At 40.9% G+C, this 72,089-nt stretch overlaps 1 protein-coding gene across 1 annotated transcript; it reads left to right on the top strand.

Moving 5' to 3' along the window:
• Nucleotides 1-13,435: 13,435 nt before the first annotated feature.
• On the top strand, nucleotides 13,436-35,764 carry LOC124621066 (cold shock domain-containing protein CG9705). The gene is made up of 4 exons (XM_047147114.1): nucleotides 13,436-13,543; nucleotides 14,196-14,334; nucleotides 14,418-14,537; nucleotides 34,998-35,764. The coding sequence occupies exons 2-4, from the start codon at nucleotides 14,201-14,203 to the stop codon at nucleotides 35,170-35,172; spliced, it is 429 nt and encodes a 142-aa protein (XP_047003070.1). The 5' UTR covers nucleotides 13,436-13,543; nucleotides 14,196-14,200; the 3' UTR covers nucleotides 35,173-35,764.
• Nucleotides 35,765-72,089: the final 36,325 nt, after the last annotated feature.

The raw sequence follows: 72,089 nt of genomic DNA, 5'->3' as shown, positions 1-72,089 counted from the left end.
TCAATGGACATATTTAAAGGTGCATGTGCAAAACCCATACCTTTTTACAGTGTTGAAGTTGATGGCTCATTGATATGTGAATGGAATGTTTTATTGCAACCAGGATACCAACTACAATGCCCATTTCGATCACGAATTACTAAGGAGATAGAGGGAGAACATCATCAAACAAGGCTTATCTCACATTGTGAACTTACAATGGACCTTGCACTACATCAGCTTTCACTGCTCCTGCTGGACAAATGGCAGAGGAAGCAGATCTTGCAGATGGAGAGTTTTTGTTCCCATTGTCCTGTTATAAAGTTAATGTATTAAAGAATGTAGTGATGGACAAATTAATTAAACTAGATCATATCACAGTCAGAAATAGCAGTTTCTATTTTATAGCGATAAACCTATTGAGATACTATGCTAACAGGAAATCACATGTTCAATGTTTCAGAATTGCTACCCATTGCTGAAGAAAAGCATCATGAGTTGCAGGAACTGAAGGTGTTCTGTGATACAGCACCCCAAGAGTACTTAACAAAGTCTATTTCTGGAAGTGAACTTATTGTTTTGTCGATCCCATTTTGTATTAAGTGTTTTGTATAAGATTGAAGTAAAATATGTAGAATGTGGTAAATAAAAACTATGATTAAATATACCTTTATTGATGTGTTGGTAACCATGGGGTGAATAATTATTGGAAGTAACATCACAATCTAACATAACAGTCGCGACACATCGCCTCGATTTTGTTGCCTACAGCGCCAGCAACGCCCCAAGCGGCCGGTAGGTTAAACTGTGAGTTCGGCGCGATTGTGAAAGCGAATAGTGATTGTTTATTTTGATTTATACAATGGTTTTTACCATCGGGAGCGTTTGTAGCGCAATAAATTGCAGGAACAACAGGAAGAAGACACCACAGCTGTCTTTTTTGGGTTTCCTAAGGATCCTGAGACGTATATACCATCATGTTACTAAACTGTATTGTCAGGATTCACTTGCAAACTATATGTGTATAAATGATGAATGTTTCGTTTTAGGAGCAGAAAATGGCTAGTTAATAGCAGACGAGAAGACCTTATGAAGAAAGACCCAGTTCATGAACGCAGACAATAACAAACTCGTGTGGAATGCAGTACCCACGCTGTTTGACATTCCAAATAAGCCACCTCAACTGACGATGAAGAGGACACTGCCACAAGGATTCGACAGTTCTTATTGTCATTTCAAAAGTTATGAAGACAAATTTGGAAGCTTGGTTATTTTCAGTGAAAATATTTGTTTATTTTTGAGGGATTGTGAAAATCAGATGTCTTCAGTTTTTGATGAACATTCTCACAAGTAAAACTGTGGTAAATTATATGTGGACTTGTTGATGACTATCCTAAGTGTTCCTCCTGGCTCTCGTGAAGAAACTAAGCTGCTGTTGATCAAGATATTTGTTAAAGTGAGACTCGTTTACCGGCTCAAATATTGGAATCAAGACTTAGTTTCTAACAACAAGAAGGCAAATAAGAAACTGAAGAAGTTGGCTCATTTGGGCTGTTGATTTCTTTGGTATGTATTTCATTCACTTCTGTTGTTAGTCACTTAATTTTCCTTGCTTCTTTCGTGTGATGACATTATTTTGTTAGCACCTTGTTCACTGACAGATTGTTTGAAAACTATTCAAATATTTGCTTTTTCATGAAATGTAATTCAAATAAGCTCATTATAATGTTTTCAGCATATTTCTCCCACTATTTGACAATTGCTTGTCCCACCTAAAATAATATAAAGATGAAGGTCGTACTTGTGGCAATAGGCGACAATTACAAACACAGTAGGCCTACAGAACGATAAACGAGTTGTCGATCGCTTTTGCATGTACAGGTACATGTATCTGCTTCTTACATGTGAATCTGTGTGTTTATATACTTTTGATATCAACGTGGTAAGCTGCAATTCTGTCCAATGTCACAAGTGTTTCTTCACGAATGTGTTGTAGCTTGCCACTCTATTCATGGCTTTTGTCCACAGTTGCGGGTATTTTAGAATTATTTTTAGAAACATACATGCCTTCTGGTACTGCACAAACCCTTGGAGGCAAGAAAATAACTCAGATAATTCGGAAATTACGTAGGAAATGGATGCAAACAAACATTATGCTTACGACGCGTCTGACGTTCACCTTACCTGCTACTTGGAGCGCTAGTGTCGCTACATCTGTCAAACGGCAACAACTTTTACAGCAGTGAGTGTCGCGACTGTTACGTTAGACTGCGGTATCATCATTATGATTTATACAAATTCATTGGAAACAAGAACAGTAAATTGATACACAGTGCTGATCCTAAAATCCAAATGTCATGACTATTACATATGATAGATGACTGGAGACACAGATGAATTGAACTTTGTTGTAGGAGCTGCATGGAGGTTATAAAGTGAAATATGTTCTCAGTATCACATTAGATTCTGAAATTCTTAATCTGATTTCAGAAGTAGACATTCAGACAAAGAGACATAAGAGTGTGGTTTTCAAAAATATTTTTAAAAACGTTTAAGAAATACTAGGGCATGGTCATTTACTGCAGTTTTTAACTTATACTGTAACATTTCAAAAATTAAAATTGCTACCACTAAAAAGTCTACAAAATGGACTTAACCCCTTCTTTTTGTGTAGTCATCATTTGTAGTATTTATGGCAGCATGGTAGCATTCCACCAAACGCTAAATCAAACAAAATTTCTGCAACAATGATATACTAGATCAGTGAATTATTTATTCCAGGAAAGCAAAACCAATAACATATTGATAATATTGAAGCCATTTTCACATCATTAGTTATGCAATTTAAAGGTCAGATCATATTACTTGTTAACAGAGGGTAGCACCATAGTAGAATGACCTCTGTGGTGAATTTCAGACTAGTAACGTGACAACACTTAGTTGCATAAATGGAGTTGAAAGTAAATGGTTTCATATATGACGGCAGACTCAGTGTCAGCACTGTACACTGTTCAGTTTCATCGATTTGTGTGTGTTGCAGTCACGTGGCAGCTGCACAAGTTGTGGTAGAGTTAATGGTTTTTTTGTGTGTAATTTTTGCATAAGAAAAGAAATGTGAAATGTGTTTGGGTACATGAGTGGATAAACAGTTCGGTTGCTCAGTGACTTTGCTGAAAGAAATTGCAGTGGAAGATGCTGTAAGTTATTTTAATCATCTTAGAATACCACCAGTTTCATTTTCTTCTAAACAGAGTCAATGATATAATAAGGAAGAAAGAAGGCATAATGCACAAAGCATTGTCGCCAGAACTGAAATTAGATATCATACTGAATGCAGTAGAGTCCAGAAGCCTCAGTCTGCTAGAAGATTGTGTTTTAGTTGGTGATGACACATTTCTATTAACACAATATTTAACAAAGCCATTGTTATGGCATGATCCACAGAGTTTCAAAGAAGGAATATAGCTCACTGTTTTGTGGAAAATGCATTAGTAGTTCTGGTTTCCGAATTGCACTTCTATGAAAAGCCAATTCCATTATGCACACAAATATGTGACAAAACTGCCAGACCTACTAAGCTATCCCAGTGACATACATAACAACAGTTAATATACATGGAGCATGCCAATAGTGGAGTTTACCAGCCAGGAACATGGAGAAGCATAAATGCTGGGTGGCGGACAGATTCAAGACTGCAGTCCAGAAGTCATAATTATTTTGAGCACACCATATTATGTAGGTAATGGTTTACAAACTACTTTGTTGAAGGGTGATCTGTACAGTTTAAATGTGTGTACTACTGTTTCTGAATGGAAACACTGATGTGACATTCTTAATAAATGAATGTTGAATAAAGACTTCAGCTTTCAAAATTTGTATATATCGTAAAAATTACTCTTATTTTCTGTCTGTCTTGGAATCTGCGACTCAGTGTTGTTACCCAACAGTCGTGGTTTCAGGGTGTTTCTCCATAACAGACAAAGAGTTCTTTAACGGTGAAGATATCACTTCTAGAAAGATATTTAGAAAATATAACGCTAAAACTTGAGTAATTTTCTAGGGATATTTATTATTTAAATTTCGCCTCACATTGGATTTTACTTATGTAGTTTGTGTGTATATGTAAGGTAACTTTGGACCTCCATATCTCAGAAGAGGATGGAAATATGAATAAAATTTTGAAGGTTGTTCGAGAGCTGGATCTTCAAAACATATTCCAAAAATTTCAGGTATCTGCTGTGAAAAACAATCTTGGAACCCTGCAGCTCTATTCTTGTGCAAAAACAAGTAAAACAACCCTTATTTGGTTTTCCAAGGAACCGTCCAGAAACTAATGGTGCCTCCAGAAACTCCTTAAGACACATCGTAGACCACAGCAAATACAAACAGAACAAAACGATGTGCTCCATTTGTCTAAGCAGGAGGATGTATGTAATTTTCAAACTGTGACACTATACTGTAGGATAGTGACAGCAAGACGATCTTTTGTTGGGTATACAAATGGTCTGTAGCCCAAAGCTACCAAAAACACTTGTATATTCGGACATGTCCGAAAGAACAGATACCATCTTAGTATATATATAGTTAAGACTCACCGGCCACTTGACCATCTTCTTCTTCTGTGCGAATGCACAAATAGTGCCCAAACTTTTAGGGGGTCCGGCTACGCGCCGCAAGTAATGAGTATAATGGGCGGGGGCACTAGCAATGTAGTGCGGGACAATACATTGAGGATGTGGGTTTCGCGGGATGCGTGCCAGAGATAAATACCTGCAGTCGCGCTATCCTCTATGTTCTCGGTGGCTCAGATGGATAGAACGTCTGCCAGGCAAGCAGGAGATCCCGGGTTCGAGTCCCAGTCGGGGCACACATTTTTATATGTCCACGTTGACATATGTCAACATCTGTAAGCAGCTAAGGGTATTCATTTCATTGTAAAAACACTAGACTCTACATTTTTATCACCATCAGAACTCGAGATACGAGCCCTATAAAAATATCATTTCTATGTGTAGCATTTTGGAACATATATTAGATAGCACATGGTGTTGCACATTTAGCAACTTCCAAAAATCGAACACTTTTCTCCATTCCCAACACAACATTCCACTTTGTTCATACTTTACCAACACACCTAACCTTAATACTCGCATAACTAGTTATTTCATTTTATTCTGTCTGACAGGTTCGTTAACTGATATTCTGACACTAATCCTGCCTAAAAATTACGCAAACTTGCATATAATAGAAGTCAGACATCTGTATGTATGCCAATGAAATAAGAGGATGTAAAAAGAATAAAATACTGGATTTGATGTTACTGTTTGTTGGTGGTTTCACTTTTATCATACAAGGCTCCCAAACAATTTTTATATTTTAAGATTCTGTCGTTTGTAATCAAGGCCAAAGCTGTATCTAACGTGAATCTAAAATATTGCATATACTGACACTGTAATATAATAAACTCTTTCCTGTGTAACTATGGAAGTGAAACATGGACGATAAATAGTTTACACAAGAAGAGAATAGAAGCTTATGAAATGTGGTGCTACAGAAGAATGCTGAAGATTAGATGGGTGGTCACATAACTAATGATGAGGTATTGAATAGAATTGGGGAGAAGAGGAGTTTGGGGCACAACTTGACTAGAAGAAGGGATCGGTTGGTAGGACGTGTTCTGAGGCATCAAGGGATCACCAATTTAGTACTAGAGGGCAGCGTGGAAGGTAAAAATTGAAAACACTAAGCAGATTCAGAAGGATGTAGGCTGCAGTAGGTACTGGGAGATGAAGAAGCTTGCAAAGGATAGAGTAGCACGGAGAGCTGCATCAAACCAGTCTCAGGACTGAAGACCACAACAACAACAACAACAACAACATGTAACTATTACTAAATGAAACGCTGTAAACCACTTTTTGGTTGCTGCTGTGGAAAAACACTAGAAATATTTTGTATTATTTGAAATTGCTGCATAATGGCGGCTGATTGTCGCACACCAACGATGTCCTGTTTTCTGGGTGTGTGGCAGCTATAAATGGTTAGAAATTATTCAAATGTCCAAAACATTGACACAAGGGATCAGGAGGTTACTTTCAATAATAACATGGCTAACATTTCATACATATGTTAACCATTACATCATACACACTGCCTCAATCTAAATGACTCTGTCTCCAAGAACAGTGAAAACAAAAATAAGACAGACAGAAGATGTAGCAGCTATTACGATCACTTCTTCTATAGAACAAGAAAAATATTATTATCTGTAATTGGAGTTGTCAGGGATGGTAGCTACATTGTTCAGTCTACGTGCCTAATGAGCAATAAGTACTGTACACTTCATTTTAGTAAAAATCATACAGTCTTCAATGTTCTGCTCTGGAGACGTTGCATACTGTCACCAAAAGTGGAACAAGGTGAAACTGTTTAGTTTCACCAACAATTTACACAAATGCACAGTGGCTTGTAGTGCAGTTGCATGTAAGCCAGTGTTGTCATGTAAACTAAGCTGCATGAATATGCTTCCAGAAATCACATAAGATCTGATCAGCATTAAACGGTAATGCCTATATCTATGACGATTTTCATGTGGTAATATATAGTGTTGTATCAACTCATACTTTTATTCATTGCTTTACCTGAAAGAAACTTACAGATTTCACAACTGCAGAGATAAAAACAACTAAAAACCATGTGACAGTCAACAGCTTCTATATGATTGCTAAATTTATGAATTATAAGCATTGCATTAAATGTAGTCAGTTAAAATTTCCAACCTCATAAAATTGCTTCACACATCAGAACATTCAAAATATTTCACTGTACCATTACGAATTCTGTGTCATTAACCAGCCATGGCTGGACAGACAGTGTCAAGGTACAATAAAATTAGAACAATGAACTGAATACAAGGCCATGGTATGGTGTAGCCAGACCACTGAAATAAATGTAAAAGGAAGAAGAACCACATGACACTGACAGATCCGGCATGCAGTGTTCCCTACTCACGGTGTTACAGCTATGTCGCCACACAAACATAGGAGGAAGTGCAGCAATGTATGTCTCTGGCATTCCATATCCAAAAGACCCCTTTCTATAGGATCCATGTTATATGTCTACTGTAAAACTTTGAATGCCTCCTGAAGGTTAGAAAATGTGTTTCCTTTTAGGCTAGTGTCTATTATTATTTTTAGTTTCTTTCTTGTCAATTTTTTTTACAATCTAATGGACTCTGCAAAGAGACGCTGAGCCAGTGTGGGCAAAACTCTTCGTTTTTGATAGTCTTGTGCCTGGAGAGATTGTAGCAGCAAGAAGGACACAGAAAAATTGGATGTTTCGCTAGGAGTTTTGAAGAAAGCCACCAGAATAATATGATGGGTCAGAAGACAGCGGATGAAACAGTAAATGGACGAGTGAGAGAAAAACTTTAGGGAAAACAACAGAACAAATTTTGTCGGGAATTTCAAAGAGTCTGACTGTATATGATGTCAGTGACAAGATAAAGGAACTGGCCATTGGTGAATGGAGAACTATGGGATACTTACATAGTAATTTCAGGACCTGCTGTATTGCAGACCACCTGAAGATGAGCTGGAATTGGGGATAGACACAGAAGAAAGGCGAGTCACACCTTCCAACATGGGATGATATTGCACATGCAATAAAAAAATAAAATGATCATTTGGCATATTTACCAGGAAACCCGATCTGGGGTTGTTCAGCCACTTAATGCAAGTCTTTTTGTTTGATGCTTTTTCGGTAACTTGCCTTCAGTGATGATGAAATGATGATAACACAACACCAAGTGCTCGAGTGTATAAAATCTCTGATGTGGCAGGGAACTGAACCTGCCCCCCCTCCACATGGTAATCAGCCACGTTGACCACTCAGGAATAATGGTGTGCCACACAAGACATAACATATCTAAAGAATAATGAGGCAACTACAGTAAACAGAACAGCAGCCAAGATGATAAAGTGGGGAGGCAACAAGGAGGTAGGCAGTGTGATCAAGGTTATCTGCCAGGTTCAGACTTGAAGTCATTACAAGGATTGAAGAATGTGATCATGGTACAAATACATCAGAATGGGAAAAAGAGGAATGTAAACAACTACAGAGGAAAATACTACTAGAGATCAGCTCTGAGGGCTGTCAAAACCCTTGCTGAAGATATTAGAAGAAGATATTGAAAGTATAATTGGATATTACCAAGCTGAATTTTGGAGGGATAGAGGATCCATTGAACAAATATTTACCTTTAAACAACAGATAGAACACAGAACCTTACAGAACGAAAAGACAATTGAAACCCTCATGGAATTCATGAAAGCATATGACTCCGTAGTCATAGTCAAGCACACTCTTTGAGAGATACACAAGAGCAGAGGACTAGTCAGGGCTACATGAGAAATAATAATGGGAATTTTGACAGATTCAGGCAAGAATGAGATTCAGAAGAGCACTATTGGAAGTGTTTGGGATTAAGACCAGCGTCAAACAGTGATATGGATTGTCACCCTTTCTGTTCAGCATAGTACTCGACAAAGTGATCAGCCAGTGGAGGGCAATAAATGAGAAAATGGGTACCCCAAGGACATACCTGGGGATAAAAGGAAAATAGAGCCATGTGCACTAACTAGCCTTTGCAGAAGTCATACTAAGTGAGAAAGAATAATATGCAAAGGTACTCCACAACCTAAGCAAGCCAGTGAGAAGGGTGGGGCAGAGGATCCCCCACAAAAAGGCAAAGGCATTGAATACCATTGGAGCCTGTAAACACGAGAAGACACCATACAGAAGGTGTACATATTTAAATCTCTGGGGAATCTATAACAGGAAGAAAGAAACCTTTCATTCCTCTTGTGCTTTTGTCCTGCATCTGCCTAGTTTCCGTATGTTTATGAACAGATTTCTCATGGTTCATTTTAGGGGCGGCTATATACCTTTCCTGTCGTCACCTCATTACCCTCTGGGATGGAATGTGTCCCCAAACTGTCTGTGTGGTGTTATTGACGTGGAAGATACAAAAGTTTTCTAAATGTTAGCGTATTATGGAATTGAGGCGGGGCTTTGGCAGAGTATGGGTAGGATAAGGTAGCCAATTTTCGTCCAAAGCGCTGGATGAGCTCATGCATTTATTAGGGAGGCTGACGGTATTTGCCCCTTTTCGCTTGGTGATGACAGAATCGAGAGGCAAGCCTTGCAATCTTTTCCAAATACAAAAACGATTAGGTAAAAAAATTCATTTTTGGGTTACTTGCAGCTTTATATGTCAACTTTATGACGATGTGCCTATCATTTTGTTAATGGTCACAGTTATTGTGATATTTCTATGGAAGTAAGACAGCTGCACAAAATACGAAAATGTTTGCAATGGAAAAGTAGAGGGCGCTATTATTTTGAATTTGGTGCATATTACATTATAAGTTGTTGCATATTAAATTTAGCTGACATATCGAATTTTTCTTTAGATTGGGAGGTGGTCTCTATCTGTCATCGATCTCGAGAAAATTAATATGATGTAGCACACTCATTTGCGATCGCTCATTCCAGTAATAAAGCCAGAGTGAAATAACCACAACATTCCTAATATTTCCTAAACGGTCTGAGACATCGAAACAAGATTTTGTAAAATGATATGCTAAACTACATACGGTTATTATGCAAATCATCACCATCTACAGTGCTATTCCACTAACTACAGACTTTTTCAATGAAAGAATGTAATTTTTAAGTGCCATAAATAGCTGATGGAACAAGAAATGCTGCAGCTTTTCGAACAGCATAAGTGAAGACATTACATGTTCGTTTTTGTATCAAGGATTTGTTTCATAAGCTATTGTCCATACTTCTCCTCAGTTCCTACCTTAATTAACTTAATAAACCACCATTTCAGAAGTCTCAGACAACTGTGTCTGCATATGTTAGTGATTGAAACTGTGTAAACTCCGCTGTAGTTCGGCAAAAGAAACAAATTTTAACAGGGTAAAAAGTTAAATGTGTAGTTTTACTCAAAGTCTCTGAAAGTTGCAAATGGTTAATAAGCTAGGCGAAAACAAATTCAGGATAATTATTTTTTAGATACTAAGGAAAAGTAACAGATCTTTCTGAATGGTCACCATACACATATGGGCTCCATCGAATATTTCAAAAATTGTGAGTGTAGGCTTCAGTTTAGAACAGCCCACGAAATTTCCTCTGCAGTACCTGCCCATAACCTCCCTCCCCCCTTCCCCATTACTGCTCTCACCATAAGTGCCCTGCCAATTGTGGAACTACTGGCTAGGGAGCTAGTGTCCATTGAGACACAGAACATCATAATTAACTCTTCTTATTGACTGTACCTGTGTGAAAGAAAGAGATTTAGAAGGTATAGATACACTGATGAGAAGCATGCAATCACATATCAGTTGTCTTAGTCTAATTTCTTTGTGGTACTGGGCTCTGGCTGGAAAATGTGTAAAGTTCAACACTGTAACAGTTGAAAGATTCAATGCAAGATAGTGCTAACCGCCAGTTGTGAAAGGATTTGTGTGGTTTCTTTATACATTGTGTTTTTGAATGTATCACATGCTTGTAACAAGAAGTTCTGTAAGAACCACTAGAAAGATATGTCTGTTACATAATTTCCTTTGTGTTATTTAATTTAAATTCCTGTTTTTGAATTTAAACAAACACATAATATGCAATATCTTAAATCAAGCTCTTGAGAGTTACAATTTTTTTCCACTGACCTCTTCAATTAATTTAAATCTCAATATAGCAGAGAAAGGTGAGCTCAAGTTCAAAACAAGAAGTCTTCAAATAAGTAAATTATGTAATCAACTGCAGTTTAGCACTCTGATTTTGTAATTTTACTCTACAAACATTAATTTAGTACATTTAAGTGCCTACTTTTCGAAAATACATAAACTATAATACTTGGTTGGATTAAATCATGTTACTGCATTGCATAACATTAGTCTTACTCCATGGATCCCATGGAGAGTGGTCTCTTCGAGTGTGAAAAGACGCCAAGCATGTACATTTAATTTAATACTCAAGTGGGTGCACGTATGTGTCTGACAACCACAAATAACATTGTTTTATACCACTCCATTGTTGTTTTACAATTACGAGTTCCTATTGAACATGTTTCCTTGTGTTAAGTGTGTATAATGGCTATCATACGTTATCTTCTCAAACTATTGGCAAATACAGACAGTATTTATATAGGCTGGTAGTTCATAACTGACATATTGTTTTCTTTTTGTAAAGTGGTTTGATAACAGCATGTTAAATATCTCTGAGAAAATACTGCTGAAAAATATTCCTTACACAACTAACTCAATAAATTACCAAGTTCAGCTGGACAACATTTCGTTATCTTACTATCGATTCGTTATAGCTACTTAAACATTTATTTTTAAGAGCATTGATAAAATTGAAATCTTCTTTTGGAGATATTAGATGTCATTGAATCTTGTCAAACTTGTCTTGTAAGACTTTTGTTAGAAACTGTAGGATGTCTGCTACGAAAATGTTAACCGCTTAAATAATCTCCTTCTGACATAAAAAAAGTTATTAAAAGTTACTACTACTTTAGCACTATCATTGGTCGGTTGGTCATGAACCTTTAAAGAAATATCTTCCTTTTCTTGATTTGTGTTTCCTGTCTTATTTTTTACTCTGTTTCAAATAATACTTTTTTTGCTGTAGGAGCTTATTTTTTCTTGAAAATAATACATTTTGATGCTCTGGCGAGGTTGCTTAAAATTGTAAAGAACAATTTGTAATGTGATTTAAACCTGTCACCACCCATGTCCTTTTATGCCAAGTAGAGACTTCTCTCTTTGGTTTGCATGGTGTACTGGCCCCATTTACAATACATGGTTTAGGAGAATTCAATATGATTCCACTGAATAATTTCGTAAGGAAAGTAACCGACGACTATGTTGCAGAATAACTATATTTTTCATTTACACCAGGGGTGTTGTGTATGTCTTTATAGTCTGTGTTTTGCAAATTCCTCTTGAGTTTCTCTGTACCTTGTTGATTCACTACCCTAGTAATTTTGCAGTTATTTTTCTATTTTGTATGTTCTCTGTTTTTACAGAGCAACAGTTGAGCACTGTGGTCTGATAGGCCATTGACTATGGGAATTACACTATGACTTTGCAGTATCGATGCATCTATGGAAATGTTGTCAGTAGCTGTGTTGCTGGAGTCCATAATTTTTGTTGCAGATCCTTTCATATTCAATTGCCACTTATCATTGGTCAAATGATGTTCAGAAACATATTACATCTACATGATTTGCAGGCTGTAGTTCACCTAAAGAGTTCGGAAGTTCAATGATTTTATCTTTTAAACCTCTCATACTTGGATGTAATATATATTTTAATCGCCTTTTAATCTTCACATAGTTTAGGCATAAAAAAATCAGTTATATTCACTTCTTTTAATATTATTAGCTGGAAGTCTGAATTTACCCTAAAAAATGTGTTGCCATTGTACCACTGACTGGAGGTATAAGTCCATGGTTGTCAGTGTCCCCCCTCATAGATTATGGTGTTGACCCAGTGAATTTCTCTTTCTCATTCCTCTTGAGACATAGATTATGAGTTATAAAATCCTACCTCTCAGTAGCATCAACAGGAACCAAGCTTATGTTCAACCCAGCACCTAACAGAGGCAGGTGATATAATTCCATGTTGACCCAACTCACAACTCTGTTGAGCTGATGATCGTAACATCTCAAAACTGAATAAATTCAACAGTTGTACAGCTCGTTGCTGAAGATATCTTTACCAGCTAAATGTCCACACTGTAGCCATAGTCCCTGTCAATGATCTTTCGCATTCCATTCACTAGAGCAAAGCGATCCGCTTTTCCAAAATCTTTGCACAGAGAGTTCCTGAAACAACTGGCCGACCCCTGATCCACCATTAGGCCTACTACCTGACAGCAAGACTTTCCTATACTTTCCTACTTTTTTTGAAACCACTGGTTTCTACATCTATATGTAAAATGCCTGTGAAAAGTATGTTTTGCGTTGGCCATTCCTACCTTTTCGGGACATTCTTAGGTAGCGAAGCAAACCTGTTTTTTGAACCAGTGGCAAAGCTCTCTGATACTGCTCTCATCCTATGTGCCCTGTTTCCTGCTACCACTTCTCACATCTTGTTACCTTTCTCCTCCTCGTTAAGGTGTCTAGTTTTTTCTAATACTGTCAATCACTGTCTTATGGGCCCTATATCTTTCCTACTGTTCAGTAATTTTTTGTCTAGCGCACAGACACTCTAATACCATGGAAGATTCTCACTCGCATCACCACTTCCCTTGCTACTCAATTTCCCCCCACCCTCCACCCGGTGAAGGCATCAATAATAACAGCTTCACTGCACCTCAGAATTAACTTTTCTGTGACAATTCAAACAACTCACACTGGGACAGCTAATAAAAGTAAACTCTTAAACACTACTGTTACGCAATGAAGTTGTATGGGATGTGAGATACGCAGTTATCAAGTCACATGTTTTTCTTTCTGAAAGCTCCACCTTTCGTTGTCTGTTGGAATTCTTCGGTGGGTTAAATCTTTCCAGTCACATTCTTTTATTCCACTCTCAGCAGAATACATGTAATTTATAAACGAAAGATTTGGTTTTCCAATTAAGCCGCATCCGTATTGAGTTACCATTCACGGTAAAAAGTTTTATGCTTATACTGACTTATAGTTTCCATCGAATTACAAAGAAATACTGTTGTAAAACCTTCATGGTTTGGTGCAATTGGTTTTAGAGAACTTTACATTGGATCGCTTGATGAGCTGTTTACATTTCATGCGATATTTACATTACCTTGCTCGCGGAACTATTATATCTTTGAGTGATTGTTTATAAGCGTGTGTTTGACGTTATATGTCAGAGGTTAATTATTTTGAAGATCTGCATACTGTAGTGCGTTTGCCTACTATTTAGTTGAAATTTGGTACAGGAGTGAACTTTAATCCATTGTCTTCCTGCACAAATGTAAGCAGCGGCTTAATAATAAATGTGTAGTAGTTAAGCTGGTTGCATATTTAGAGTATGAGTGTGTTGTTTATTGTGAGACAAGTAATGCAGAAAGAGCTTTCGACTTATTTCGCAAGCTATTTTAATGATGTAGTTGTGAAATACGAGCATCAGCAGTTTTGTTACCACGTACATATTAGACTTACAGCCGATTTCTTGTTTCAGAATCAATGGCATCTTTAAATGCACCCAAAACAAACCAGACATCTACGGAAACTACGCTTCGTTCTCCTATAAAATTAGATTTCGATAATTTGAAAATTCCCAGCCCAATTGTTACAAGACGCACCAGAACGAACTCAACGTAAGTGTAAAATAACAAAGTTCTTGGTGTACTGTGTATTTGTTTTAGAATATAATTCACGATAGGCTATATTTGTCTTGCAGATCGGCAAGGGCTGGAGAAAAGCAGGAGTCGGGAAAAGTGAAAATGTTTTGCAGATCTAAGGGTCATGGCTTCATTACGCCCAATGACGGTGGAGAAGATATTTTTGTACATATTTCAGAGTAAGCATACAGAATTCTGAATATAATATTTCTTTCTTTTTATTAACTGGATTGATCGTGATGTTAATCATTTATTTATTCAGCCCGGAATCATCTCACAATGATGATAAGAGTTGTCATCATAACACAGTGAAAATAAATAACACATAATATGCATGCACATAGAATATAAGTGTGTTTTTATAAGGATATGACAGGTGGCCAGCTGTGGCTTGCTGATGGACCCATTCTAGCATTTGCATGAAATAATTTGGGAAAACCCAAATCAGGATAGCTGGATGGACGAACCCCCTCCATCCCTTCCCCAATAAGGGGGTAGTGCCTTAACAGCCACTCTGCCTCATTCGGTTGGCCATAGTGCTTGATCTTACTCGATTATTACCTACAGTAATAGTGCTTATACTGCTCGTATTTATTACTGGATTGCTCAGTATTTTTGATAAGCCATCACAGCTCAGAAGCTCGTGCTTTCTGATGGGCTCGAGTACAGTATGATGTCAAGAAATGGGCTGTTGGCTGTAGAAACAGTTACCCCAGTTCACAATATATTAAATCTATCCAATAATTCTTTAGCAATAAATGCAGTTTCATATCTGTTGTCAGTGTAGTATGACTGTTTTGCACCTTATGGGTAAGCATCTTCTTGTTCCTAGATATGTTTAAGAAGTAACCTGTTGCTGTGGTTCTTGGTTTGAATAGGGTTTTATAAAGTTCTCCAAATTAGTCTCTCCTATGCAAGCCTGTTGACTACTACTGCAATCTGTGCATGTTTGAACCTGTATTCCATGTTTATCCCTCGGTCTCACTGTACAGTATTAACCCCCTTTCCCCCTGCACCTCCTCCCATTCAATACAAATTGACTATTGCTTGATGCCTCAAAATGTGTCCTATCAACCGATCACTTCTTTTAGTTCTGCCATAAATTTTTGTCACCAGATGTATCGATTTAAGATCTAACTCTAAGCATTCGTTTATAGCATCACTTCACAAAAGCTGCTATTTTCTTCTTGGCTGAACTGCCTCTTGTACACGTTTCAATTTTCTAAAAGGCTACACTCTAGGAAAATACGCCGGCCGAAGTGGCCATGCGGTTCTAGGCGCTGCAGTCTGGAACCACGAGGCCACTACGGTCGCAGGTTCGAATCCTGCCTCGGGCATGGATGTGTGTGTTGTCCTTAGGTTAGTTAGGTTTAACTATTTCTAAGTTCTAGGGGACTAATAACCTCAGAAGTTGAGTCCCATAGTGCTCAGAGCCATTTGATCCATTTAGGAAAATACTTTCAAGAAAGGCTGCCTAATGCTTAAACTTATATTCAGTGTTGACAAATTCTTTTTCTTCAGAAATGCATTCCTTGCTATAACCAGCCTGCATTTTACATCTTTTCTACTGTGGCCATCATCAGTTATTTTGCTGCCCAAGTAACAAAACTCATCTACTGCTTTTGGTATTTCATTTTCTAATTCCCTCAGCATCATCTGATTTAATTTGACTACTCTCCATTACCCTTGTTACACTTTTGTTGAAGCTCATGTTATAATCTCTTTTCGCGACATTATCCATTCTGTTCAACTCTCCTTTCAAATAATTTTCACAGAATTACAATGTTATCACCAAAACTCAAAGTTTTCATTTCTTCTCCCTGAGCTTTAATTCCGTCTCCAAATTTCTCTTTGATTTCTTGTATTGCTTGCCATATATATTGAATGACTTCGGAGATAGGATACAACCCTGTGTCACTCTTGTCAGCTACTGGTACTGCTTCCATTTCAAGTCCTTAACCTCTTAAAAAGTGCTATCTGGTTTCTGTACAGTCTGTGTAGAACCTTTCGCTCCTTGTATTTTGCCACTATAGCTTTCAGAATTTCAGAGTGCGTTCAACAACATTGCAAAAATCTTTCAGTACATTTACAACTGCTATAAATGGAGGTTTGCCTATCTTTGAAGATAAGACATGGGGTCAGTATTGCCTTGCACATTCCTGTGTTTCATTGGAATATTCATACCTTTGAGCACGATTTCTTTAGAATTAGAATTATTACGTTATTAGAAGTCTGAGTGTATTTTGCGTGTCTCGTATAGCTTGCACACTAGGTGCAATAGTTGTCATGACTGGGTCTCACAAGTATCTCAGTAATTTTAAGGAATTTCATGACCCCAGGGACATTGTTTCAAGTTAGGTCTTTCAGTTATCTGTGAGATTGTTCTTGCAGTATCATATCTCTCATCACATCTACATCAGTATTTTTCCTTTCTATAATACTACCTTAAAGTTCATTTCCCTTTTAGACACACCCTATATATTCTTTTTAACTCTCCATCCTTTGCTTACACTCAAATCTTCTGATGTCAGACACTCAGGTCAGTACCAAATATTCTATGCCTATAGAGAATCAACCAAAACACCGATTTAGTTTGTGCTATGTGCTGTCATCCAGTAGAACATATGTAAACGATAATTAAAAGTAACACTAGAACTCTGTAGCAAAGGAAGAGCATATCTATGAGTGATAGTTTCATAGATCTCAAGTGAGAGAGTAGAGGAGTGTGAGGTCATTGTGCTAAAGGTCCCATGTTCAAACCCAATTGATGAAAATTTGCTATTACTGTTTGCACGTGGAACTCTTATATGGGAGGATATTTTGCTGACAAAATGGATTTATGACTGCTTTTAGACCCGCAGTGTCTACTTGTTCTCTGCCTTCAGGAAACAAAATAGCATCCTCACAACTGTTTTGAGCTTTCATGTTTCTTCTCTCATTTTTTCCAAGTTTATAGTGATGCTCTTTTCTCAGGCTGCTTTCACTTTGTTAGTTGAAAGTAGGAAACCTATAGAGTGGTGTTCTGTCGGACGTGTGCAACAGAACAGACACCACACATGATGAAACAGGTAGGCATTTGTAGTACCATGAAATAAACATAAACGTTCGGAACAGTAGAACAAAGGAACAATTGCATCACATATGTAGAAGTATCAGTACTCCCATTTCTAGCATGATACAGTAAAAAATAACACTTTGGGGTATGAATCCAGGAACCGTGGTATGACGACCTAGCACTCTGCCAACTTTGCCACAGAAGCTTTTCCTGTGGTCCGTAGTCCTAGTGTTACTTTGGTTTATTGTTTACATCCATTCTCTTGGACGATAGCTCGTAGTATGAACTAAATTCGAATTCTGGTTGATACTCCATTGACATAAAAAGTAAGGTGCTGATCTGAGTGTCTGACATCTGGAAGTGTGGGTGTTAGTACTGGCTTGCCATCCAAGCTCTTCATACTTATACATACAGTTGCTTTACTTTTCTCTGGAGGTCACTTTAATTCAGTGGTAAAATATGTGACTGTCGACTTTGTCATGCTGCTTACTGTAGTGATGTACTGAGAACATGAGCCAGAGACTATTTACAAGTGCATATGCATGGTTTTGTCATCAGCAACTGAAACAATACGTCTTTGAAGAAACTAAGACTGTATAATCAGAAATCTGTTTAAAACTGGTTGAAAATGATGAAGGTTGTGTGGAATGTAGCATATCCAATTTGTTTATACGCTCAGGTTATGTATAACTGCTGTCTCCCTTCAGTTACAAATACTTCCATTGTTGAGAATTATCATGCAAAGTAATTAACTTTCTGTGATAAAACTTTCTAGAGGAAATATCAAATGTTGGTGTCTGTTGTGGATATTATGTAGGTTCTAACACCGAGCAAGTGGACAATGTGGATATTTTCATAGAATATTCATGAGCATTGTGGATCTGCTGATGTGTGCGCCGTTAACTCCCCATGTATACCAAGGAGTAGATGCCTGTCACCCTGGGGCATAGGGACTCCCAGCAGTGGCCTTTGCTGTGGCTGTGTGGCTCTGAAGCATGGTATGTCATCTCTTGCTGGTGGTCCGCCGCCAGTAGTTTCTAAGTGGGCAAAGTCTAATTTCAGTGCTACGACATATGATGCCAAATCGTTCCCTCCCTGGCCACATCATGGGAGGAATGCCAGGCTAAGGATGGCAGTGAAGCTTATTCAGCCCGGTACCTCGTATGTACGAGAGTTGATGGGGAATCTTTTGTGTCCATGAAGCCTCAGTTTTTTGTGGAGCAGTTGGAGAACAAGTTTGGGAAGGTGGAGAGCTTGTCCAAAATGCGCTCTGGGTCAGTCCTGATAAAAACAGCATCCTCTGCCCAGTCACGGGCATTGCTCACTTGTGACAAGTTGGGTGATGTTTCTGTTACCATCACACCCATAAGAGCTTAAACAAAGTCCAGGGTATTATATTCCAGAGGAACCTTCTTTTTCAGTCTGATGACAAGCTGCGTGCCAATTTAGAGTGGTGAGGTGTTCATTTCGTCTGGCATGTCCATTGGGGTCTGAGGGATAATCAGGTTGCCACCGGTGCCTTCATCTTGGCCTTCGAAGGTGACACATTGCCCGAGAAGGTCGAGGTGATGGTCTACCGCTGTGACGTCGTGCCATATATCCCTCCCCCAATGCGGTGCTTTAAGTGCTGGAAGTTTGGCCATATGTCTTCCCACTGTACTTCCAGCGTCACATGTTGAGATTGTGGACGTCCATCACATCCCAATACTCCATGTGTCCTGCCTCCCATCTGTGTCAACTGTGGAGAGCATCATTCACCTTGATCTCCAGACGGCAGGATTTTACAGAAAGAGAGGAAAATCATGGAATATAAGACCCTGGACCGACTGATCTACACTGAGCCTAAGAGGAAATTTGAGCGCCTACATCCTGTGGCTATGACCACCTCTTATGCTGCCGCTACAAGAATAAGTGTCGCCCCATCAGTTCCTCGCATTCCTGACACCTCTCAGAACCAGAAGACTACACCTGCCACCTTGATGGTGGGGGGGCACTTCCCTCCCTATTGCTCCCGCACCAACTACTTTGGGAGCAACACACTCCCAACCATCGGGGATATCAGTTCCCACTTCTGAGCCGGAGAAGCGTAAATCTTCTTTGGCTTCGCACGAAAGAAAGGGGTCCCGTGGGTCCCTCCCTTCCCAGGTTTCTGCTAGTGGGAAAGAAGACAAACACCAGTGGCTAAAGAGCCCAAAAGCAGTTGGTCGTAGGGCTTCACGCTCACCCTCAGTCCCGGAGACTGAATCATTGAAATCCTCCCAGCCCGGGAAACCCAAGGAGCAGTGAGAGAAATCCAAAAAGAAGATCCCCGAGACCAAGGGAATGCGGTGGCATCCACACTACCGCTACCTACAAGCTCTACGTCTGTGGATGAGGTGGAGATTCTGATGTACGCTGAGGACCTAGATCTCGCCTGACCCTCAGACACAATGGATGTAGGCTGCTCAGGCAAAAAGTCGGTGGCAGCAGGTGACCCTGAGCATAAACTGCCTCATTGAATGTTCCATGCCTTCCCAGTCTCACGATGATGTTATCCTCCAGTGGAATTGCGGCAGTTTTTTCCACTGCCTGCCTGAGCTACAGCAACTGTTAAGCTTTACATCTGCTTTCTGCATTGCCCTCTAGGAAACCTAGCTCCTGGCATTGCAGACCCCTGCGCTCTGTGTCTTTAAGGGATACTACAGGAACTAGTGACTATAATCGAGTGTCAGGTGGAGTTTGCATTTATGTCCTAAATTCAGTCTGTAGTGAAACTGTGCCCCTTCAAACCCCTCTTGAAGCTGTGGCTGTCAGAATAAGGATGAAGCAGGAAATAACTGTCTGCAGTGTATATATTCCTCCAGATGGTCCAGTATCCCAGAATGTATTACTTGCACTGATTGACCAACTCCCTAAACCTTTCCTACTCTTGGGAGATTTTAACACCCATAACTCCTTGTTGGGTGGCACCGTGCTTACTGGCGAAGGCAGAGATGTCAAGAATTTACTGTCACAACTTGACATCTGCCTCTTAAATACTGGGGCTGCCACACATTTCAGTGTGGCTCATGGTAGTTATTCGGCCATGGAGTTATCAATTTGCAGCCCAGGACTTCTCCCATCTATCCACTGGAGAGCACATGATGACCTTTGTGGTAGTGACCACTTCCTCGTCTTCCTGTCACTGCTCCGGCGTCAGGCCCACAGACACCTGCCCACATGGGCTCTAAACAAGGAAGACTGGGAAACTTTCACCTCTGCTGTCACTTGACATGGATGGCTATCGGCCCATCAGCCTCACTGACATTCTTGTGTAAGCTGTTGGAACATATGGCGTGTTGGTGGTTGGGTAGTCCTGGAGTCACGTGGCCTACTGGCTCCATGTTAGGGCGGCTTCCACCACGACCGCTCTACCATTGATAATCTAGTGTCCCTTGAGTCTGCCATCCGAACAGCCTTTTCCAGACGACAACACCTGGTTGCCGTCTTCTTCGATTTACGAAAAGCGTGTGACACCACCTGGTAACATCATATCCATGCCACATTATACGAGTGGGGTCTCGGAGGCCCGCTCCCGATTTTTATCCAAAATTTCCTGTTGCGTCGTACTTTCCATGTCCAACTAGGTGCCTCCCATAGTTCCCCCATATCCAGGAGAATGAGGTCCCACAAGGCTCTATATTGAGTATCTCTCTATTTTTAGTGGCCATTAATGGTCTAGCAGCAGCAGCTATAGGGCCGTCCGTCTCACCTTCTCTGTATGCAGATGACTTCTGCATTTCATGCTGCTCCACCAGTACTGGTGTTGATGAGCGGCACCTACAGGGTGCCATCCACAAGGCGCAGTCATGGGCTCTAGCCCACGGTTTCCAGTTTTCAGCCACAAAGTCATGTGTCGTGCACTTCTGTTGGCTCCATACTGTTCATCCAGAACCAGAACTTCACCTTAATGACAATCCACTCACTGTAGTGGAGACATATTGATTCTTAGGACTGGTTTTCAATGCCCGATTGACTTGGCTTCCTCACCTTCGTCAGCGTATGCAGAAGTGCTGGCAGCACCTCAATGCCCTCTGCTGCCTGAGCATCACCAATTGGGGTGCAGATCGCTGTACGATGCTGCAGCTCTACAGAGCCCTTGTCCAATCCCGCCGTGACTATGGGACTCTGGTTTATGGTTCGGTGGCACCCTCAGCGTTGCATTTACTTGACCCAGTGCACCACCGTGGCGTTCGCCTAGCGACGGGAGCTTTTAGGACGAGTCCGATGACCAGCGTCTTTGTGGAGGCCAGAATCCCTCCATTGAAGATTAGGCATTCACAACTGCTCACCAGTTACGTTGCACACATTCATAGTTCTCCTGCGCACCCGAATTACCAACTCCTTTTCCCACCCGTGGCAGCCCATGTCCCACGTCGGCGGCCCGGGTCAAGGCTAACGATTGCGGTTCGCGTGCATCCTTTCTGTCTGAACTGGAGTCCTTCCTTTTACCTCCTATACATGAGGTCCATTCACGTACACCTCCACTATGTACACCTGGGCCGTGGCTTCGCCTGGACCTTTCACTTGGCCCTAAGGCCTCAGTTAACCCTGCAACTTTCCGCTCTGGATTCTCAACACTGGAGCCATGGAGTGGTTTACACTGATGGCTCAATGGCCGATGATCACGTTGGGCTTTGCCTATGCTCATGGCGGACATATAAGAGGTGTGACAATCAAGTAATGAGACTGATTTTTGTTGCAAGATGTGGCAACCCTGCAGGCTTGCATAGGCACAATATCTTTGACCTTGGTCTATAAGTTGCTTCTAGTACAAGCGGTACTTCGATGCAACTGCTCAGTCGTGAGGTGTACTGTAATAAGTTAACATGTATTTGTGTCTCTCGTCACGGAAATGGAACCGCATAGTATTGCGGAACGGTATGTCATTTCTTTTTGTGTTAAATTGGGTGAAAGCACGACGACAACTTACGGTAAGCTTCAGAACGCTTTTGGAGAGGAGGTTATGTCAAGAGCTCAAGTTTTTCATTGGCATAAAATGTTTAGTGAAGCCAGAACAAATGCTGAAGATGAAGACAGCAGTGGACGACCATCAACCTCACAGACGGATGTCAACTTGGCCAGGGTGCGTGAACTCTACGATCTTATCGAAGATTATCTGTGAAAATGATTGCATAAGAACTGAAAATCAGTCGAGAAACAGTTCATCTAATAATAAGTGAAGATCTTGGTTTGAGAAAGATTTGTGCAGAAATGTTTACCAAAAATCTCACACCACAACAGCGAGAAATACGGAAAAATGTGGCAGCTGATCTGTTAGAGCAAACGGAAATGAATCCAGAATTGTTGAGCCGTGTTATCACTGGTGATGAAAGTTGGTTTTTTTCAGTACGATCCAGAGACAAAACGCCAAAGTTCACAATGGTGCTTAAAGGGATCACCCAGATTTTAAAAAAGCTCTCATGTCAAAGTAAAAAGTGAAATGCATGCTTGTGTGCTTCTTTGATTCCAAGGGAATTGATCATAAAGAGTGAGTGCCTCCTGGACAGACCGTTAACCAATATTACTACAAAGAAATTTTAGAAAGACTTCGTAAAAGAGTTCTTCGTGTCTGTGCCAACATTGCTGATAATTGGATTCTGCATCATGATAATGTGCCATCCCATACTGCTCTGTCAGTACAGCAATTTTTAACCTCAAAACAAATTTCAGTACTACCACAGCCACCTTATTCACCAGATATCGCTCCGTCCGATTTTTTTGTGTTTCCAAGAGTCAAAACGGCGGTCAAAGGACACCATTTTCCAAGATGTCCAAAAAGCTGTGACGAGGGTCTTGGAGGATATTACAGAAGATGAGTTCCAGAAATGTTACCATCAATGGTATAAGTGCTGGATAAAGTGTGTGCAATCAGAAGGGAACTACTTTGAAGGAGACAACACTAAACTTGACTAAATTGGTAAGCAACTTTTTTTCACATCGGTCTCATTGCTTTATTGTCGCAGCTCGTAGAACAGCACTCCTTGCCCGATGGCTGCAGTGTTTTCACTGCAGAGCTGGCGGCCATATTTTGCGCTCTTGAGCACATCCGCTCATTCCCAGGCGAGTCATTTCTCATGTGTACTGACTCCTTGAGCGGCCTACAAGTTGTCAACCAGTGCTATCCTCGTCATCCTTTGGTAGCGACCATCCAGGAGTCCGTCTATGCCCTGGAATGGTCCAGTCATTCAGTGGTGTTTGTCTGGAGCCCAGGTCACATCGGAATCCCAGGCAATGACTTGTTGACAGGCTGACCAAATGGGTTACGCAGAAACCATCTCTCAACCTGACCTGCGTTCTGACTTATGCCGCAGGGTTTTTCAGCTTTGGGAGATGGAATGGCATAACAGTATGCACAACCAGCTGTGTATCATTAAGGAGATTATGAATTTGTGGAAGTCTTCCATGCAGGCCTCTCGCAGGGAATCAGTTATCCTCTGCCGGCTCTGCATTGGCCATGCTTGGGCGACCCATGGTTACCTCCTGTGCCGTCAAGACTCACCTCAGTGTCAGTGCGGCACCCAATTGACAGTGTCCCACCTTCTGGTACAGTGTCCCACATTGACTGCCCAGTGACAGAATCTTGGGTCACGGGACTCGTTGTCGCTAATTTTATCTGACAATGCCTCATTGGCTGATTTAGGTTTGTTTTATTCATGTGGGTGGGTTTTATCATTCAATCTGAGTTTTAGCACATGCCCTTTGCCCCTCTGTGTCCTCCACCCTAGTACTTTTAGAGTAGAGGTTTTAATGTGTTGCGGAGTGGCTGGCTTCTCCTTTTTATTCTCATGGTCAGCCAGCCATGGTAATCTGCTTAGTTGTTTTACTCTCTTCATCCCATTTCTTGTGTTTCTTTGGTTTTCTTGTCCCCCTTTTGTCCATTTACACATTGTTGCCTTTCATCGTTCTTGTGATTTTTCCTTTCATTCCGTTTTGTGTCGTCAGTCTTGTTTGTTTTATTTGGAACAAGGGACAGGTGACCTCGTAGTCTGGTCCCTTCCCCCCTCTTTTAGTCAAACCAACCAACTTTTGAACTTTTGCGAATATGTTCATCAAAATCTTACTTCATTGAACCACATTTGCCCTTAGAGGATTAGTATTCGTGTGTTAGGTATGGAGTTGGCGACATAGGGATTGCTGAGCTAGGGCCTGGTAAGCGATGCCAGTCTTCTGTCACCGCAAGCTCTGAGCATGGTTCAGCAACCGTTGTGCGACACAGTGGTACAGTGTTGTGTGTCGCAGGGACTGGGGATCTTGGCTTGAGCACCTGGATCCTGAGGATGGTAAAAACCTCTATTAAAAAAAAGCCTCCTTAGTGCCCATACGCACTCTTATTCTCACCTTTGATAGAGCAATGCTTCTGTCCAAGATCAAAGCAGGCTATGAAGTTATCACAGTCCGACTGTATGTTCCGAACCTGATGTGCTGCTACCAGTGTAATCGTTTCAACAACAGTTGAATGTCTTGTTGACACCCAGCCAACTGTGTACGCTGTGGTAGCAATGTGCACGAGGGAAATTTTCTGCCTCCTTCACCCCATTTTGTCAACTACAGTGGCGACCGTGCTGCCTCCTTTTGAGATTTTCCCATGTATCTTGATGCGCTGCCTGTCCAGGAGATGCAGGTAAAGCAAAAAGTGCCTTACCCGGTCACTCGTGAGTTATTGGCTAGTCACAAACCCTGTGTTCTCCCATCTGGCATTTACAGTATTGTTCTTGCTACATCTCGCTCCATGAAGGACATGGCGACGCATACATGCGACCTCAAATTTAGCTCTGAGGTTGTGAAATCGCCCAATGTCATGGTAGCATTGCTGTCTTTTCGTCCTGCTTTGCAATGAGCCACCAGACACTTGTCTCACAGGGTGAAGTCACCAGCTACACAACCGGCAGACCAGAAAGGACAGAAGGAATACTCCTGTGAAGACTTCAAACATCCCTCCATCCAGTCTTCCTCTGCTACCCGGAATGCCTTCGAAGAAGTCAAACAAAGGCAAATTATCTTCACCTTTGCTGATTCGAAGATCCTCTTTGATGGTGTCACCACGTGATAACCTTGCCCGGCTGGCACCCGTGACACCGGTGCGTTGGACTCCGAGGGCCGACAGCAGAAGAAAACCGATGCTTCTGTGGACCTCATGGAGCAGGATCCTGTGTGCCATGTAGCAGTGAGCTGGCACTCAGCAGCCACTGAGGTGACATCCCTTCATTTTTTCCTCATCATGACTTTCCAAAGGAACATCAGAGGCCTTTGATCCCACAAAATGGATTTACGGCAGCTTTTAGACTCACGATGTTTACTTGTTCTCTGCCTTTAGGAAATAAAATTGCGTCCTCACAAATGCTTTGAGGTTTTGTGTTTCTTCTTGGTCCATTTTGACCTTCCCCCTGAGATTGGCATTCCATGTCATGGCAGAGTCATGCTGCTCATACGGGATGATGTCACAGTCAACCCATCTCTCTGACTGTCCGTCTTCAGGTTGTTGCAGTTCACCCTTTCCTTCCTCACTTGACCTTCTCCCTTTGTACCGTTTACATCCCTTCATCATTTGATCAGCCTGACAGCTCCTGCCTTAACAGAGGAGCACCCATGTTCCTTCAGATTCTTCGCACACCTATTCCCATTTGGCCCTATCCTTCTGCACTGCCCAACTTGCACATTGTCTCAAGTGGTCTGCTCTCTCTGACACATACTTGAGTGACCATGTCCTGTGTGCTATTAGTTTGCTGACTCCTACCCCACCTACATGCACACCTTAATGGCAGCTTACTAAGACTGACCGGAGGCTTTACTCCTCCCTGGTGATCTTCAGTGAACAAGATTTCCCCAGTTGCTGCTGCAGAACATTCCATTCCTTGTACTTCTTCTTTACCATGCCGTGTCCTGTTCCCTTGGTGGACTGAAGCCTGCTGCGATGCATTTAGCTTCCAGAGACATACTTTCCGTGTTTTTAATCATCATCCTACAGTGGCAAACTGCATTCATTATAAATAGATGTGTGCACAATGACGTCGCGTTCTTGAGGATAGCAAAAAAGCTAGCTGGTTTTCATTCACTAGTTCTTTTAACAGTTCCACTCCCTCCTCCGTCATGTGGGCCAACCTCCAATGGCTCTCTGGGACCCAGATCCATTTGCCAATTTCTGGCCTGACAGCAGCAAATGATGTCATCATGGACCCTATTTCTATCTCCAGCATCTTGGGCGGCCATTTTGTGGAAATTTCAAGCTCCTCCCACTATCACCCTACCTTCCTCCATCGGAAATGAGTGGGGGAGGCTTGGGCAATACCCTTCTCTTCTCAGAATTGTGAGTGTTACAATGCCGTGTGGCAGCCTGTGTTCACCTTGGCCTACATTAGCTTCCCAAGGACAGTACACCAGCTTCGCTCTGTGGCCTTCAGATTCATAACCTTCACATGGAACTTTGCAATAGTACCTTCGTGTACACCGATGGCACTCAGACTAACCGTGGTGTCGGGTGTGCCTTCATCATCGGCGCCGACGTTTGTCAGTATCAGCTTTCAGAACACTGCTCAGTATTTATGCAGAGTTCTTTGCATCGTATAAAAGGCATGCAGTACATTCGGCCTCTGTGTGCTGCACACCGTCTGTCTCTCAGTGCAACAGGTCCAGGAAAGCTGTCACTTTCTCACCGTCGATGTAGCCACTGTGATGTTCATGTGAGTTCCTAGTCACATTGTTCTGACATGAAACGATGCTGCTGACACTTCTGCCAAGGCAGCAGTCCTTGTTCCTAAGACTGCTAGTTTTTACATTCCCTGCGATGATCTCTGTGTTACCATCTGTCAGCGGGTGGTGTCACTTTGGCATCACCACTGATCCTCTCTTCATGGGAACAAGCTCCAGATTATTAAGTCCCTCCCAGCAGCTTGGGCAACCTCCCCTTGGCTCTCTTGCCATGAGGAGGTCATTTTAACTAGGTTGCATATTGGGCACTGAATTTTTAGCCATCACCATTTGTTAAGTGGTGCTCTCCTGCCACTCTGTTCGCATTGGGCCCAACCTTTGCCAGACGGAATGCCCTTTTTTTAACTCCTTTACATTCTCGTTTGTGTTTGCCATCTGAATTATCGGCCATTTTAGCAAACAATGTGTGGGCTGTTGACCACATTTAACTTTTTGTCTGTCGTAGCAATATGACAAAGGCCATTTAATTTTTAGTTCTGGACCTCAGTTTCTCTATGGCACATTTTATAGATCTTTACTCCTGTCCCTGTTTTTAGCTGTCTTGTCTTCCGTCGATTGGGATTGACTTGTAGTCATTTTTAATTCCTCTCTGTCTTTGTGTTTTACAGTTTTGACACGGGCACTTATGATCGTTGTTGTTTTTGTGCCCTAAAACAAAAACAAACATACAAAGAAACACTATAGTGTTGAAAAGAGTCCATTTGTAGAATGAAATTTTCACACTACAGCGGAGTGTGCACTGATATGAAACTTCCTGGCAGATTAAAACTGTGTGTCGGACCGAGACTCGAACTTGAGACCTTTACCTTTTGCGGGCAAGTGCTCTACCAACTGAGCTACAACAGTACAGATATTGCCAAAACACTTCTAGAAAGGAAAACAAGAGTTTGTGGTGCAGTATGAATCATAGAGGTCTCCGTCAGTGTCTGTCTAAAAACAACAGGCAAATCTCTAAAGAAAGGTGACACTAAATTACAAAGACACAGTGCCATTTTGCTGCAGAAATGGAAAGGGTGACTTCATCTCAAATCATACAGAAAGTATTTTTATTTCATCTTAATTTTTGAAAATGGTAAGGCCCTTTGAAAACTGGATATTTTCTAAATAACTCTTAGAACAGTAGAGAACAAAAAAATATATAACTAACAAACAAAAAGTACTGGAGACCTGGCAGATGTTTTGCATTAAAGCTCCCTCTGAACTGAAATCTAGTTGATACCCGCCCATTTATGGGCTTCCTTTAACTTACAAATTCAACATGAAAATATGAAATTTAGGTTAATTTTTCCAATTAAAAAAATGTTTTATTTTCTAATTTGGAAAGTCACAGAACACTGTCTTTTCTGTCATATTACCAGATACTACTGATTTAAATATAAACAGTATCTTCTGTGTTCCAGCTATCTGTAGTATGTAAATATTTATGACTAAAAATGTAAAAAATTGCATATTTACAAGTTTTTATGAATTATTTATTCAAAAACACCCATCTGAAAACTTTTAGAGTTACACAAAATATTGGTTGGTTAATAAGCTAGTAGTCAGTGCAAACACAGTGGGCAATATTTTTCTGTGTTAAGGGTTAAATTTTTTTAACATTCTGCATATTTCACATCACTGAATTTCTAGTGTAAACTATGCATGTTAGCAACACTGTTTCCAGCACTCTTCTGTTTGTAACAAATGAGTGAGAACATCCACTATTCTGCATTGAGTTTTGTGTTTAGTTTGAACTTTTTGTCAGATGCAATGTCAGGGAGGAAATACAGTATAGTGAAAGAATGAGGTGTGTGGACTATGAAAAAAGACACAAGAAAATGGTGTTTAAGAAAAGTGAAAAACACAGTTGTTGGAAATCTGTCAGAGGTATTGCAGAATTATCTTGGTTCTCAAGTAATGGTATTAGCATCACATCCATTGTGCAAGAATTGCTGCACTCACTACAAGATGAAATTTAGTGACAATCCACCTGAATGATCACAATCACTCGAATGTGAAACTGCAGAAGACAGTGCAGATGTTTATATTCCTGGGTGTGAAGTAGTTGATGGGTTGAATGTTAGCATTTCTGCTGTAGCCCCTACTACATCCCTCCTTAAATGTCCAGGAAAGGCAAGCACAAGAAGATAACAGTATGTAAAAAGAAAAGTGGGAGAAATAGAAAAAAGTTTTACACAAGCAACATCTTCAAAATTCTGTGAAGTGTATAATGCAGATGCATGTGTGGTGCAGAACCCGAAAACTGTGATATGTGCTTGAAATGTGATGTATCATTTCAAAAACTAAATACTCCTATCTCAGCAGCCACCTATACTGAGAAGGTACAGTTACTGACACGGATACCAGGTAGCTACTCTGTGATACTGGTACCAGGTAGCTCTAAGCAGCAGATAGAGGAATACATACCCATTTCCTCACATGATTTGATTTCAAAAGCTCTTAAAATAAAGAATGAGAAAGGTATTTGGGCATGTCCAGATTTTTACTGTTGGCATCCGTTGCAAGATGATACGCTTACTGTTGATCAGGAATATTGCTTAAGTGATGACAATGATGGTAGCAGGCAAAGTCCTAATCAGGCTATGTTATCTCTGTTAGTGAAAATGGTGAAAAAGTGAAAAGGTAAAAAGATATATGACAAGATCAATAAGAGAAGGATATATCCCAATGAAAAAGGAAAACCCAAATTCAAAAACTGGTCTCTCAAAATTCTACTCCTTATGACCAAAATGGATAAAATGTCAGCCAGTGGAAGAAGCATGCAAATATATTTACTGCACTACTTTGAAACTTGTTTGTTTTGCCATAAGCAGTGCCACAAGAAAGAAGTACACAGAGATGGACCTGATGCTTTCGTGTGTATGTCAAGAGCTGCAAGATAAATGCTGGTTTCGGGTGTGTGCAATGTGTCCTGGTGCTGATGACTGTGGAAGCAATACACCTCCAGGATACAGACGATGACGCAACATACACATTATGGGAAGGAGGAGAGTTGGTGAAGAAGACAGCAGAGCCACAGAAGTTTGTTACAGAGGTTAGGCATTGGGTCATGAAAGGAACAGTTCACCACCATACCCGGAGGATGCAGACACAGGCCATAGCAGAAATAAAATCAGCCATATCCCAGAATACTGACACATTAGTTCTTCATTTCAACTTTGCTGAGAACCAGCCTGTTGCCTTTCAGAACAAAATTCAAAGTTTACACTGGCACACATCACAGGTATCAGTATCCACGAGTGTTGCTCACTTCTTTGGAACGTCACACTGTTTTGCTATTGTCAGTGATGATCTCGTACACAACAGTGCACATTCATGCTACACTGTCAGTATGAAATTGATGACACAGCATCTAGAGAGGCCATGCATTTCCTATACACGTGTATGTGACTGATGGTGCAGCATCTCATTTTAAAAACAGCTTTCAGCTGATGAGCTTGGTCAACACTGTAGTACAGGAATTAACACAAAAAATGGATATTTTCTACAACAGGTCATGCAAAAAGTGCACGTGATTGGGTAGGAGGTCTCTGTAAATATCTTGCAACAAGATTTAATGTACAGCACGAAGCTGTTGATGCTATAAGAAATGTTACTGGATTTGTACACACCATATCAACAACAGTAATGAACATGAAACTCTTAATTCTAAATGAAAATACATTAAGGGAATTCCATTTGAAAAAGACAAAGGAGTGGTCTGCTATGAAGTCTGTGGTACAAATTCAATCAAGTCACTACTGTGTTGCATCCCGGAGTGGCACATACATAGAAAGAATGATTCTTCACGAAATGCAGCCTGTTACTGTATGAGAAATGTAGAGACCACAGTATACTTTAGAAGACTTTACAGTGAGCCACTTCGTTTCTTTTGTGTATGACAGTCAGTGATGGGTGGGCCAGATAAGTGTGTGTCATGAGTTGAAAGATATAACTGTCTCTTTTATGACACCTCGTGGTCCTGCTAATGCTTTCAAATGACCATTATCAAAAGATCAGTGTGCAGTTTCCATTTTCCAAGTACTACTATTGTTGGAACATTCTTTTCTGTGTGCAAATTCAGCTCAGCTATACAAGCTTGATGAGAAACAGATGAAAAAAAACAAATGGACTCTGAAACTTCCTGGCAGATTAAAACTGTGTGTCGGGCCGAGACTCGAACTTTCATTCTACAAATGGACTCTTAATAAAATTGGTGCCACACGCCAAGGTGAGGTGAAAGTACAGAGAGAATAGCATTTTTCTTCCTTCTAGATCGGATATATATCCACTTACACTTTTGCACACTATGTGAACAAGCAAGCCAATCTGATAAGTTTTCTGGACTTATATGTTCAGAAAAGAAGCTGTCCTCTCCATGGTATCATTGCGTCATCAAGAGAAGGCTCCTATTCAGGTTTGTATACGGTCTGAAATTTATCTAAGACATACTTTGGCACAGGTTCAACTTTGTAGAGTCTGGTTTCCTGACCGCTCTGTAAGGAATTCATATCTGCTCAAATTGATCTCTGCTCATTAGCTTGCCAAAAATCAGTACATCTACTAGAGGATCTGTTGACCAATAGTCCTTCAAATGATCTTTTTTTTTTATTTGCCCCATAAGATAATCGTGCCCAGAAATTTTTTAAGTTCAGTAGCAGCGATATTTATAGTTTTGGGAGACTTGGGAGATCCTTTATAATGGTTTTTGTTTTGTTTTTAATGCATGTTTGATTGTACTAACATCTGATCGAAAGTTCATCCCCTGGAAATAGTTCCATGGTGCTTATAAGGCTATTGATATCATTGGAAGGGTTTTTACCCTTGGAATGCCTCTAAATGTTTCTAACATAATGATTTTGTCCTTTGTCAGCCAACTTTCACTGTCAGAAGCTTCATCACCTAAATCGTTCACACTTATCACAGTTTGGTCGATTATAGCTATGTTGTTTTCTTCTTCACTTCTACCACCACTGTCAGTAAGATCGTAAGAATAACTTGGAACATCAGAACAATTGTCCACAAACAGTTCAGCAAGAATCTCTCTTTCCGTCAACTTTTTGTGTCGTACCACACAAGGCAACAACTACAGTACTGTCTATTTCGTGGTACTGATTGTTGGCGGTAAAACAAAAGATAAAAAGTAGTTCATACTGTTGTTCACCACATTGAACCCTCCAATTCATATATAACTTTTTGTTAAATTGAAGTAGTTACTGGCATGAGCAACAGCTCTCAGAAAATCCCTGCAGAACGAAAAATGTTAATTTACGTGATCCGTTCTCAACAGTTGGACATGGAAACATGCAAATTTACGTGAGCCATATGCAATGTGTTAAAAACCGTCAAATGCATGCAAAATGGAGACCCTGTTGGTAGAAATCTCTAATTCCTAACAAAGAGTTGTAATTGACATTCTCTGTAAAGAACTGAAAGCTGAGTGGTCCCAAGAAGGCATTGCTGATGTGTAAAAATAATGAAAAGGATAGATGGTGATATAGTGGAATCAGACTTGTTTAGACTGACTTTCAGCAGTCCAAAGCTACCAGAGCAGGTTGAGGCCGCTTTCCTTCGCCTCAGTGTGCAGCCTTATTTCCCCAACCCAGTGTGCTGTTTTACACTCCAGCTCTTTTGGCAGCACCTTAGGTTGTGAGGGAGAAGCCACTTGTGGCAAATGTGGTAAGGCTGCCTGTTAGGGAATTGGTTGTTGTTCTTCTCTGAAGTGTGTAAACTGCTCTGAGGATCACCCTGTCTGGGGTCTGCAGTGTCTTCATTAAAGAAAAGAAGACACAGAAGATAAAAACAATGTATTTCGTAAGGCAAAGCCGAAAAGATCTACAAGGCCATGCAACCCCTGAAGTTTGCTACCTCTTTTGCGTCTGGTCTTAAACAGCTAATTCAGATGACCAATGCTGCTACACAGAAGGTGGTTGTTTGTGTTAGCACTAGAACCTGCATTTGTTAATGCACTTGTGCTGTGGTAGTTCCTTCAAAACCTGTACCAGCTCCTCCCAGAACATTGTACTAGGCCATGGTTGCCAGCATTGCAGAGCTCCCTGCTCCTCCAAAGGTTCAGATTGGTCCATTGTCCAGTGCTGCCACTACCACCTCTTGTGGCTGTGGCTCTGAAACCTCCACAGGCAAAAAACTAATGTCTAAGACAAAGAATCAGCTGCCAATGGAGACAGGAAGCAAGCAGTCTGACAATATCAACATCTGTCTGTGACATCTGTCATGACTCATCTACGGAGCTGATGGACCTTGATATTGACCTGGGGCACACATCTGGCCCCACCCACTACGGACTAACCTACATGACTGAAAGACAGGATGAAAGTGCAAGTCCCAAAATAGATGGCTTCCATATTACAGTGGAACATTAACAGGTTCAAGACACATGTGGATAAACTGAAACTGGTAGCACAGGAACTTCCCTTCTGCTTGTATTTGCAGGAAATGCATTTTAAAGTGTCTGACGCCCTTGTGCTTTGGGGCTATACATCCCATCACAAGGTTGACCTGATGCGAAAGGGCCAAGGAAGGGGTCACGTTGTTTGTCGATAACGCACCCCATGCCTCTGCTCTCCCCGTAGCTATTAACCTGCAAGTGGTTGCTGTTGAAATTCGTGTGTGTCGGAGGACCACTGTTTGCTTGCTATATTTACTCTCACACAAGGTGACTGACTCTAAGGCTGTAACAGATCTTAAAGATCATTTCTCGTACTGAGAGGTCCCAATGCCCATAGTGCATTATGGGGCTCGAGCTATACTTGTACTGGGGGTCATGTCTTAGAGAACCTCATGATGTCCTAGGAGCTGTGCATTCTCTATGTGTACAGCTCCACTCATTTCCCAGCTGCTACTGGATTGTCCTCTGCCATCAATCTCTCTTTCTGCTCTCCCACTGTTCCATACTCTGCTGAGTTGGAAGCAATTGATGATCTTCATTCCAGTGACCACTTACCATTGTGGATCCACTGGGTGGAGCATTACGTGAACAGAAGCCACCAAAATGTGGATGGTCAGCAGGGTTAACTGGATACTGTGTTTGAACACCACAAGTCTCCAAGAGTGGGTGGCCCACTTTACATGAGTGATCCATCATACTGCTGACATATCCATTCCAAAATCCCCAGGTCATCTTAGGAGGCAACTTGTACCTTGGTGGACTGATGAGTGCTGCTCAGCAGTCCATGATAGGTGTGTGGCTCTTCAACTGTTGAAGTACCGCCCAGCAGTATGCAACCTCTCAGCTTTTTGGATCACGAGAGCCAAGGCTCAATGTGTAATTAAGGTGAGCAAGAAAAGGTCATGGCAAGCATTCCTGAACACCATCAACTGTTCAACTTGTTCCACAAGAGTACAGGAAGCCATCAGTAAGACTTCCGGTAAACTCAGTCATTTATCAGTAGCAACAGTGTGGAAACAAGTGTTTTCAAACTATGCCCGGAGACATTGTTCAGACGATGACAGAGCATTTTGCAAAGACTACTGCCAATGCCAGCCAGGATCAGATGTTTAGAATTCTGTTGGGCTCTAGGAGGTGGTTGTGGAAATAGAAGAGCAGTCAGAGAGTTTATCATAACAGTGACGACATATATTAAACAGCACAATCTCTGCAACTGAAATTCGATGTCATATTATTATCAGTTGAAACGGTTTTTCTAACAAAGAAGCAAAAATTATTGAAAATAAATTTTTTAAGATATTGAGTGCTGCTTGTAAACAATGGGGGATGAAATAGCCTTTTTGTTGTATTAGTATTCAGCACACACAAAGTACAAGAATAAGCAACTTTCATTAAAAATTTTTTTTAATTTTTGATGAATGTAATTTAGTAGAAATTGCTTTTAATATGTTCTCTTTGTTTATATTCCAGTGTTGAAGGGGAATTTGTGCCACTGCCAGGGGATGAGGTTCAGTACCGGCTATGCCCCATTCCTCCAAAGTTTGAAAAATTTCAAGCAGTACATGTTCATATTGTTAACTTGACACCTGAAGTTCATGTGAGGTGGGATTGTAATGTTTGTGAAGATCACAGTGATCATAAGTAATAATTTAATCATGAGTTTTATCTGTAGAAAATGAACAACTTTGTAATGGTACTAGAGATGTGTTTTGTTTGCCTCAATTTTATGGCCACTGATTACACCAGATAGTTTGCTGTATTACTTCCAAAAATTTTCCAGAGATTTGTGAATTGTCTACTTACTGTTTTCAAATATAAGTGTTAGTATGTGGGGGTGAGAATAAGATGATGATCAGAATTAAATATCCATATTTTGCTGGATTTCTGATATAATAAATACACAAATATTATGCAGTGATATGTCAGTGTTTATATTGGTGCTCATATTGTGTTGATTTTTACTAGAGGTTTTGTGGGCAGCATAAATTTATTTTATAAGGGAATGTCGAATATATCTTATAATAGTTCATTTTACCAGTGCTGTTTAATACATATGTTTGCTCATTTGTGACATCAGTGTAAGTTATTACTCTCTTTTTCGTGGACATCTGCAGTGAGATATCAGTGTTTGTCAGTTTTGTACTTCAGTGCTTAAGAACTATTTCCCACAAGACAGCTTGTCAATGAAGATTATATTTCAATAATTCATTACTAGAATTAAAGATTGTGATACAAGACTAACTGGGTTGTTACTGCTTGTATCAGTACTAAGTAGCTGATTAGTCAAAATTGCCTGAAGTGAGAGGACTCCAACTAAAATGTCATTTTGTAGTTGTTTTTATTAAATACTTACATAAAAATAGAAAGTAGCTAATTTAATTTATTTCTTTTGGCATTTTAGAGCAGTGTAAGAAGTTTGTTAAACATTACAGAAACATACATTGTCGATTTATGAACAAAAATTACAGCTCCACAGATTTTTTTCCTTCTGTTGCTCTAACTGTCTGCCCTTCTTTCGTACCTCTCCTCCCACCATCTTCTCCTATTTTCCTCCCCCCCCCCCCCCCCCCCCCCCCACTTCACGTCATGTACAAAATGACATACACCCATGCTTTAGTTTTGATAGATACATATGCGAAACCTTTTTTAAAATGAAATTTTGGTTGCAAGGGACAACAAGAAATGGTACATGATTAACATAATTTATTTTTAGTTTTGAACACAATTAGACTTCATATATACTGGTTATAGTACATACTGAGAACAGTTCATACATAACTGGTTACAGTTAACTGTAACCAGTTTTGTGGTGCAAGTGGCTTAGCAGTGGTGTTAAAGATTTGTCATTGTGTAATATTAATTGATCACAGCTGCTCATGTAATCTGCAGTGCCACTTGTTGCTTACATTAAAATCAATTACTTCTTCATAGTACCTTTACATTCTGTAACAGTTTGAAAATGCGCAGATAAATGTCCTTTTTTGCTGCATGTAAGTGCTTGTTTGTGACTTTCAGATAAGTAGAAAAATTTTGCTTACTGTCTTGTGGAGTGCAAGTATGTTTCAGCTTCAGGAAGCTGGGCAATGAATTGTGGCATTCATAATTGGACACAGAACTTTGTTAAATTCAACATTAATATCTTTAATACAAAATTAATCTAGGAACACTCATGTGAAGGCAGCAATTGTTTGCTAAGTTTTCTGGTGTTCTACCACCTCTTCAGTTCTCTCTAAACCACCCCTCCCCCCACCCCCAAACCCCCTGCCCTGCTTAGAGGGGAGTCAGATGTGCTGTGGAGGTCGATCTACTGTGCATAAAGATGTAACCAGGAGGCTTACTTTTATAGAAAGAAGTTCTTTCTCTCTATTAAATTACAACCATGAAGTTTTTCCATAATCTTCTTTCTTCACCCTGGTGCTTATCCTGTCTAATACAGTGTCTGCTTTTTCCATGGTTTGGTAAGTTTTATTTTACTATGTAACTTTGTGGTTGGGTGACCTTCCTGACACAAGCTGTCGGGTAACATAATAGAGGGAATTTCTGCGTGCCATCTGTCTGAATCATGTAAAATTTGTTGTGTGTGTCGCCTTCTAACTGTTTGTATATTAATACTCTCTGGCAGAATTTTGGGACCAGCCCAGCATTTGCCAAAATGAATGTGGGGAACTGTCTAAAAACCACACTCGGGCTGTACCAGCCCAAGATCATCAATCCACTGTGCAAGCTAGCATGTTGTGTGTTACACTATACAAGGAGTGTTAATTTAATGCATTTATCATAAAAAACTTCAAAGTTCTTAGTTTACATGCTATGTCAGTTTTTGTGTATTTGAGACTTATTACCAGGAATTTTCTTAATACCTAAATTTCATTTCCGCTTGGCCAACGTAATTCATCTGTGAACTGCTCCAAAGTCTACATCCCAAGAAGCTATATCATAAAGATTTTCATCTGAAAAATTTTATTCACTGAATCAGGTTGTACATGAATTTTAGTCACTTTGAACCTGGGTAGAAGCTTTTTGTTACAGCATAGCAATGTTACTCACTGTAAAGATTGTGTGTTGAGTTGCAGACAGTGGGCGGGTGGGTGGGTGCAGGTGCATGCACCTTTCTGAAGAAGTCTTTGGCCAAAAGCTCAAGGTATAACAGTCTTTTTGTTGTGCCTGTTTGCAACCCAACCTGTCACCTTTACAGTGAGTAGCAATCTATCCTTCATAATATTGTTGAGATTCCAACCTGGATTTTCTATTGCTTATTATAGCAATGTTGTTTCATGTATTTCTTGTAAATTTCTTTACTAACTTTCGCTCTCTATCATATGTTTGCTATTGCTCTCTGTTCTCAGTAGACAATTTCATGACTCTTGCCAAGTAGTTTCTGTTTCTGAAGATTCTCCTTTGTCTATGTGAGTTCAAGTATTTATTTTCTACTGTTAAAGTACTTATTGTCCTGTGCAACTGCATCAATTCAAGGAAAATAAATTTTTCTTCTGCATTCAACCCAAATCTCCCTCCCCCTCTCCCCCCTGTAAGTTTCTGAATTTTGTTTTATTTATTGAACTACAGTATGGACTACAGTTTTTTTACCAGTGATATTGGAGCTTCCATTTCTAGTGTCACTCATAATGGCAATGGCTTGGAGCCCACATTAAACTGCAGATTCTTCTATAACTGGCTAAGTCAATCACAGGCCAGAGAAAAGCTGGAGCATACCAGTTCCTACAGAATAGTGCCAAATGAAGCATTGTGATGTTCAAATTATACATCACAGCTGAAAAAGAAATTAAAAAATTATCTGATTATTTCTGGTTCACAGATAACTTACATGTTCACAGTAGAAACATGGCGGTACTTTTATTTGAATGCTTATTATGTAGCATGTGAAAATGGAACTAAAATGTGTACAAGTTGTACCTTCTGCAAATTGGAAATCTTAATGCATCTGTGGATAAGTTGTTGACAGCCTTAGATTGTGCACTGTAAACTAACTCGTGTTTTTTTGGAAATTAAGTTGGGATGTTGAAGGAAGATATAAAGAACATCTCTAGATTCCATCTAGGGAAAATTTTGCAAAAAACAGCTGTTGCAGTTATAAATTTCTTGTTTTTTTTGTGTGGTATATTTGACTCTCTCTCTCTCCCTCCCCCTCCTCTCTCTCTTCTTTGCAAAATGGCCTAGCTTGTGAAGATTTAGTGAATGTGAATTCTTTGTCAGGTAAGCACATGCTGTTGAGGCTGTCAAACAAAGCTCATTGCAGACTGGCTTCTGTTCTTTGAATAGTCTGTGGCTCAAGTATTGTTAGTAATTAACTATAAGGGACTGATGACCTCAGATGTTAAATCCCATAGTGCTTAGAGCCATTTGAACCATTTTGAATTAACTATACAGGCTGTATCGTGTAAAAGGTGACCGTCACAGTATCATATTTCAGATGTAGTGTATGGTAACGGACTGTCTCTCTCTGCATTGGCCTAAAACTTGTCAGTCAAGTCAACGAGTTTCTTTTACAATGTATCTCATGGTGGTTTGCCACTAAAAAGGCCATAATCCTTTGCAAGTATGATTTTACTGTATATCCATAAGAATTTGTCCATCAGAATATATGTACCATTTAACAATACAAACTAATGGAAAAGATCCATGCACACACAAAACTTTTCATTATGGTACATGGAAATCCTGCAATTTTTGGTCTCGTATAGTTGGCACCTGTGTTCATGTGGTACCTAATGTTAGAAACTGATGTCATATTGTGAGAAAGGTGAGGATGAAACAATTTCAATTTACTGAGAAAATGAAGGTAGTAAGAACACTCGTTCTGTGGATACCATACAGGGTGTGAGTAATAGGGAGAGGGAACAGATATATATGATGGAGAATTCTGATGGAAAACTGGATCAATGAATTGTACAAAAACATCATAAGTATTGGATCTCAATTGCCAGTCTCATCTTAGGAACAAAAACAGGAAGATTTGATCTCACTGTCAGTTTTTTCAGTAAAATTATCCTGAAAATAATTTCTGATAACATTTCTGGCCATATACATTACATTTCACTTGCAAAAATTGTTGCATTCATGTGAGCAGTTAAAATTGTGCCATTGTTATTTTTGAACAATGAATTGTTCCCACTAGAAAGTTTCCATTGGTCTACACATATTTATTAATGGCAGTTATGTGATGAAACTGAGTCATGTGCTACACCAGTTTCATGGAATCCTTTGCTGGCACTTGTAACAATATGTACTGATACAATCAGAATTTGAAAATATTTTTGAGCTTGATTTTTTTTTTTTTTTTTTAAAAAGTGAGATGATTCCTTTGTGTGGTGTTGCTTGCAGCTACATTCCACATCAGTAATTTGCTTCAAGGAATTTTATCTGATATAGTGTATAGTGTACCCTTGTTTGTTGTATCACTAAGTGTAGACATTTATATTACAAATATGCATCCATTAAGGCTTCAGAATTCATGGTTATGATTATCGCCTTGTAATATCATGAAAAGCTTAAAAATGTGAGCGTTTTAGATAAAGACAACAAGCGAGAGAGAGAGAGAGAGAGAGAGAGAGAGAGAGAGAGAGAGAGAGAGGAAGGTGGCCAGTTGCTGAGGAATCACTACACTGAAACAAAGGCATTGAATGTCATTGAACAGTAGAGAGTAGAGATGGTTTTCAATCATTACCGTAACATCAAATTATAGTTTAAAGATAAATAAAAAATAAATACAAATCATGTGTGGTGAATGTAATAATTACGTTATGATTTCACATGGCTCCATTGTTTGGGGATGCTAAATCCCATAAAAAGGCTTGGTTTGTTACAGATAATTTAACTGTATCTAGTATTTAGCCTAATATGAAAGCATTTGTTATCATTGTGCCTTTTAATTTGCTGTGAAACTAGCTTAGCAAGCAACTAGGAGCATTCTTAAATTTTTTCTATGTCTATTGTTTTTTAAAATAATATTGGTCAGAGGTGAAAACTTACCTGAAATAGAAAAAAAATTGCTCATTAAAGTGTGGCACTTAAATGTTTGTAACTGTTCAGAAAGGTGTTTGAAATATAAACTTAAGCACTCAGAGTATATATAATTTTTTTATTCAAAATTTTTAAAAATCCCCCATTGGCACAAGTTTTCCATGTTAATGAGTGATCTGACAGTTTCATGCTTTTGTTCGTATATATCATAGAAGTGATGGTGTACTGTGGAAGTGATATCTTCCTGGGGGACACTAAGGATTACTACAGAAATGGGGCACAGGACTCTTATTTGGGAGGTGCAACCACCAAATTTTGATTTTCAACAGTTTCCTGAAATTGCCTAAGATGGTCAAAATCCTTGAAAAAGGGAACAAATGATTTCCATTCCAAATTGAATCCTTCACTCCACTTTCATGACACTGCCACTAGGAAGTAAATTTTATTTTCCTTCCTTCATTCCTTTTTTTGATTACTTCTTGCAAAGAAATGAAGCTGCTAGATAGAAAGAGTAAAATTTTTCACCAAAGAATGATTTGAAAATGGGAAGAAAAACACATTCCTAAATCCTTATGATTTTCTAAAATGTAATCACTTTCTTTGTAACTGCAAATTCTGTTACTTTGTATTGAGCAAGTTTAGACTGGTTAAATTCTAGTTGAAAATGTATCTGTTGCAGTTTTTTAATGAATTGTTAGTTTCCATTTTGACTTTTATGGAGTACATATATAACAGGGTTACTATAGTAATTTGATAATGTAATCAATATTTTGAGGTTGTTTAACTTTGAAAATTGTTCATAGTTGCATTTGAGTGTTTTAGATATTAGAAATTGGACCAACGGACACCTATGGTAACTTTTGAGGAAATTTTATATGTTTTAAGTGTGTTGGAAATTTTTCTGTATGCCAGTAGTTTATGAATGTTTTGCTGACCGTTACATCATTGGAGCATGAACTTTAAAATTTGAAAGTTCAACGTAATGTATTTGATGTCTAAACAACACAAGGTTGCACCAGTGGAGGAAAAAAATTATTCAAATGTTTGCACACGTGCCTTGCTGTACAATTTTTGTTGACTGCCAGTGTCTCTGTGAATGTAGAGTAATTCTTTGTGCTAATACTCACGTTCATGGCATGCCTGTGTTAATGGTAGCTCACACAAAAGTCTGAAATTGATCTTCACAGTGATACAGGAGATACAACAAATGCTGTTTTTCACGTTTGTTCTCCATCATAAATATGCATCGAAATACATTTTCTTTCTGTCACAAAGAAAATCAAGAAAAGTAATAAATTATGACCAGCAGGGTAGTACTTACCTCCAGGAGGCAGAATGTCTAGAAATGTCAACACAATGTCACACAATTTGGAAGGTTAAAAAGGGAGGGCAAGTCACACTCACCCCATGATGAGAGGGACCCACTTGCAGTGAGGACAAGGGTGGGCAAAGATCTTTCTTTTAAATGTGTCTCTAGACAGTACAGCACATTTCACCTCCTGAAAGTGAGTACTTTCCATAAATTGTGTCCTATAATTAAGACATGAGCTTTGAATGTTCTTGACTGATTGTGTTACAGGTAAATTGCAACAATTGTTCTTTTTCCGTTTTGGATTGCTCTCAAACATTAACTTTTTCGTACGATATTTGAAAGTGCTTTCACTTGTTTGCTCCCTGTAATATGTATGTAAATGTGGAAAGTTTTATGATCTTATACTTTCATCAGTTAGTAAACAGGTGTTGATGGGGGAAAGTGACTAAATTCAGCTCGTATATCCTTTTCTTTTCGAATTACATTGTATACAGAATTGTAAGACATAAAACTGGCAACACTAGTTCTGTCTTCCATATTTGTTGTTTTGTCATACTCTTTCTTTGTTATTTCTTTGTATGGAATGATTTTAAAATTCAGAAAACAGATGGCAAAAGTAGTCACTGCAGCTAAATTATAAGTATTTGTATCACAATATTTTCATGATTTTTGTGGTCCTGTTTTATTTTTGAATCATTTATGGAAATAATACTGAAAAATGTAACAAGGCATAGCATTTAAACGTAAATATTGATCTATTCATTGATGTTTCTCAGTGAAATAAAGCCCCCCCCCCCCCCCAATTGTCCTTTTTAGCTTATTTGCATGTCTAGTAGCTGAAGAAAGCATTGAACAGTTTGTGTTCTAGTACTATTACGTATTTTTTAAAAATTGTAATTTATCAATAATTCTTTGGTGCTTGTTGTCCTATATAACAATTGTAGCCTAGTATACTCGCATATCATCCTGAATGTTATAGAATGTAGAAAACATCATCACATCTCAGGTTGTAAGAGAAAAGATTAACCTATATTCCAAAAACATATGTATGAGACTAAGTTAAGTAAATATGTTTTTGCAGTTAAAAAAGCTGTTTGATGGAAGATTGCATCTTCTACCATTTCATTGTACAGTATTTTTTAAAAATATTTAATATTTTTGATTTTAAAGAAGTTGCAAAATTATTTTTCATTGATTGCTTCATTGTTATCATTTTCCTTCCATCTTTGTTTTTGGTGGTAGATTGCTTTCCATTTTAGGTAGGTACAAAATTTTCATGTTTGGGGAAAAAGCCAATATCAGGATTTTATTTGTTAAAAAGGAAAATATAGCAAAGGGTAGGATATAAGAACTTTGTGAATTCACAAAGAGATATTGTGATTACATATACTTGCACGAAATGTACTGCACATAAAGTTTACTCACATTATTTAAAATGTGAAGAGAGAACAGTATTTTTCTATTATATGTTTTCCGTGTTTTGCTATAAATATACAGCATTTACTTTGTACCTTAAATTTTTCTGCATCTGAGTTTGCTATTTAGTATATTGAATTTCTTTGTGAAAGAGATCATGAAATCTAAGATTAAGAAAAAGTTTTGATAATGCTGAGTGCAGTTATTTGTATTTATATTCTCAGATTATGGAACAATAGATCTAATTTGTTTTAACAGGTTCAAAAAGCTGAGCTATACAAATAATTTTAATGATAATTTTCCAAAACTGTAGAAGTTAACATAGGTTTATCAAAGAACAACTCACTACTGTAATGTTGTGGACAGAAAATATTAAATATTTTACAGACTGCATCACATTGTTTTTTGTTGTTATTTTATTGAGCAGAAAACTGTTTCCGACTAAAGTACTGAGTATTTTGGAACTAAAGATCTGAAACAAAATTCTAAACCACTGAAAGCATGCAATTGTAAGGTGAAGTAAAGAGAAAGTAAAGGCCAGCAGTTACTTCCCTGCTAAAGAAAGAAATTGAATCATCAATGTACAATAATAATAAAAGTAGATCACATCACAAGCAGATGTACAATACTAGCAAATACAGAATACCCCAGAAGACATGACAATGTAGCAAAAATAATACATCAACAACTTGCCATACAACATAAACTAATAAAACAACACGTTCCCACATACAAGTATGCACCACAAAATGTACTGGAGAATGATGAATACAAATTATACTGGAACAGAACCATTATAACAGATAAAACAACATCACATAACAAACCTGACATCATACTCATCAATAAAAAGAAGAAATTAACACAACTAATCGAAACATCCATACCCAATACAACAAATATACAGAAGAAAACAGGAGAAAAAATTGAAAAATACATCCAACTGGCTGAGCAAGTCAAGGACATGTGGCATCAGGATAAAGTTGACATACCAATTATACTATCAACTACAGGAGTCAAACCACACAATATCCACCAGTACATCAATGCAATACAGCTACATCCAAACTTTATATATATATATATATATATATATAATAGAGGGAAACATTCCACGTGGGGAAAAATATATCTAAAAAGAAAGATGATGAAACTTACCAAACAAACACAAACATACACACAAAATTCTAGCTTTCGCAACCAATGGTTGCCTCGTCAGGAAAGAGGGAAGGAGAAGGAAAGGCAAAAGGATATGGGTTTTAAGGGAGAGGGTAAGGAGTCATTCCAATCCCGGGAGCGGAAAGACTTACCTTAGGGGGGGAAAAAGGACAGGTATACACTCGCGCGCGCGCACACACACACACATATCCATCCACACATACACAGACACAAGCAGACATTTGTAAAGGCAAAGAGTTTGGGCATTTTTTGGGCAGAGATGTCAGTCGGGGCGGATGTACAGAGGCAAAGATGAAGTTGAAAGACAGGTGAGGTATGAGCGGCGGCAAATTGAAATTAGAAATTAGCGGAGATTGAGGCCTGGCGGATAGCGAGAAGAAAGGATATGCTGAAGGGCAAGTTCCCATCTCCGGAGTTCTGACAGGTTCGTGTTAGTGGGAAGTATCCAGATAACCCGGACGGTGTAACACTGTGCCAAGATGTGCTGGCCGTGCACCAAGGCATGTTTAGCCACAGGGTGATCCTCATTACCAACAAACACTGTCTACCTGTGTCCATTCATGCGAATGGACAGTTTGTTGCTGGTCATTCCCACATAGGACGCTTCACAGTGTAGGCAGGTCAGTTGGTAAATCACGTGGGTGCTTTCACACGTGGCTCTGCCTTTGATCGTGTACACCTTCCGGGTTACAGGACTGGAATAGGTGGTGGTGGGAGGGTGCATGGGACAGGTTTTACACCGGGGGCGGTTACAGGGGTAGGAGCCAGAGGGTAGGGAAGGTGGTTTGGGGATTTCATAGGGATGAACTAAGAGGTTGCGAAGGTTAGGTGGACGGCGGAAAGACACTCTTGGTGGAGTGGGGAGGATTTCATGAAGGATGGATCTCATTTCAGGGCAGGATTTGAGGAAGTCGTATCCCTGCTGGAGAGCCACATTCAGAATCTGATCCAGTCCCGGAAAGTATCCTGTCACAAGTGGGGCACTTTTGGGGTTCTTCTGTGGAAGGTTCCGGGTTTGAGGAGATGAGGATGTGGCTCTGGTTATTTGCTTCTGTACCAGGTCGGGAGGGTAGTTACGGGATGCAAAAGCTGTTTTCAGGTTGTTGGTGTAATGGTTCAAGGATTCCGGACTGGAGCAGATTCGTTTGCCACGAAGACCTAGGCTGTAGGGAAGGGACCGTTTGATGTGGAATGGGTGGCAGCTGTCATAATGGAGGTACTGTTGCTTGTTGGTGGGTTTAATGTGGACGGACGTGTGAAGCTGGCCATTGGACAGGTGGAGGTCAACGTCAAGGAAAGTGGCATGGGATTTGGAGTAGGACCAGGTGAATCTGATGGAACCAAAGGAGTTGAGGTTGGAGAGGAAATTCTGGAGTTCTTCTTCACTGTGAGTCCAGATCACGAAAATGGCATCAATAAATCTGTACCAAACTTTGGGTTGGCAGGCCTGGGTAACCAGGAAGGCTTCCTCTAAGCGACCCATGAATAGGTTGGCATACGAGGGGGCCATCCTGGTACCCATGGCTGTTCCCTTTAATTGTTGGTATGTCTGGCCTTCAAAAGTGAAGAAGTTGTGGGTCAGGATGAAGCTGGCTAAGGTAATGAGGAAAGAGGTTTTAGGTAGGGCGGCAGGTGATCGGCGTGAAAGGAAGTGCTCCATCGCAGCGAGGCCCTGGACATGCGGAATATTTGTGTATAAGGAAGTGGCATCAATGGTTACAAGGATGGTTTCCGGGGGTAACAGACTGGGTAGGGATTCCAGGCGTTTGAGAAAGTGGTTGGTGTCTTTGATGAAGGATGGGAGACTGCATGTAATGGGTTGAAGGTGTTGATCTACGTAGGCAGAGATGCGTTCGGTGGGGGCTTGGTAACCAGCTACAATGGGACGGCCGGGATGATTGGGTTTGTGAATTTTGGGAAGAAGGTAGAAGGTAGGGGTGCGGGGTGTTGGTGGGGTCAGGAGGTTGATGGAGTCGGGTGAAAGGTTTTGTAGGGGGCCTAAGGTTCTGAGGATTCCTTGAAGCTCCGCCTGGACATCAGGAATGGGATTGCCTTGGCAAACTTTGTAAGTAGTGTTGTCTGAAAGCTGACGCAGTCCCTCAGCCACATACTCCCGACGATCAAGTACCACAGTTGTGGAACCCCTGTCCGCCGGAAGAATGACGATGGATCGGTCAGCCTTCAGATCACGGATAGCCTGGGCTTCAGCAGTGGTGATGTTGGGAGTAGGATTAAGGTTTTTTAAAAAGGATTGAGAGGCAAGGCTGGAAGTCAGAAATTCCTGGAAGGTTAGGAGAGGGTGATTTTGAGGAAGAGGAGGTGGGTCCCGCTGTGACGGAGGACGGAACTGTTCCAGGCATGGTTCAATTTGGATAGTGTCTTGGGGAGTTGGATCCTTAGGAGTAGGATTAGGATCATTTTTCTTCGTGGCAAAGTGATATTTCCAGCAGAGAGTACGGGTGTAGGACAGTAAATCTTTGACGAGGGCTGTTTGGTTAAATCGGGGAGTGGGGCTGAAGGTGAGGCCTTTGGATAGGACAGAGGTTTCGGATTGGGAGAGAGGTTTGGAGGAAAGGTTAACTACTGAATTGGGGTGTTGTGGTTCCAGATTGCGTTGATTGGAATTTTGAGGTTTTGGAGGGAGTGGAGCTGGAAGTGGGAGATTGAGTAGATGGGAGAGACTGGGTTTGTGTGCGCTTTTGTTTGGTAAGTTTCATCATCTTTCTTTTTATATATATATATATATATATATATATATATATATATATAGTGGAAGGAAACATTCCACGTGGGAAAAATTATATATAAAAACAAAGATGAGGTGACTTACCGAACAAAAGCGCTGGCAGGTCGATAGACACACAAACAAACAAACACAAACATACACACAAAATTCAAGCTTTCGCAACAAACTGTTGCCTCATCAGGAAAGAGGGAAGGAGAGGGGAAGACGAAAGGAAGTGGGTTTTAAGGGAGAGGGTAAGGAGTCATTCCAATCCCGGGAGCGGAAAGACTTACCTTAGGGGGAAAAAAGGACAGGTATACACTCGCACACACGCACATATCCATCCACACATACAGACACAAGCAGACATATTTAAAGACAAAGAGTTTGGGCAGAGATGTCAGTCGAGGCAGAAGTGTAGAGGCAAAGAAGTTGTTGAAAGACAGGTGAGGTATGAGTGGCGGCAACTTGAAATTAGCGGAGATTGAGGCCTGGCGGATGACGAGAAGAGAGGATATACTGAAGGGCAAGTTCCCATCTCCGGAGTTCGGATAGGTTGGTGTTGGTGGGAAGTATCCAGATAACCCGGACGGTGTAACACTGTGCCAAGATGTGCTGGCTGTGCACCAAGGCATGTTTAGCCACAGGGTGATCCTCATTACCAACAAACACTGTCTGCCTGTGTCCATTCATGCGAATGGACAGTTTGTTGCTGGTCATTCCCACATAGAATGCATCACAGTGTAGGCAGGTCAGTTGGTAAATCACGTGGGTGCTTTCACACGTGGCTCTGCCTCTGATCGTGTACACCTTCCGGGTTACAGGACTGGAGTAGGTGGTGGTGGGAGGGTGCATGGGACAGGTTTTGCATCGGGGGCGGTTACAAGGTTAGGAGCCAGAGGGTAGGGAACCTGTTAGTTCATCCCTATGAAATCCCCAAACCACCTTCCCTGTGTGCGAGTGTATACCTGTCCTTTTTTCCCCCTAAGGTAAGTCTTTCCGCTCCCGGGATTGGAATGACTCCTTACCCTCTCCCTTAAAACCCACTTCCTTTCGTCTTCCCCTCTCCTTCCCTCTTTCCTGTTGAGGCAACAGTTTGTTGCGAAAGCTTGAATTTTGTGTGTATGTTTGTGTTTGTTTGTGTGTGTATCGACCTGCCAGCGCTTTTGTTCGGTAAGTCACCTCATCTTTGTTTTTTTTTTTATTTATATATATATATATATATATATATATATATATATATATATATATATATATATATATATATATATATAAAAAGGAAGTCATGCTTGATCAAGGTCCGCATCACTTTCCATTTTTGACCAGACCTAACGTCTGAGGAAAGAAAGAAAGAAAGAATAATAATAATATGAGCTTGTGACACCAGAAGGTTACAGCACTTGCACAAAGAATGCCCTCTTGGCAGTTAGTTCTTAAATACCGGTTTTACATAAGTATATTCAATATTCAACTGTACTAACACATTAACAAAATTCCTTTTGCATTTCATTCCAGCAGCTGTTCAATTCAATTTTTATTACCACATAACATGCCTTATACAATCAAAGATTCTGACATAGGTGACTTGTCAGTTTTACACTATATATATAATAATACTAAAAATAGACAATAAACTAATATGGTGTAACATCTTGAAAGAGGTATTTTAATTACAATTATAATGTGTTGTTGCCATTCACGAAATCTTCTACACTATAGTAACATTTATCTTTCAGATATTTTTCCAGGTCTCTCTTGGTACCTTTTACATTTGGGTCATCCATATCTTTCCATATTTTATTTACAAATTTCATGCCCACATAGTATGGGTTTTCTTCATATGATTTTAAACGGTGGGTAGGTAACATGTAGCTCGTTCTATATCTAGTATCATATTGATGCAAGAAGAAGTTGCCCTCAAAAAGTTGTGGATTGCTTTTCGTGAAAGTGAGAGTTTCATAGATGTATATGCTTGGAATGCTCATTAGATCTAGTTTTACAAATAAAGGTTTACAATGTTGCTTTGGTTTTGCTACCACCATTGCTCGGTTGATTCTTGTTTGTAGTGTAAAAGCTCTAAGTAAATTAGTTTTTTCAGACCCCCAGAAAATTATACTATACCTAATGACTGAAACAAAATATGCATTATATACAGTTTTTCTAACAGCTAAATCAGTAATACTATACAAGATGATATAATATATACAAGGCTATTCAGCTGACCCAGTATGTTGTCCACATGGTGACTCCATAACAGGTTTTTATTGACTAATATGCCAAGGAATTTGACACAGTCTGCAGTCTCTAATTTTTTGTCCATATACCTTATTTCACTTATAGACTGTGCAGATTGTTTTGTGGTGAAATGAACAATTTCTGTTTTTGTAAAATTTAATGTCAAATTATTGTTTTTGACCCATGCCTCCACTTCCCCAAGTGTTTGCTCAATATGACGAATTAGGTCTACCTCATTTTTACAAAAGACTACAGCTGTTGAGTAATCTGCATAGAGGATAGTATCAGACTGGACCTGACATGGCATATCATTAATATAATACAGAAAAAGTAGTGGCCCTAATATTGAACCTTGTGGAACACGTAATTGAGTGTGTTCCAGCCAGAGAGAAATTTCTTGCCGTTGATGTTAATAAGTACTCTTTGTTTTCTGTTTGCCAAGTATGATGACATCCAGCTAAGAGATTTGCCTTGAAAACCATAGTGTGCCAATTTTTGGAGAAGCGGGTCATGATTTACTGTGTCGAAGGCTTTGGACAGGTCACAAAAGATGCCTGACACACACATTCTATCATCAAGACATCCGCTGACTTTTGTGACTTAATTCATTTATTGCATGGATTGTGCTGCGGCCTTTTCTGGAACCATATTGATTGCCTAAGATAATGCTGTTAGATGAATTGTGATTTTCAATCTGATCACATGCAGCTCTTTCAAATATTTTTGAGAAAATTCGTAACAGTGAGATTGGCCTATAGTTGCCTAATTCATCTTGTTTGCCTTTTTTATGTATGGGCCAAACTTCTGCATATTTTAATCGATCTGGTAAACATCCTTCATCAAAAGATTGGTTGATTATGAAAGAGAGTGGATATGCAATACTGTGACGGACTATTTTTATTATTTCAGTGGGGACCTCATCCAACCCTGCAGATTTTGAATTTTTTAGGGACATTATGATTTTGATGACATCTGAGATGGAAACATGAGAAAACTTAAAACATGGGCAATTGCTGTCTGTCATATTGGGCTTTGTTTTTGGTGGTGAACAGTCACCAAATTTTTTGTTGATAATTCTTCCGGGTTATATGGCCGTGGTCCATGGAATACTTCTATTCCTAACGTTTCGTCCAATACTATGTTGGACATCCTCAGAGGTATGGCTGGTCCTGTCCAGTCCTGCCAGTCGGCAGGACTCAACAGGACCAGACATACCTCTGAGGATGTCCAATGTAGTATTGGACGAAACGTTAGGAATAGAAGTATTCCATGGACCACGGCCATATAACCCGGAAGAATTATCAACAACAGTACTATCCGGTCGTGAAAGCCTTCATAGTCACCAAATTTGTTACAGTTTCTGAAAAAGTCATTGAATGATTCACAAATGGCACTGGGTTCTGTAACAGCTCTACCATTTATCACTATTTTAGAAGGGCATTTTCTCTCTGCCTCACTGCCAACTTCACTTCTTATAACAGACAAAACAGCTTTTGATTTGTTTTTTGCATTTGAAATGAAGTTATTATTTGCAGTACATTTTGCTAGTTTAACTATTTTGTCGAATGTTTTTTTGTATGTGCTTACATACTTAAGAAATTGAGGGCTTCGACTTACTTTTGCCTCCATATGCAGTTTCCTCTTAGTAGCACTAGACACTCTAATTCCTTTTGTTACCCAGGATCTACTTTTTTGGGACCTGGTCCTCACTGTTACAAAAGGGAAGCATTCATTAAATATACCCAAGAATTCAGTTAAAAAGTTATTGTAATTGTCACTTGTGGAAGTGTGTTTGCTGACTGTCCACTTGGTTTGGCTTAGTTTTTTGCAAAATACTTCCACATTTTCTTGACTGAAATTCCTACATCTTTTTGTTGTGCAGACTGAATTTTGCTTCGGTAGTGATACAAATAGCGCTTTATGGTCTGATACTCCTAAATCTAGAAGAAACTTTTCTTTTACATAATGATTATAGCTACTTACAATATTGTCAATACATGTTGCAGAGGTTGCTGTAATTCTTGTATATTGATCAAAATTGAGATTTAGCCCATTTGTGGCTACCAGATTCTTTAAGTGTGAAGAAAATTTGTCCTCAGTCCTTACATCTATATTGAAGTCAGTTCTTACAGTCCTTACATCTATGTTGAAGTCAGTTCTTACAGTCCTTACATCTATGTTGAAGTCAGTTCTACACTCCTGGAAATGGAAAAAAGAACACATTGAAACCGGTGTGTCAGACCCACCATACTTGCTCCGGACACTGCGAGAGGGCTGTACAAGCAATGATCACACGCACGGCACAGCGGTGTTGGCCGTCGAATGGCGCTAGCTGCGCAGCATTTGTGCACCGCCGCCGTCAGTGTCAGCCAGTTTGCCGTGGCATACGGAGCTCCATCGCAGTCTTTAACACTGGTAGCATGCCGCGACAGCGTGGACGTGAACCGTATGTGCAGTTGACGGACTTTGAGCGAGGGCGTATAGTGGGCATGCGGGAGGCCGGGTGGACGTACCGCCGAATTGCTCAACACGTGGGGCGTGAGGTCTCCACAGTACATCGATGTTGTCGCCAGTGGTCGGCGGAAGGTGCACGTGCCCGTCGACCTGGGACCGGACCGCAGCGACGCACGGATGCACGCCAAGACCGTAGGATCCCACGCAGTGCCGTAGGGGACCGCACCGCCACTTCCCAGCAAATTAGGGACACTGTTGCTCCTGGGGTATCGGCGAGGACCATTCGCAACCGTCTCCATGAAGCTGGGCTACGGTCCCGCACACCGTTAGGCCGTCTTCCGCTCACGCCCCAACATCGTGCAGCCCGCCTCGAGTGGTGTCGCGACAGGCGTGAATGGAGGGACGAATGGAGACGTGTCGTCTTCAGCGATGAGAGTCGCTTCTGCCTTGGTGCCAATGATGGTCGTATGCGTGTTTGGCACCGTGCAGGTGAGCGCCACAATCAGGACTGCATACGACTGAGGCACACAGGGCCAACACCCGGCTCACATGGTGTGGGGAGCGATCTCCTACACTGGCCGTACACCACTGGTGATCGTTGAGGGGACACTGAATAGTGCACGGTACATCCAAACCGTCATCGAACCCATCGTTCTACCATTCCTAGACCGGCAAGGGAACTTGCTGTTCCAACAGGACAATGAATGTCCGCATGTATCCTGTGCCACCCAACGTGCTCTAGAAGGTGTAAGTCAACTACCCTGGCCAGCAAGATCTCCGGATCTGTCCCCCATTGAGCATGTTTGGGACTGGATGAAGCGTCGTCTCACGCGGTCTGCACGTCCAGCACGAACGCTGGTCGAACTGAGGCGCCAGGTGGAAATGGCATGGCAAGCTGTTCCACAGGACTACATCCAGCATCTCTACGATCGTCTCCATGGGAGAATAGCAACCTGCATTGCTGCGAAAGGTGGGTATACACTGTACTAGTGCCGACATTGTGCATGCTCTGTTGCCTGTGTCTATGTGCCTGTGGTTCTGTCAGTGTGATCATGTGATGTATCTGACCCCAGGAATGTGTCAATAAAGTTTCCCCTTCCTGGGACAATGAATTCACGGTGTTCTTATTTCAATTTCCAGGAGTGTATTTTATGGGTCTTCATATCTATACAAGCAGCTTGTGCATGAGATGTTGCACAAGTCAAGTAACATACCAGTTTGGTGTGTGATTGACTAATGCCTTGATCAGACAGTATATATTTTCTGTTTATATGTATCAGTATTAAAATATCAGCATAAGATGATATACATACACCTGCTGCAGTACTGATATGCACATGCAAAGGCCATCAGCATGCATACATTCGTGTTCGCTCTGTCTACCTGAGCTTATTTATGCAGTTTGCTGTGATTATATGGGGTGCATCATAATTCATAGCTAAAATGGAAATGGGTGCAAGTACAGGGCAGTAGAAGCAAGAATGTTGCTGTAAACATGGGTCTACAAACAAACTGTGTGCAAGATAATAGTGAATGTGTGGTTACAAGCAACCCTGATTTCACAGTAATAAATTGTATGTGAATACGCATTTCATGTACGGTACAAGTGTGTATCGTATCCTGGTGTGAAGAATTTGAATACTCGATGGAAGTAATGGACTTTCGAAGTTACTATCTTATTTTTGGAGGCCTCTTAAGTCTTGCATATGTTCATCACACTTCTTCCAAAACTTATTGGGTGAATTAAATAATTAATAATGGTTCAAAACAACACTGTCAAATTTATTTTTCAGATCATTTACCTTCATTGCTTTGAAGTAGTTGTCTTGAAAAGTAGTATGATAGTACATCACAGGTCAGCAACTCACACATTCGACAAATGGTCCAACAAAGTTTTACGGGTGGCAGCATGAAACACCACTGACAAAATGAATGCCATAGTGTTGTACTGACTGAATGCATAATACTGACTGCCTCAGGATTTATAAGCAATGCTTATATCAAGATGCACATAGTATGTATATGACAAAATGGTAAAATTAAAGACTTATATTTTAGAGATGTTACCATGATTAACTAGATCCTGTATAATCAAAAAATGGCGAAGTGATATGTATTGTTTTATGCTGTGGAAGTTTCATTGCCAGTGGAGTTCCCAAATCCCAGCAAGAAGTTTCTGCTTTTGTAATCAGAAAAATTGTGTCTATGAAACTATAATATAGGAATTTTATCAGGATTACATTTTAAGATTTGAACATTCCAGTATATGCTAGATTTGAATGCTAACAAAAATTTAAATGCACAGCTTTTGGAAAACATAAGATGTTCATTGCAAACATTACCTTTCAGTTAACATATGTCAGTCCTAAAACAAAACATTATGCTACAGCATGTGAAGAAATTGATTAGTGACTGAATGTTTGTAAGTTAAACTATGTTCGTAATATGGTTATAGTGAATTAAATCAGTAGGAGAAGATGGATTAAAATTGCAGAATTAGGCAGAGGTAACAGGGTATTGGCAGAGACTAGTAATTCTGAACTTTGAACAAGTTTACAAATTTGTTACACGATTACAAAAAAGTTGGTATAGATTTGTAATAAAGGGGTGTCATAATGGGCATATTCATTAAATTAATGAAATATATTACCAGTAATGCAGTTTGGGATTTTTAGAAGGATGCAATAAGGATCTGAGGTGGACTAAGAAAGCAATCAGGATCAACTGTCCTAGCTTGTAGTGGTTCTGGCAGTGCAGTATATTGTGCATCTACACCACATTCTATTTTATTTTATTTATTTATTTTTTAAAGTGTCTAGTTTTACAATTACTCAGGGACCTACTTGGTATGTGTCAGTACTGATTAAATCAGGCTACACCCAATTGGTGAAAAACAATGGTATTAATCTGAAAAGGCGGCAGTGATACAAATAGAAAAAGATGATTCCGAATGCTAGTGGTGATAACATCCTCTGCGATGAAATCTGAATGGAAAGAATGCTAGTGACATTCTACATCTTTCAATTAGCAAGCTGGTATAAACAACATGGCTTGTGCTGTACATCATAATCGTATTCCGATAGTTTCAATTCTCACTAAGTCAAGCAGATGGGGGGGGGGGGGGGGGGTGGCGCTTTAAACTTGACAACAACATGTGGGCAGTGTGATTAGTGACCACAGGGAATTTTCACTCATATAATAGCATTTGAAATAGTTTACTCCAAAAACAGGGGCTAACAACTCATTTTCAGCAGTATTGTAGTTTTTCTGCTGAGTTTATCTGTCAAGAAGCATAAAATATGGGTTATGGTTGACCTTCCTTCTCCATTATTCACCAGACTATGGACAACTCTGAGGCATAATCTGAAGCATCTGTTGGAAGAACAAGGGGCTTTACAAAATTTGGGTGGATCAGCAAAGGCAAACTTGCAAAACATCCTTAATTTGCTTCATAGGTACCTCACATTATTCTTTCCACGCTTGATAGGAGTTATGAAGGCACCATTAGTTAATGGGCGATTCCTTGGAAAACCACCCAAAATAGGATTTCTTTACTGTACTCGTATTTTCACTGTCACCAGCAGACCAAAACCCAGTCAAGGTTTCCAAGATGGATATGCACAGCAAATGGTTGAAATTTTTGGGATACGTTTCTACAATCCAAATCTCGAAGAAACTTGAAAATTTGCTTATATCTTTATCCATTTCCAAGACGAAGAGGTCCAAAATTACCCCACTTCTGCATGTAAAATCCTGTATGAGGCAAAAATCCAAATGATAAATAACTGCAACAAATTGCTCAAATTTTAATGGTATATTCTCCAGGCATTTATCAAATCATATGAAAATTTTTATTAAACTTTTTAAATGTTCTGAGGGTGGTAGAATGAGGTAGTTGGTACCCCACTTTTCAGTCAGTATTGTAAATAAACAGGAATGTATTTGCATTTTTTGTGCTCTGACAGTAGAATTTTTCTGTTGGTGATACGTCCCAGTTATTGAACTTGTGGTTTTGCAGAACACTTCTCTCTTTTCAAGCCTAATGGGGCAATTTGCAACATAGACAACACGTGTTCCTCAATTGTTCTTGTAAAAACTATATGATCTACGTACATGGGACACACAGTGGATGACAAACCTGTCTACAGTGTGTCAGAGAATCTTTATAAAGTGGGAGGCAAATTCCTTAGACCAAAAGGCATACAGAAAACCTCATGCAATCCAGAAGAAACCACAAAAGTGGTCTTCAGTCAATCATACGGTGCAGTCGGCAATTGATGGTAGCCAGAGCACGTGTCAAGGGTGGTAAAATACCAACAATTTCCTAATATGGACCTTTCCATTGGTGGGGAATCTTGCATGACTCAGCAATACTGATACCTGTACCTTAGATGCAAACATGACAAAGGGGTATCTGTTGAGAGGCCAGACAAACTTGTGGTTCCTGAAGAGGTGCAGCAGTCTTTTCAGTAGTTGCAGAGGCAACAGCCTGGATGATTGATTGATCTGGCATTGTAACATCAACCAGAATGGCTTTGCTGTGCTGGTACTGTGAATGGCTGAAAGCAAGGGGAAAATATAGCCGTAATTTTTCCCAAGAGCAAACAGTTCTGTTGTATGGTTAAATCGTGATGGCATCCTCTTGGATGAAATATTCTGGAGGTAAAATAGTCACCCATTTGGATCTCTGGGTGGGGACTACTCATGAGGATGCTGTTATCAGAAGATACAAAATTGGTGTTCTGAGGATCAGAGTGTGGAATGTCCCAACCCTTACTCAGGCATTAGAGATTTTGAAAAGGGAAATGGATAGCTTAAAGTCAGATACAGTGGGAATTAGCAAAGTTCAGTGGCGGGTGGAACAGGACTTCTGGACAGATGAACATACGGTTGTAAATACAGAATCAATAGTGGTAATTCAGGTGTAGGTTTGGCTCTGAGCACTAAGGGACCTACCATCTGAGGTCATCAGTCAGGTGTAGGTTTAATAATGAATGAGAAATAGGAGTGCAGGTAAGCTACTATGAACTGCATAGTGAACACATTATTGTAGCCCAGATAGACACAGTCCACACCCACTATAGTAGTACAAGTTTATGTGCCAACTAGCTAATTAGTTCCGCAGATGATGAAGAGATTGAAGAAATGTTTGACAAGATAAAAGAAATTATGCAGATAGTTAAAGGAGACAAAAATTTAATAGTGATGGAGGACTGGAAAGGAATGAAAGAGGAAGCTGCATGATAGAATTCTGAGAAGAGCATAATTTTATCATTACTATCACTTAGTTTAAGAATCCTGAAAGAAGGCTGCATATGCGGAAGGTTTCAGATTTATTATTTAATGAAAGGCAGAGATTTAGGAACCAGATTTTAAGTTGGAAGACATTTTCAGGAACAGATGTGAACTCTGACCACAATTTATTGGTTATGAACTGTAGGTTAAAAATGAAGAAATTGCAAAAATGTTGGATATTAAGGAGATGGACCTGGCTAAACTGAAAGAACCAGAAGTGGTTGAAAGTTTCAAGGGGGTGGGGGTGCATTAAGAAATGATTGACAAGAGCAGAGGAAAGGAACACAGTAAAAGAAGGATGGGTAGCTTTGAGAGATGAAATAGTGAACGCAGGAGAGGATCAAATAGGTAAACAGACAAGGCCGAGTAGTAATCCTTGGGTAATACAAGAGATATTGAATTTAACTGGTGACAGGAGAAAATATAAAAATGCAGTAAATGAAGCAGGTGAAAGGGAATACAAATGTCAAAAAGTGATACTGACAGGAAGTGCAAAATGGCTAAGCAGGAATGACTAAAGGGCATATATCACTAGGGGAAATATAGATACAGTCTATATGAAAATTAAGGAGGCCTTTGGAGGAAATATAACCACCTGTATGAATTTCGAGAGCACTGATGGAAAAGCAGTCCTAAGCAAAGAAGGGACAGCTGAAAGGTACATAGTGTGTCTATACAAGGGAGATGTGCTTAAGGGCAATATTATAGAAATGGAAGAAGACACAGATGAAGATGAGATGGGAGATATTATACTGTGAGAAGAATATGACAGAGGACTGAAATACCTAAACTAACATTCCATTAGAACTACTGATAGCTTTGGGAGAGCCAGCCATGACAAAATTCTTCCATCTGGAGAGCAAGATGTACAAAATTGGCGAAATAGCCACAGACTTAAAAAAGAATGTAATTATTCAAATTCCAAAGAAAGCAGGTGGTTACAGGTGTGAAAATTACCGAAATATTAGCCTAATAAGTTATGGTTGCTAAATACTAAAATTAATGCCTTAAGGAAGGATGGAAAAACTGGTAGAAGCTGAGCTTAGGGAAGCTAAGTTTGGATTCTGGAGAAATTCAGCAACATGTGAGGCAATACTAACCCTAGGACTTATTATAGAAGACAGGTTAATGAAGAGAAAACCTAGGTTTATAGCATTTGTAGACAGAGAAAGCTTTTGACAATGTTGACCGGAATACTCCCTTTCAAATTCTGAGGGTAGCAGGGGTAATGTACTTGGAGGAAAAAGCTATTTACAACTTGTACAGAAACCAGACGGGAGTTCTGAGAGTTGAGGGACACGAAAGGGAAGCAGTGGTTGAGAAGGGAACGAGACAGACTTGTAGCCTATCCCTGATGCTGTTGAATATGTGCAATGAAGAAGCAGTAAAGGAAACCAAAGAAAAATTTGGAGTAGGAATTGAAGTTCAGGGAGAACAAATAAAAACTTTGAGGTTTGCCAGTGACATTGTAATTCTCTCAGAGACAGTGAAGGATTTGAAAGAGCAGTTGAACAGAATGGACAGGGTCTTGAAAGGAAAATATAAGATGGACAACAGAAAACGCAAAATAAGGATAATGGAATGTAGTCGAAGTAAATCAGATGATGCTGAGGCAGTTAGATTAGGAAATGATACATTTATAGTAGTACATGAGGTTTGCTATTTGGGCAGCAAAATTGATAATGGCTGAAGTAGAGAGGATATAAAGTGTAAACTGGCAATGGCAAGGAAAGCATTTCTGAAGAAGAGAAATTTATCATCGGGTATAGATTTAAGCGTCAGGAAGTCTTTTCTGACAGTATTTGTATGGAGTGTAGCCATATGCAGAAGCAGAACATGGACAATAAACAGTTTCGACAAGAAGAGGTTAGAAGCTTTTGTAATATGGTGCTACAGAAGAACGCTGAGGATTAGGTGGGTAGTTCACATAACTAATGAGGCAGTACTGAACAGAATTGAGGAGCAAAGTAATTTGTGGCACAACCTGACTAGATGAAATCAGTTGGTAGGACATATTCTGAGACATCAAGGGATCACCAATTTAGTACTTGGAGGGAAGTGGAGGGGGGGGGGGGTTAAAAATCATAAAGGGAGACAAAGAGATTTGTACAGTAAGCATATCCAGAAGGATGTAGGTCACAGCAGTTATTCGGAGATGAAATGGCTTGCATAGGATATAGTAGCTTGGAGAGCTGCATCAAAACAGTCTTTGGATTGAAGACCGCAGCAACAACCAAAGTAGATGCTACAGAAATGATTATCAGTTCAAGTGCACACTTGTCATTTTATGAAAAAAAAAATAAATAAATAAATAAAACACTAACCCCAGCACATGTATCGACATTATGCAGTCCTTCCTTTGAGTTTGCCTTCTAAGACTACTTAACGCCACTTTGATTTCTCCCTTTCTCGCTGGATTCATGGTTCTTGTAGGGGGTGAGAGTGAGTGGTAGGGCGAGCCCTACACTCGTTTCTCCACTGTACATTTGCATTTCCCCATTGCAGCCTGTCATTTTGCCTATTGCTTTGCAGCGCATTTTGCTGTGGAAAGCTCCGTCTCCAATTTTTTGGGCAGCTATCACTGGTATGTGCTATCATATGATATTTCGTACAACAAGGAGCGTGACAGCACTCAGTTATGTGGTTCAGTTTTCCACACTGCTGACAGTGTGTGTCATTCACAAAGATGCAGCACAGGGGCTGCACGCAGGGACTGAAATAAATCGACATGCTTCCACATGTAACTCAGACAATCTCGCGGCTTCATGTATTGAGATGGGAAATGCTGCCTTAAATTCAGTCCCGGTCTGTGGACCTTGCCTCAGCTTATACGGTTAGACCCTCATTGTGCGTGGCATCTTTGTCCAGCGTGTATGTACAGCAGGACACAATTTGTATTCTGTCTGCAAAAGCCGTGAATTTGAGCAGCACTCAAATAACCTCTTCAACAGGACGTCAAAGCCTGTTGAATAACGCACTGCATCTACAGGGTGAGTGTTGCTCGATAGTTTGAATTTGGTTATATTTAATGGAAAACTGTCTGGTCAACGGCAGATGTGCTCCACCTCACAGACGTTGTGCAGAAAGGCGTTGACACTTTCGCGGTGTTTTCCCGAGAAGGAAGGAACAAATGAAAGTGCACGGTATTGGCAACATTTGGTACATTTGCCGTCATTTCCACCGCAGTGGCTCTAGAAGTGCCTGCAGTATTTTGTCTTCATATCTAATTTTGCATTCATGCTGGTATACTACGTTATCTATGTGTTCCTATAATTATATTTTCTGTACATACAATTTATTTATCTGTTCTTGGATGATGACAGCAGTATCTCTGTCAGCATTACTGGGAGCGGTGGCTTCGTGTCGAGCCTGCAATCAATTCGCCCCAGAGCGCATGTCAGGCCGAAACTTCTAGAGACCAAAGGTATTACAAAAGAAAAGAATGTCTCAGCTTTTAACTAACAGAAAGTCCTAATTCCGCCAATGTCCAGTGGTGGCAGCACATGGCAGTGGGAATAATATCCGTCTTTCCCGTGTTGGATGGAGAGATGTGGCATCGTTGGTGTTGGCAAGGTCAGCAGCATGGCACGAGGCATCGGCAATGATGGATTGGGTGGCGCCGGTATGGACTCTTGACGGACGGCGAGGTGGTGGTGAGACATGGCGTCAGCCCCCAATGCCAGTGAAGTTGGCAAGAACTGTGCTGGGCTGGTCAGCACAGCAGCATGACTTGTGGCGTGAGCAGCGTGCAGACAGTGACTGCTGGACCTAAGAGACTGCTGCTATGACAAGGAAGGGCTGGATACAGTCGAACATCTTGCAGCACCGGCGGCACGTATCACCCCTTGCGGACACATGCAAAAGAGTGTGTCGAGTGCTAAGTGATGGAAATGGCGCAGTATACCAGCTGTCTCTTTCTGTCTTGGAATCCTTAAGTGATAACTATATCTGCAAAGTATGTGTCAACCCAGCCGAGTGGTACATTCTGTCCAGCAGCTGTGCAGTGACGGCCAATGTAGGATGGAGGTGAGTTAGGAGGACATTTCTTGAAATTAAAACCATGACCAGAAAATTTACTGTCACATTCAGAGTTTATTGTCCCTAAGTCCTGAAATTAAATGATACAAGTGGTGTGCTCTAGGGCATCAGGAGGCTGCCGCAGCCAGACTGAGGGCCTGATGCCCTAGGAGAGGATGAGAGGAGTTAGGAAACACGTCTAGGTGGGAAGAGAGCCGGTAGGTGAGAATGCAGCTGTGTGGCTGGTGCACTCCTCACTGGTCTGCTACGCGTCCCCACGTGGCGGTTTACAGCTTCATTATCAGATAGCAGAGGGACACCCTAGGGCATCCCACAGTCAGCAATGTTTTTGGGATAGTGTCCCTTCTCAGCAGTACCTGCTGTTGGGAAAGCTACCCACGTGAACTGAGCGCGGGAAGGTGCACATCGATAACATCCAATATGTCACCATCCCACATTCAGCCACTGTTTTGATATAGGACAATACCAGAACCAAAAATAGAACAAAATTTTTGAAAAATTCCTTTGAACTTTCAGGTAGTCTGGTTAGTTTGACTGATGACCACACACAATTATGCTATCATACTAATGGTCTGAAAAGTATGCACTGAATAATAAAGTTTTGTGAAATACAGTACGGACAAGTACTTAACAATTTCATACACTCAGATACATGCATTACATTTGTAACAGAAGATAGAAAAGAAAAATAAAACATTTGGGGAGTGTAACTGTAGCTAGTGGAACTGCTGTATCTTGGTAAGTTTCCACATAGATGGCTGATAGGTGGTGGCAGTATTTTTGCCACCTAAGAACCATATTTTTGGGGCGTTTCTTGACAACGGTAAACATTTTTGAAAACGAGAAGGTGGTATTTCTAAATAAATACCTAGAGAATATACCGTTAAAAATTGAGCAATTTTCTGCGGTTAGTTGTTTAGAAATGCGCTGCTGACTGGGAAAAAGTGATGGAAAACTATTTTTTTGAGGTTTCTCAGGAACCACTCATGCCTCCATAATCACCTTAAGGCGCATTGCAGACCACATCTAATGCAAAAAGAATAAAAAGCTTAGCCTAAGATGAAGGAAATGTGCAATATTCCAATTTGAACCTGTACTGTAAGGTAGTTACAGTAAGACGATCCTTCTGTTGGCATACAAACGCTGCATAGCCCATGAGCTATCCAAAACACGTGACCCTATCTTTCTATCATGAATAGAATCCAAAGTATGAGCCCCAGAAAAATCCGGTTTTTATGCATGGCGTTTTGGAACATACTGGTAGCACGTGCTGTCGCATGTGTACTGATTACTTTTTCTGTAGTTGCACGTTAATTTGTTCTCCGAAAGCCTCGTGTTGAAGTTACATCATTGCTATTACGTCCCACGTCTTTCACAATAACACTTTTGAGAAAGAAAGTTGAGTTAATCTGAGTCCCATGACAGAACCCTGTGGCATCCCCCACTTCATAAGACCCCAGTCAGATTCGAACCTCTTTCCTATTTGTTGACGGTGGACGATAACCTTATGCTTGCTACTTTCCAGATGTGAAGGGAACCGTTTTTGAGCTTTTCCCCTAATCCCACAATGTACCAAATTCTACAAAGGAATTGCGTAGTTCACATTTTTAAGTCAGTATTAACTGAAAATTTTTAATTGCAAGGGAAACTGTAGTTATTGCGCAACTTATTCTTTTGAAGACTTTGTGAATTCGAACGTATATTATATCTCCAGAAACAAAATGATAAGACGGCCATTTAATAAAAGCAAGAATATTACGAATGTAATTTGTGCCACTTTTACGTCGCTCCCAGAAAACAAGGTCATAGAATTATATGAGGGGCAGACAGTTGGTGAAAAGCGAACACCCACCACAACAGGACCATGGAATGGTTTCATTCAGAAGTAACTCACTACACGCCTTAAGACATTTATCCCACTGGGAGACGAAATGATCAGCTCACGTCTCATAGAGCGTGTGAAACGCCTGGTTAGATTCACAGGACAGAACAGGTAGTTGGAATTGTGGAAAGGGGCCAAAAATGAGCGGCTGTCAGTTACACACGAACACATATAACTTTATTTAGTTGCCCGAACATTACAGCGCAAATTTCCGAGCTTAACTATTGACGGAATATGTAACACAATCTTATGGCTTAAGGACACAACCTCTTTAATTTTTAAAACGGCTGAAGGCCCATGAATTAAAATGCAACTACATTTTCAAAAGGCAGAAAGCGCGAGGTTTTATCCTTAAATAATATTTCAAATGAGGCTAAGGCCCAAACAATCCAAGACTTAACAATAAGGAATTTTACTTTTAAAACGGCTGAAGGCCTATGATTCAAAACACAACTACAATAAATTTTTACAAGGCAGAAAGCGCAAGGCTTTATCCTTAAATAATTTTTTTAATGAGGCTGAAGGCCCAAAAAATGTAAGATTTAACAAGTAAGGAATTTAAATTTTAAGACGGATGAAGGCCCATGATTGAAAAACACCAATAATTTTTCAAAAGACAGAAGGCCCAAAGCTTTATCCAAAAATATTTTAAATGAGGCTGAAGGCCCAAACGATCTAAGACCTAAAAAGTAAGGAATTTTCAATTTCAAAACGGCTCAAGGCCCATTATTTAAAACCCATCTAAAAGCATACAAATTCAAACCATCGGTTAAGAGCCACTAAAATACATAATCAAACACCAATAAGAAAAGGCAGTACAGCCAGCGGCGCTCATAAGTTTCCATGGGTCGGTCTGCACTTGAAATATTAACGTTCGCTTAGTGGAGGCAGGTAGTCGGCCCAACTATATCCGATCTGCTGGTAACCCAACCAAGAGACAGTCCACGGACCCACTGACAAGACGACTTGCTTTCCATCCGACCAGTACACAAGGAACTCCAAAGCCAAAACATAAAAGGCGTAGCCGCCCACAAAGAAGTACGCATAAGCTGCCAAAACTACACACACATGTTGGGCAGCGACAACACAGTGAGGAAAGGACACTACCTGAATTTTACATCAGCAGCCAGGGCAGGTAACTGGAAAGCTTTCGGCCACAAGGCAGAAAATTCCGGTGGTGCACTTGGACTTCAAATAACCAAAATAAAGTTAAACTCCACCGGATGGTGGCCAAACTTTCGCCAACTCGAACACTCGCTGTTGGTCACGGGAATACCCCCAACAGCCAACCATGAAAACCAATGGCACAATGTGAACAGACTGGCTTCAGTAATTAAATCACCACTCAGCTTTGATGTCCTGGGTTGATGAGCCACGAACCTCATAGCAACCTGAACAGCTCCCACACACTCCGACACTGCGTAGAGACCGCCAGCGGACCGGGTCCACTGAGCCACGCAGAGATTTCCTGGGTGATTCACACCAACCGACCGACTCCTCAGAGCCAGTACGCTGACTACATTTAAAATAACTTGTCAGACAAAATCACACAAACTACATACAGTTGCACGAACACTTGCATGAAGAGCTAGATAATGCTAACAGTTGTGACTGTACAATAACAGGGACGAACCACAAGTCGGCACACACAGTCAACCCATAAGTGATCGCAGGCCAAATACGCGTCGTCCGGCAAGACGACCGACCAACGACCAATCACAGTCGTCCCCACTCCAATCATGTGTGTCGGCAACCGTCGGGCTTGTCATGGCGGTCCGGACCTCACAGCTGCCGCGCCCCGACTGAACTTGTGCCGCATGCCAACTCAAACACTGCCAGGTCTGAACTAACTGCTGGCGCATTCCAACTGACTGGCAGAGCCAAACTAACACACAACACACGACAGCTGGAAGTAATAGCAGTCAGCAAAGATAATACGTCAGGGCTTATATCGATAAATGCTGCTGCTGCCACTCACGGGCCGGCAAGGCGGCAACTCAGTGACACCAGTAATTGAAATTAACATAACGAGGTGGTAGTGCAGTAAAAACGGGTTGTCAAATGAGATGTGGCACGAACACGAGCTACGCACAGCTCAGCGTGGTCAGCCGCTGACAGATCTACAACCGCACCCAGTCTTTCACTTCATTGTCCGACTGAAATCGATGTTCATGCATGTTTTTCTTCAGGTCGCCAAAGATGTGAAAATCACACGGTGAATGATCTCGGGTGCACGGAGAATGCTGCAGTGTAGTCCAATCAAATCACTGAAGCATAGCCTTCGTCCAGTTGACGTTGTGGAGACGGGTATTGTCGCGCAACAGGATGATTCTGTCCGACAGCATTCTTGGGCGTTTTGCCATTTGGCGCATCGCATTTTCTGCAAAGTGTCTTCATAGCGCTGCACACTGATTGTGGTTTCACAGTCGAGGCACCTGACAAGGAGAGGACCCTTGCAGTCGAAGAAGAAGGTCATCATGGCATTATCAGAAGTTAGGTCAACAGCTTTGGATCTCTTTCATGGGGAAGATGTGGGATGTTTCCACCGTTAGCTTTGCCATTTTGCTTCGGGTTTGAAATAGTGGTATCTGGCACCATGTATGGTCACGGTGACCTTCCTCTTCGGCTCTAGGGACACTCTGCTCGTCAAGCTCCTCGAGCGTGGAACCACAATCAGTACACTGCATTTTCAAGACACTTTGCAGACACTACGATGCATCGTAAAGTCAAAACGCTCAGGAATGCAGTCGGTCAGAATCATCTTGTTGTGTGATAACTCCCGCCCCCACACTGCCTTTTGGTTGAAAGTTACAGTACGGCGATTTAGTTGAGAAAAACTGCAACATCTTCCGTACAGACCGGATCTTTCACAGTGTGATTTTCACACCTTTTGCAACCAGAAGAAAGACATGCGTGGACGTCAGTTTCAGTCAGAAGAGAAAGTATGAGAGTGGGTGCGCGTCCTATGAACAGGACTTGATCGTCTCGTCTCCCAGTGGGATAAATGTCTTAACGTGTGTGGTGATTACTTTTGAACGGAACCATTCCCTGGTCCCATTGATGACGACGTTCGGTTTCCATTTGCCTGCCCCTTATATACCGTATTGTAATGGTGTAAGGCGTCGTGGTCTCCTGACCTTCATAGCTTACATATCCCGCCCTCACAATCGTATTCCGCACATCAAGACGTGTCATTTGAACCCAAACTCGATAAGATAAAGTCAATATTGTATGAATTCATGTAAATGATGTGCAAATAACTAGTAAATCGCAAGTGCGCACTGAGATTGAAATACTCGAGGCTGGTGTACACACAAACATTCAAGACACGACGGTCACAGGGGTTTTAGTTCGGGAGAGGCAAACTGCATGCCGGGGGGGGCTGGTCCCTTCAGAGGACGAGTCAAGTCAACCTATCTATGTCGGACGGCGACCGCCCATAGAGCAAACATCGTTTGCCTGAGTGAAAGGCAGAACGACCCTGAGTTCGGCTTAAAAGCAAATTCCGCTACATTGTGTGGGAGCGCCCAGCCTACGCATTCTTTACAAATATAGCACGCAGTTTCAAAGGTTTTCACAGGGAGACAGCAAACGCCAAACGCCGATGCTACTGATTTCCGGATTGGTCGCCTTAAACGAAACGTCATTCTCCCGCTTTAGAAGAGCAATGCTGATTGGCAGACGATATTCCTGATGCCTTGAGCTGAAGGAGTAATGGAAGAGACCGAAAGATAAACCCCTTCACGTCTGGCGTGGAGAGGGGCCGTTCCGTTGTCGCTCTTGGAGCGAGAAAACGTAACGAGAGCGTGTGCGCTCGTACATGTACTCAAAGAGCGAGGAATAAGTCTCTCCTCAGTACTTCACTGGGAGAGCACCTCTGTCGAGAGTGAATCAGAGTGTGACTCTATATTGAGTCCTTGCGATTAAGCGTTGTTCACTGTGTTGGCTGCCACACTTATTGTGCGGTGTGAACGGACAGAGTTATAGTTAAACGCCTGTGAACAAATTTTTGAGTGGCATCGCGGTGGACTGGTTATCTGACCGGTGTACCACGCCAATAGTTAGGCTAGGGACGAACAGGAGTCCTTGACTTCATCAAGGCGTTGGGAGAGTTTGATTGGCGAGGGTCAATCCAGATAGAACGAGAGTTATCTTATTTGTCAGCAGCGAGCCGCGCAGACAGCAGTCATCGCAGCTTACAGTATTGTGTGCTACAGCTCTTGCGAGCCCCATATTTCCTCCACAACAGTACACTTCACTGCATTTCACACGCAACAGCCTCGACTGTACCTAGCAACATTCTAACGGATAATTATTCAAGTTGAGCAGGCGCGGCTCTCAGCCATTCTGCCAAGTCAATAACAATCTTAAACTTTGTATAGAAATTTCATTAGCGATTCCTATCCTTAAGAGGTAATTTCCATTCCGAAAAGAACCTGGAAATAAATTGTTCAGTTCATAACTAAAAGTGCCATTGTGATTTCTCAGAATTTTTGCAAAATAAAGTAATAATTTTCGTTAGTTTCATGTTCTTCTTACACTAACTAGCACTACTCCAGTACCCAAGTATCCCACTAGTTACGTAAGAAATTTTGTGAATTTTTGTGTCATTTTCTTAAAGCGGGCGACTCCAGAAGATATTTATTGCTGAAAGTTTTTCTGGCATTTCTCTTTAGAACGTTAGGAGCGTCTGTCTGACTTCTGTAGTAGTGTGGGGGTGGAAATTGCATCTTGCAGGAGCCACAGGGTAAAGGGTACATCTCAGATTAATCCGTTGCGCAGAACGACAGAATAGCACCCACACGCTCACAATGGTTTACAGGTTTTTGGGTTTGCAGCCAAATTGTCATTTTCTCTGTGCACGACATTTCGTCATCTTCGCTAATTGTCGTCAGATTTCGCTGCTCCCAGTTCGGACTCCAACCAATGCGTGATCACTACACGCTGTGCGCCTTCCTAATGACTACTTCCCAGCGCCGTAAAACAACAAAATTTTTGTCCAACAGAAATTCAAAACGAACAGAAAGGCTATGCAAAAACGTAAAGTAGTCTTAAGTAAGGTAACTGTTGCAGACGTAGGGAATAGCCTTTACCAAAAAGGTATCAACCTTTTCCAGCCCATTGTGTCCATTTGGAGCCAATAGGGTTTTCAGATATGTCCACGAAATCCCACTGGTTCCACATGGTACCATTGCATTCCACTGTGTAAACTATGTCACAAGATGGCAGCACCAAAAGGATAATGAGTGTCGAGTCAGTATGGATCCATAACAGATTTAGTTAAAAAAAAGGAAACTTCATGTTTACTGTGTTGAAGAATTGACAAGTCAAAAACAATGTTTTACTTTTTTTCTAATGCAACAAAAAATTTGGGTTGGAAAGGGTTAGTACACATTTATCTATGAGAAGAGAGAGAGAGAGAGAGAGAGAGAGAGAGAGAGAGAGAGAGAGAAACACTATTGAGAAAATTTAGAGAACCGGCATTCGAAGCTGACCACAAAGATAAGATACGAAAAATTAGCACTCGTACGGAGGTATATACGAGGATTGGAACTTTAATAGTGGCAACTATTTATTTACAGCTCGTACAAAATAGATACGTGTTTCAAAGTTTTACTGACATTCAAAGTAGTCACCAGCATTGTGAATAACCCTCTGCCAGCCACGTGGAAGTCGTAGGATACTCTTAGCAGTGGCAGTTGTGTTGACAGTTCGATCGGCGCGGTCTATTGCCCGATGCATTTGTAGCAGTTCTGAAACGAATGCCGTGAAGTGTTTCCTTAAGTTTAGAAATCGAGATGAACTCACGAAGGCTTAAGTCAGGGGAGTGCAGCCCTATCAGTCAAACAAATCAGTAACAGCTTGCACTCTACGTGCTTGAGCATTACCCTGCAAAATGATGGTCAGGTCCTGCAGAAAGTGGCCGGCCGCGGTGGTCTCGCGGTTTTAGGCTCTCAGTCCGGAACCGCGCGACTGCTACGGTCGCAGGTTCGAATCCTGCCTCGGGCATGGATGTGTGTGATGTCCTTAGGTTGGCTAGGTTTAAGTAGTTTAAGTTCTAGGGGACTGATGATCACAGAAGTTAAGTCCCATAGTGCTCAGAGCCATTTGAACCATTTTTTGAACCTGCAGAAAGTGTCATCACTTCTGTCTCTAAGCTGTTCGTAGATTGTGTTCCAAAAATGAGCAGCATCGAGACAGAAGTGACGGCACTTTCTGCAGGAGCTGACCATCATTTGCAGGGCAATGCTCAAGCACGTAGAGTGCAAGCTGCTACTAGTTTGTTTGACTGGTGGGGCTGCTAAGTGCTATATCGCTTACTGCACTCCCCTGGCTTAAGCCCTCGTGAGTTCAACTCGATTCCTAAACTTAAGGAAACACTTCACGGCATTCGCTTCAGCACTGCTACAAATTCGTCGGGCAATAGACCGCGCCGCTCGAACTGTCAACACAACTGGCACTGCTAAGAGTATCCTACGACTTCCACATCACTGGCAACGGCTTATACACAATGGTTCAAATGGCTCTGAGCACTATGGGACTTAACTTCTATGGTCATCAGTCCCCTAGAACTTAGAACTACTTAAACCTAACTAACCTAAGGACATCACACAACACCCAGCCATCACGAGGCAGAGAAAATCCCTGACCCCGCCGGGAATCGAACCCGGGAACCCGGGCGTGGGAAGCGAGAACGCCACCGCACGACCACGAGATGCGGGCTATACACAACGCTGGTGACTACTTTGAAGATCAGCAAAACTGAAACACGTATCTATTTTGCGTGAGCTGTAAATAAATAGTTGCTACTATTAAAGTTCCGACCCTCGTAGATAGTCGTTTTTCCATCGCTCTATTTGCGAGTGGAAAAGGAAAGTAAATGACTAGTAGTGGTACAGGGTACCCTACACTATGCACCGTACGGTGGCTTGCGGAGTATCTACGCTGAAGAGGCAACGAAACTGGTACACCTGCGAAATATCGTGTAGGGACCCCGTGAGCATGCAGAAGGGCGGCAACAGGACGTGACATGGACTCGTCTAATGTCTGAAGTAGTGCTGGAAGGAACTGACACCATGAATTCTCCTGGAATATTCATAGACTCGTAAGAGTATGAGGGGTTGGAGACCCCTTCTGAATAGCACGTTGCAAGACATACCAGATATGCTCAATAATGTTCATGTCTGGAGAGTTTGGTAGCCAGCGGAAGAGTCTAAACTCAGAAGAGTGTACCTGGAGCCACGCTGTGGCAGTTCTGGATCTGTGGGGTGTCGCATGGTCCAGTTGTAATTGCCCGAGTCCGTCGGAATGCACAACGGACATGAATGGATGCAGGTGATCAGACAGGATGTTTACTTACATGTCAGCTGTCAGAGTCGCATCTACACGTATCAGGGGTCTCGTATCACTCCAACTGCACAAGCCCCAGCAGGGCCTCCACCAGCTTGGATCAGTCCCCTGCTGACATGCAGGGTCCATGGATTCATGGGGTTGTCCCCATACCCGTACGCGTTGAAACGAGTCTCGTCCGACCAGGAGACTCTTCCGACCAGGCAACATATTTCCAGTCATGAACAGTGCAATCTCGGTGTTGACGGGCCCAAGCGAGTCGTAAAGCTTTGTGTCGTGCTGTCATCAAGGGTATGTGAGTGGTCCTTCGGCTCCGAAAGCTCATATTGATGATATTTCGTTGCATGGTTCGCACGCTGATACTTGTTGATGGCCCTGCATTGAAATCTGTAGCAGTTTACGGAAGGCTTGAAAAATTAAGCTGTGAAACACCCCCGATTAAATTCCTTTACTGGATTTTGCGTAATTTATCGAAGCCACCAGACAGTTAATTATTATGATTATATGACCGTGTGCTTAATGGAAGAAAGGCTATCGGTTTTCCTGCTGTGGTTTTGGGGGTATTTCAACCGAGTGCGGCTGTTTTGCGACTGAATAGTGGAATGATTGAAAGTTTGTCTATTATTAAGGACCACAAAGGTAGCGATGTACAAACTGATATATATTTCCTACTAACACACAAATTCTGAGGCAGTTGCTACCTTGGCCTTACACATCTAATTACAATTCTATCTCTTATTGGTTGCTGACTTTAGGTATTTCGTCACACGCAATGATGATGGTTAACATCCACAACAATCCTCACTGCAATCCATGGTTGTTGCTGGCCGACGCGGTTGACGCGAAACACGAAATTCCGCACTTGTCACTTCTGGTGTCACATCACTCGCGAATCGGTATCGACGAGGGTCCACCCCACGACGATTAGGGGGACGCGCTCATCTGTCACACTTCGGTAAATTTACTCGACCACCATTCTTGCCCGTCTCTCCAGCACTACCACTCACTCGTCACTCTCCCATACTACTGCTCACGCGACACTCATCTCACTGCCTACTGCAGCGCTCGAGAATCGACTCCTGTCTACTATCGACTTGGGTGTCGGGTACCAGCATCTATGCCTGTGGGATCACGGATCCCTTACAGCCGATTCTTATTGTATTGCTGATAGCGTTTACTTAAACTTATGGACTGACTTTATTCAGGTTCATGAACATTTATTTTTATCTGTTATTACTTTTATGTTGTAATTTCATATACTGACACGTTCCATGACCTTCTAGATTTGCTCCTCAATTTGGTCCTACGGAACGTGACGTGTAAATAAATAAATAAAAAAGAATGGTTCAAATGGCTCTGAGCACTATGGGACTTAACATCTCAAGTCATCAGTCCCCTAGAACTTAGAACTGCTTAAACCTAACTAACCTAAGGACATCACACACATCCATGCCCGAGGCAGGATTCGAACCTGCGACCATAGCGGTCGTGCGGTTCCAGACTGGAGCGCCTAGAACCGCTCGGCCACCAGCGTCCGGCTGTAAATAAATAAAAAAATCTGCCATGTTGAACGATTCTCTTCAGTCGTCTTTGGTTCCGTTGTTGCAGGATCTTTATTCGGCCGCAGCGATGTCGGATATGTTTTACCGGATTCCTGATATTCACGGTACACTCATGAAATGGTCGCACGGGAAG

The sequence above is a fragment of the Schistocerca americana genome, chromosome 1 (genome assembly GCF_021461395.2).
Source record: "Schistocerca americana isolate TAMUIC-IGC-003095 chromosome 1, iqSchAmer2.1, whole genome shotgun sequence".
NCBI classification, from domain to species: Eukaryota; Metazoa; Arthropoda; class Insecta; order Orthoptera; family Acrididae; genus Schistocerca; species Schistocerca americana.
This window is presented reverse-complemented; position numbering and strand designations above follow the sequence as displayed.

What these genes read in the sequence shown, in the direction of transcription:
- LOC124621066 (XM_047147114.1), top strand. Translation starts at nt 14,201, where the DNA reads ATGGCATCTTTAAATGCACCCAAAACAAACCAGACATCTACGGAAACT. An exon ending in CGCACCAGAACGAACTCAAC is followed by an intron (nt 14,335 to 14,417) that starts GTAAGTGTAAAA and finishes TTTGTCTTGCAG; the next exon opens with ATCGGCAAGGGCTGGAGAAA. An exon ending in ATTTTTGTACATATTTCAGA is followed by an intron (nt 14,538 to 34,997) that starts GTAAGCATACAG and finishes TTTATATTCCAG; the next exon opens with TGTTGAAGGGGAATTTGTGC.